Source organism: Python bivittatus, unplaced genomic scaffold, assembly GCF_059951505.1.
Source record: "Python bivittatus isolate LINGU-HERP-01145 unplaced genomic scaffold, Pbiv_v1 ctg000210_np1212, whole genome shotgun sequence".
In the NCBI taxonomy this organism is placed as follows: domain Eukaryota; kingdom Metazoa; phylum Chordata; class Lepidosauria; order Squamata; family Pythonidae; genus Python; species Python bivittatus.
The window spans coordinates 18,296,290-18,368,378 of record NW_028277053.1 but is presented as its reverse complement, the minus strand read 5'-3'; positions in this window follow the sequence as shown (position 1 = coordinate 18,368,378).

Below are 72,089 nucleotides of genomic sequence, written 5' to 3'. Positions count from 1 at the left end.
ATTTATTGATTTTTGTTATTAGAATATTATCACTAGTTATTCACAGCATGATGTTTATTAATTAGTACAGAAAATAAAGATTCTGTTCTGACATCTCTTTTTAAGTCGATCCTTCGCATACCCACCGCTGTATGCAGTTGACGGCTATTCCAGTTCTTCAGTCATTTTCACATTCTTTCAGAGGGCTTATCAACTTGAAATAAATTTAACCATGTTTCCTTTTGCGAAGTACACCCTCAAGTTCAGATCTCCGCTATTGAAAATCCAAACACTGCGTTAAAAGCCTGCCAATAGAAATGAAACATAATTTGCCAGATGAATCTAGTATTAAATGCAGATGTTAGAGGAAAGTGATTTAACCTTGCTGATAGCTGCTTTTGGTGGAAGAAGAGGACAAACTATGATTTATTTTCATTTCCAAAAAGGGGGATCTGTCTGACGTGGAATATCCAAAGCTATTTTTCTGAAAGATGGGATGATGTATTAACCCTTTTTTGCCCCTAACTTCATATTCATGAAATCAAATGGTCTTCTAGGATGTGCAGAAACTCCTTGAATAGTTCACCTAATGTATATCTATATCATTTTTTAATTTTGCTCTTGGGACAAACATTGGTGATGATTTTTTGGTATGGTCTTTAACAGAAGCTATAATATAAATGTGCCCTCAGTTTCTCGTTAATCCTGTTACCTCAAAATACCCCAATCCACTAAAGCATGGTTGTGTGTGTGTGTCTGTGTCTGTGTGTATGGGAAGAATATTTATTAATTAGATATCTGTACTTTTCTCCAGGGATATCAGCTGTCTGCTTTTCTTTGAAAATGGTTGTTTAATTTTTTGCCCCTTAGAAATGCATCACAGACTTTAAAAGGGATGTGAGATCATTTCTCCCCAGTTCCTGTAATATGTGTGCAAATGAAGAGTAATATGTCCTCCCATTGAATATATATTTAAGTTAGATGTGTAAAAGGGGGAAAATAGATAAGCATCCTTGGTATGATGGAAAGAGGTACGTTTGCTGTGAAAAATCAGGGTGGTTAAAATGCACGTTTTCTTTTTTTTAAACTGTGGGTGCAGAAGCAGCATTGAAAAAGAAAGCTGATGGGCTGAACGGTTCTGAGGATTAAGGGCGTTCTCCAGGTGGAGTCCTGGGTGTGACATGATTGTTCCATTTCACCTCCTTCAAAGTGGAAAACTGGACGTCGTCTTCAGAAGACAGAATCCAGCTTTGGATGAAATTTTCAGGTTCTGCAGCTGAGGGTTCCCCAGGTCCTGGAATTTCAGACCTGAAGGAAACAAGACAGCAGCAGCAAAACAAAAGAAAAAAAAATCAAAAGAAAATGAAAGCCCAGAGCATGGGGGAAGGAGTCTGGGATCTGGGTCAAGCCCTGCGATCTGTTTGCCAGGTCTGAACTCTCTCCTTTCCATTCATCAGTGGCAAGGAGAAGCTAGAGAGGTTGAAGGGTAAAATTAGATTCATTGGAGTCTGCAAAATATTAAACCATATCCTTTGGAATAATCCCCTGTGCCTTTTAGCTGGAGTGGCAAAAACGAGCTGCAAGGGAAATAACCCAGTCTATCAGGAAGTTTCATATGATATTTAAAATTAATTAGGAACCTTCTTTTAGAAATTTCTATAGCAGTACATGGGAGAAGAAAATCAATGTAATCAAGACTTATTCAGAAACCTAAGTCCCTTCTCTTAGATTTACTTCTAAGTAAGTATGTTTGTAAGTACAGTGCCAGTGTTCGATTTCAATGGAATTTAGATATACTCTCTCTAGTCTTCCTCACCCATGTAAATGCAATGATCTGTCGAACAGTGTACATGGATACAAAGCTCTACGCCTCTTTTTGTACAAATTTGAAAAAAATCCAAATTAGAACAAGCAAATTAAATAATTGTCATGTAACAAAAAGAGCAGCGCTCTGTAATTACTGTTGATGAAAGGTTTACTTTGGACTTTTGGACTGGGCACAAAACATCTTTGGGATTAAAAAAACCTTAGGAATAATTGAGGGATTGCTTTTACGTTCCATAAAAAAGTTATTTCCGCTTTTCATCCCACTGAATTCTCTTCCTTTTCTTGGAGGGCTGATTTGCTTGCCTTTCTCACTGGTGCCTGTAACACCCTCTGCTTCTTTAACCATCTCCTCTGGCTTTGCAACAAGCAAATGTTTAGAGCTGGCTGCTTACACACCCTCAAAGTGAAATAACCCAGGGAGGAATGACAACCGTCACAGCAAAAGAGGCAGGAAAAAACCTTTCCTGAATACATGCAAGAGGGTTCCCCTTGCTAAGTAAATTTTACAATATTTAAATGTGCCACTCAGCACCAGTAGTAGACTAATTCCATTATCATAATTTATTAACTACCTCTTTTGTTCTTGGTAGTAATACATTGTGTTTCCATGCTGTGTATTTTTTCCCTCTGACCTAATTTGCTTAAAAGGAAACTCTTATAACTCCCTTGTTGTAATGAATGAAATGTTAATGAAGAACTACAGAGAAATTCCCCCTGCATTAGGTTCTTATTCCCAGGAACATCACCCTAAATGTGTTTCCTGGTTCTGACAATAGCAGCAATGTTCTAGCAGTGCTAAAGCCTCATCATGCTAAGTGGTTCTGATGGGAAAGTTAGAAATGGCACGGTCACCAGAGATGGACTGTGGGAAGCTCTTTTGCAAGAAGCGCTCCATTTGTTCAACCATGGTCCAAATCCTTCCTTCCTTCCTTCCTTCCTTCCTTCCTTCCTTCCTTCCTTCCTTCCTTCCTTCCTTCCTTCCTTCCTTCCTTCCTTCCTTCCTTCCTTCCTCACCACATAAGATGCTTTTTCAGAAAATGTAAATAATATGAAGAATTGTAGAAGAAAGCCCCCAGCCATGCACATAATTTACATCTGAATATTGACACACACATCATTGCAGCAAGTGAAGGACCATCACTTAGTTCTCTCACCCTTTGTGTGGAAACCACCTGTCTGCCCTCTCTCCTTTGGAAAGGTAGCCCACCAAAAGAAGTCTACTTTACGAAATGAAATATTTGTGGACTGGGACATTTGAATCCTTTGTGGTACGTGTAATTGCTGACACCAGAAAGCAGAGACTGTTTGCTCTACAAAGTTGCTCATATTTGCTTATACAATAGTATTGAGATACACCACCTTTTGCTAAGGAAGAAACCACATTGTAACTAGAAGGTTATGGCAGCATCCAGTCAGTTTGGCTGGTCTTGAAAAACCCAATCAGGGTCAGGCCTGGTTAGTACTTAGGTGGGAGACCAGTAGAAAATGCTAGGGGGGTAGGCTGGATTGGGAAATTAAAGAAAAAAAAATCTTGTAAGGGAGCAATGGCAATTTATTCCCATATTATTGCCAAGAAAAATACAAGGACATGTTCATATAATAACCGTGATTGAGCTTGGCTGAAAGGGACTTTTTGCCTTTCAGAATGTTACTGTATACTACAGGTTATCACATATTAAGGTGTAACACAGATTAGTAAATACTTCAAGGCTTATGAACATGTTGTGTGCAGGGAAATGTTTCCTAGAGACTTTAGGTAAGTCTGTAGACCGCATGCATCTTCCACAGTCTTGTTTTGTGGACCATGGAGCAGCCACAGACCACTGAATCAAAATTCTATCAGTTTTTGGAAAAATGATTTCTTTTTTCTTTTTTTAAATAAAAAAGTGCAAATACTGCAAAAGAAATCACTAGCCCATCTCTTTCTCTCTGTCTCTGTCTCACCCTCTACCTGCAGGGTGACTCAAATATGGTACAGCTCAAGATTAGCTGAAGGTAAAACCAGAGTTTAAGCAGATAGTGGGGCAATGCAGGTTTACTGGAAAATGTGGTGATGTTACTTCTTGGATAGGTAAAATGGAAGAATAATTAATATTAATAAAATTTGCCTTTTATTTGTCTAAGTTTCTCTCTTCCAAGGTCCATTTTGATCAACGCAGGAAAGTTTAAGGAAAAATTAGAAAATAGACATTTAGGAAAATTCTCAAAGCATAGCTGTGTCTTCTGCAAGAAAAACAAACTCTGTAAACCTACACAGATAAGCTAAGTCCTTTAATTTCAGTAGGGTTGAACTTATCAATTTGTTCATGATAAGACTAAAAGATTCAATCTTGTGGCCTTTCAAGGTTTAGTAAATTTATTTTAATATAAGGCTTTGTATGAAATGGACATAGGAAATTCATTCTCAAAGAATCCAGTTACTGAAGAATGTATCTGAAAGTAATTGTTAGAAAGCATGAGAAACCAATTAATAACATTCTGTATCTTGTGAGACTAACATTTCGACCTTCACATTGTCTCTTTCTCCTTTGGAGCAATTTCTCTTTCTGCTGCTTCTCTGAAGGATTTGTTTCTCTATCTAGCTTTCACTTAGGATCCCTGGGGAATAGGAAATTTTGCCCAGATCCCTACCCTAAATATGCTTGGATCCAGTCACTCTAGGTGGAAAGGCAGAATGAATCCAGATCAGCAACTTACACAGAAATGTGTGTGTGTGTGGGGGTGGGTGGGGGTGGGAACAGGAATTGGAGTGAAGGTACAAGTCCTCACTCAACATGAGCAGAAACGTACAGAAATACAATAGACTGGTTTACCACCTCTTGAAATAAGCACTCTAACGCACATTACCAAACAAAGTTTTTACCTCCATGTAGAAAACAGAGTTTAACATTTCTTAAATGGACAGTTGAGAATAGGTAATCTCCTGTGAGGGCTACATAAGAAGTTTTTGTTCTTTAGAAGTCTGTAAGTAAATGTTTTGAATATAAGTGGGAAGTGTGTTTCCCATATTCTTCTTCTTCTTCTTCTTCTTTTTTAGGGCGAAATTGGAAGATGAACGAACGCGTCCTGAAATCAGAGGTAGCATACATGAGTCAATCAGTTGAAGTTAATGAGACTGAATAAGTAGAGGAGGGTCAAATTGAGGTGTTACTCTTCACTGAGTTGTTAAATTGAGGTGTTATTTTTCATTATGAATGAGAAGAACTCCCATTATGTGAACCTCATTTACCTGATTTCATAACCCTCCAGTGCATCCAAACTTTTGATTAGCCAAATGTTCTTTGTCAGAGAAGCTATTGGGGTAAAGACATTTGTAATCTAACATGGGCTATGATTCCCTTTACATTCTGAAAAGCTGTCCTAAAGCAGAAGGTCTGGGAAAGTTTGTATAACTTCTACAAATATAAACTGGGAGCTGCAAAATTGCGACCACTCCTTTCTTTGCATGACAAGAATTCCGATGAATTCTTTTAAATTGTAAGAAACTTCAACTGAAAAATACAAAATAAGACAACGTTTCCTATGAAAGAGGGTAACAAAGAGTCTCGTACTGCCTTAAAAATGGGGAAGGCAGACGTTCTCATGGATGAGAACCTTCTCCATCAGAGGCAGCGTACTCTGGCCACAAAAAATTATGCTGCGACAAATTCAGTGACTTGAAGTATTTGTAAAACTCTCTCTTGTTTTTTTTGTAAGAGCCTAATATCCCTCTGGAATTGTGGTTACTTAGTGGCATTACTTTCGGGCATCTGAAACATGGAGTTCATCTGAACGGTGAGCTCAGGAGTAAGCACATTTATTTAAATCTAACAAAACCACAGTAAAGCCTGGGAACAATACTTATGCTTACCTTGAGCAAGTCCTATTGGATTGCATGAGGTCTACATCTTAGTAGACAGACATCAGTGTCTGTTCAATTGCTTGATACTTAATTCAATTCAGAAAACAACTGAGATGAAGCAAAGGAAAGGGGACCTATCACGACGTTACATTCGCTTTCCATTAACATTCACATTACCTTAATGCAAATCCTGTCCTTAGATTAGCTGGTATGTTTGCATATCCAACACTTATTGATACTGATGTTATTTGTGATGAACAATATCATGTGAATATCAGCAGTAACCAAATCTCATTCTATAATATATTGCATAACCTTGAAGGAAAATTATGCAGTCTTTCAAAATAAGTTGTTTAATATCTGCCTCCCTGTTAGTTCCTGACATGGCAGTCATCTGAAGATTCATTTCTTCATTCAGTCCTTTGGTAGCGTACGCTGAATCCTGTGCTTCAGCTTTTCCCTGGTTTAAAAAGTCCCATGAAGTTGTTAAAGATAAGCTATTCTTTTAAAAGTGATAACTTTTCAAAGGCTTTCTTGGGATAGTCGTTTAACCTTGATACTTAGGCTGACCTGGAATCAAAATGAAGAAAGTTTCCTCTACTAAAGGACTCCTATTAATAAGCTTTAATTCTAATGAACAATATGTTGCAATCTCTCTAATATTCAGCAAAAGCTACAACCAGTGTGGCATGAACAGGTTGGTTTTGCCTGAAAACAGCAAAATGCCCTTTCTCTGTCTAGTTTATTCCTCATTAGCACACGGGATCTAGTCTGCTGAGTAGTGCCTTTGACACAAGTTAACCCCTCACCTAAGCCTGTCCATCACCTCCACTCTGCCATAAAACCAAACACAATGAATGCCAATATGGGTACGCCATCCCACATTTTTTTTTTTAAAAAGGGGGTAAAAACGTTCTTCCTAGCATACAGATGGATCTTTTCAGTATTATTTCCATGATGGAGATATAGACGAAACCAGCAAATCTTAAAGGGTTCACAAAAGTCAGGATCCCTAGACAGACTTTGGGGATGGTGGAAGAGTGGATGATGTCATGTGCATTATGACATCATTTTGCTCTCTTGTTTTATTCTCTCTTTCTTTTGTCTTTTTCTATTCTGTTTAATTCATAAAGAAAGGCATGCTTTTCCCCTTCCCCTCCTTTTTTTTTTAAAGAAGTGTGTTATCAAGGGACTGATATAAGTTAAGTAACCATCATGATGCGTGTGATGTCCTTGCTGGTTGCTTCTGCTGGAATAAGGCATAATAAACTCTTCAAAACTCATTCCTGGGTCAATATGTACAGCCTGTTCTCTCTGTTTAAGGATGGAGGACTAGAACTCTATTCAATTTTCATCTGGGAGCATTTCTAAGTGGAAGTGTAGCTTTAATGATTACAGTTATGTTATATTATCTTTGTAAACCTCTGAGTCTTCAGGAGGAGTCTGCAGAATGCGCATAAAATAAATATAAATAAATAAATAAGTATTGGTTGGTAATTGGAGCTTTTGCCTCGTCGCACTTCTGATCTGTCATCATTTTTGCCCTGGTTGTAATTATCAGAATTACTTATCTCATTAATTAGTTAAGAAGATTAAAATCTAATGACATGGTTAGATGTTAGCTTGTTCATATTTTCAATTGTTTTTAGCTTTAGCAGTTCAGAAAGATTTTTCTTAACTTAGTAAATTAGAAACAAATGATTCTGAAATTGTTCTTTTTTAATTGAAAGAGATACAGTATGTTAAGAACGGGATGTGATATAGTTTCTTAGCTCAGGGATCCGAGGGACGCCAATTAAAACAAACTGAAGTAAGCAAAGACGTCGATCCCCGTAAGACTGAGAGATATTCCTTTTGCTAAATTATGGGACCTTGCAGCATTCATGAGGAGCAGAAGTATCTGCAGGATCAGATGGTTTTGTCAGAATTGTACGCTGCCCAGAGTCACGTTCTGTGAGATGGTTGGCTACATAAATTTGTCAAATAAATTTGTTAAATAAATAAATAAATAAATAAACAAACTGGGCTGCTGTACAAACTCACTCTCTGTCCAGAAAGCCAAGCCAGATATGAGGCAGCCACCTTGATGGCTCAGCCCCCTATGGGTGTGTTGGGTTCCACGTCTCCTCGTGCTTGGATGGCAAGCAGCAAAGCCACAACGTGGCAAGGCATGATCCTTTTCTTCAGCAAAGAAGGTCCTCCTCCATGAAGCATTTTCAAAATGTGCCCTGGATGCAACCATCCTCACGTGATGGTTTCCTGAATGTGGCTAACTCAGCTGTAACTGAAACAGAATTGCAGAAGCCAAACAGGCCTGCCACACCCACATCTAGACGGAGGAGAAAAAGAGGCTGAATTCATGAATCTATTACTCATGGTTTGTGCGGTCTCTGCGGTGGAGCGATAAGAGTCAATCCTTGGGCTGGCCAGATTCTTTTCTTGCCTCTGGATGGCGTGTTTAGGTTGGAGGGACCAGGCTAGAGTGAATGAGGGTGATCACAAGGTAGGAACGCGTATCAGGAGCTGCCAGGTGATTGCCGTCTTGGTTCCTCTAATTGCATTTAGATGAGGATGCAAAACATGAGCTTAAATTCAATCAAATCAATCTGAGCAAACCTGCTATAGAATTAAGTACGAACTTCCACTGCGTTTCATTTTAGGGAGAGAACTGCATGAGCAATATGGCCAGTTGTCTTGTTTTTCATCTTACTTCAAGCTGCCCTTCGCTCCATGCAGCAGGAAGTTCCAAAATAATCTTGATATGATCAGCCTATACTTTTTTGGAATATACTATTTATGAATGTACAGGGTGAGCAGATGGAAAATAGGTATGTGTCCTGGCAGATCTTTTACTAAGCAGCACCAGCTTCCAAAAGAAACAGCAGACCCCTTGGAGTTGGCTTGTTTCTTGCCAGCTAACTTCTAAAAAGTAGTTTGTTTCTCCTTCTCTAGCCCATTGTTTAGCTTTATTTATTTTGTACCTGTAGCTAGGCACATTACAAGATATATTACAAACAAAAATATCTCTTGTATAAAATACAATATCCAATTGAAATCAAATTATTCCTCAATGTAGCAACATAACAACTAGCCTAGCTCCGTATGCTAAAATTTAACTGGCACAATAAACTGATCTAAATATTATTTAAGCATATGTCAGTAAACATCAACAACCAAAATAATATACATAAATCCCATTTCAAATGTATAAATGTAGTTTCAACAAAAGTAATAAAATACAGCCCAGTGATATTGTCTGATTGCCATAAATCAGTATTGGCCCATCCAGAGTGAGTCATCAAATAATAAAGACGCTAAAAATGGTGTTAACTTAGGTTATAAACAAAGGGCTGAAGGCAGTTGATTTTACAAAAGTGGCTCCAGGCACAGTATATAAAAGCTCAAAGTCCAGATGTTGCAGTCCTAGTGAATGAAATCAAGAATCACCCCTGACCCACAGCCTTGGCTCCTTGTTCAGGCTCACTGGGGACTTAATAAAACACAAAAATATACAAAAGTGCCTGTATGAGGAAACTAACTTTACAATAAGAGCTTAAATTGATATGTAGTATATGCAAAGACCTAACAGGACTTTTTGGGTATCTTCTCAACTTAGTCAATGGCTGCTAGCCATAATACTTTAATGGAATAATGATAATCGGAAATAGAAGGTCCCTTTCCTTTCCTTTCCTTTCCTTTCCTTTCCTTTCCTTTCCTTTCCTTTCCTTTCCTTTCCTTTCCTTTCCTTTCCTTTCCTTTCCTTTCCTTTCCTTTCCTTTCCTTTCCTTTCCTTTCCTTTCTTTCCTTCCCTTCCCTTCCCTTCCCTTCCCTTCCCTTCCCTTCCCTTCCCTTCCCTTCCCTTCCCTTCCCTTCCCTTCCCTTCCCTTCCCTTCCCTTCCCTTCATCTGTTTCCTTTCCTTTCCTTTCCTTTCCTTTCCTTTCCTTTCCTTTCCTTTCCTTTCCTTTCCTTTCCTTTCCTTTCCTTTCCTTTCCTTTCCTTTCCTTTCCTTTCCTTTCTTTTCTTTTCCTTTCCTTCCCTTCCCTTCCCTTCCCTTCCCTTCCCTTCCCTTCCCTTCCCTTCCCTTCATCTGTTTCCTTTCCTTTCCTTTCCTTTCCTTTCCTTTCCTTTCCTTTCCTTTCCTTTCCTTTCCTTTCCTTTCCTTTCCTTTCCTTTCCTTTCCTTTCCTTTCCTTTCCTTTCCTTTCCTTTCCTTTCCTTTCCTTCCCTTCCCTTCCCTTCCCTTCCCTTCCCTTCCCTTCCCTTTCCCTTTCCCTTTCCCTTTCCCTTTCCCTTTCCCTTTCCCTTTCAATTTCTTTTGCTCGCAAGTTCTTACTTTTTTTGGTGTTTGCATGCTGTTGCTTCTCCCCAAAAGGGAAAAGTGTGGTGGATCTGGATATACCATCTAGTGAAAGAAATGCTGACAGCCCCATTCAGTCATTCGGATGTTTTGTATCTGTATTCTCCGGAATCAAACTTACGGGCCATGGCACACTGCATGGAAGTGGCGCATGGTGCACTACACTGGCAGACCAAAGGGAATTCATGTAGCCTTCTCTTGATTGTACTTCTAAGCTACGATTTAAAACCAAATGCGCTATTACTTCCAGCATCTCATTAAAACAGAATGGGTATATTCTGGGATATTCCCCTCCCCTACCTGAAGTCCGTGGTCATCCATCTTGAACCCAAAGCATGTAGAAAGACATAGGTAGAAGTATATTAAATCTGACAAATGACCTCCCATGTGCAAAGGAGGAAATAAAGATTCATTCTCTGTGTTTGTGAGATCATTTTGATGAAGGAAAGGCTAATTGAGGATGACATATATTCTAAATCTAATTCAAATCAGCATTTTTACATGAAGACTTATCACATTTTCAATGGTACGCTCCACCATAAAACAGCTTAGTAAAGACATCCTAAATTTGATTCTGCAAATTTTTTTAAATGCTTCATCAGAAGTGACATTTTTCCCTGGTAATGAGTTTCCAATCTTGATATTAACAGAAAGTGGATACCTGTAGAGTGAAGAATGGTTTTCTCTTTCTCTTTCTCTTTCTCTTTCTCTTTCTCTTTCTCTTTCTCTTTCTCTCTCCTTCCTTCCTTCCTTCCTTCCTTCCTTCCTTCCTTCCTTCCTTCCTTCCTTCCTTCCTTCCTTCCTTCCTTCCTTCCTTCCATAAAGAAACACTGCTTTTTTGCATAATTAAGTCTGAAACAGAATTGCAAGTAATATGTGATTATGCTTCAAAAACATACAACATAAATGCAAGCACAGATATTTCACAACAGAACAGCAATGTTTGTGCCTTAGTTTATTGTGTCAATAATAAAATATATTCATCCTATGAGAAACAAATATTTTATTTCTTTAAAAATATTTAAAAAAACATTCCAATCACTCCTTCTTAAGTGCAACCATCACAGTATCTTCTTTCCCAGACTTTTATTCTACTACTTTTAAGGGATTTAATTGGTCAATTGTATTTTATTACCTTTTTATACATCATAAAGTACTGGGACTTGGCATCTTACAAAGCAAACAAACAGTCTTATTAACCAAGAAGACGGCAACAAAAAAGATCGGAGCACTTGAACAATTTTCCTGTGAGATAAATCTGAATGTTTGGGACTCGTTAAGTTAGGAAAAGGGCAATAGGGGCCAGGGATATGAGTGAGATGTGTAGAATCATGCACGGTTTGGAGAAAGGGGATAGGAAAAGGGGTTTTTCTCCTAAAAGAGTAGGCCCAGGAGTCATCCAATTAAACCGACTGGAAGGAAATTTAGAATAGACAAAATAAAGTCTTTCTTCACACGGCACATAATGAGCTGTGGAATTCATTACCACAAGACGAGGCGATGACCACTAACTTGGTGGGTTTAAGGGGAATTGGATAGATTCACGGAGGGGAGGTTTGTCGAGGGTGAAGTTGCAAAGAAATCAAGCACATTCTCTCCTAGCCTGTGTAAGCCCAGTTATTAGTTTGAAAACTCTGGCTTATAGTTTAGCATGTAGTTATGTTATGTAACTTGCCCGTTAAGTTCATTTTTAAACCAGCAAGCAATCGTACATCAAAGCTCAGCTCAGCAGGTTCTGTGAACACAGCCACACAGTGACGTGCTTGGGAAGTGATACCCAAATGCGAGTCACCTCTCACGAAAATAGCAATAATAGCATTCATTCTGAGAGGAAGAAACAACGACGACAACTGTGAAGTAGGTGAAAGTAAAGAGGGGGGAGTTGCTGGACTGTGGTGGGGTATAAATGTAATAAACACACACATACACACACATACACACAATGTTCAGAAAACAATAGACTAAGTTATCAAGGGAATAGAGCAGGAATAGGAATGGTGAATTGTAAATAAGGTGACCATATTTACAGCTTTTTAGCTGGAAAAAAACAAGGTAGGTAAAATTACGCATGTGGTGGAGAAAATGAACCTTTTCTCAGGCAGTGTTAGAATCAGAGCTTTTCCAGGAAGGCTGAATGGTAGAAAGTTTGGGACCTCCTTTTCACATTGACCCACAACATCCTAATAAGACTGGGCGAATAATCCGACACCTTTAATGTTAACTCCAGCAGTTGGACTTTTCCCCTGAGAGTTCGGCTGTACGAAAACATACTTAGCTTTCAAGCATTTTAAAAAGCTACTACAGGAGCTCCTTGTCAATCTAATCATCCTGATGCCTTGCTGAGACCCCCCCTTTTCAGAAAAGACCTTTAAAAAGACATTTGGTTTAATAATTCTAGGTTAATTGTCAATCTTGATGCTCGGTTTCACCTTGTTTCCATTGTGTTTTTTTTTCTTTCTGTTCCTGTGTTCTTTCTTTTTCTTCTTCCTTTATCTCTATCATCTATCTATCTATCTATCTATCGATCGATCGATCGATCATGATCTCTCTCTGGACAATACAAATACTCTGAGCTCCCTCTGAATGAGGGGTTTCCAGATTCAGCTCATCTTAGCTCCTGTAACAGACCAGTGTTTCGTGCTTCCTCCCATCCCACCCCTTCAACTCTAACCCCACATGCAAGGAAAGCAGCAGGTTACAGAGGACCACTCTTGGCCATCTCTGGTGAATCTAACTGTTGAGCTTAATCTTTTAACAATCCGTTTGCAGTTTCATGCACAGTTTCTGATAGCTACCATGAGTGGGATGGAAAAAGGAGTATAAAGAAAAGATATAAATATTGAAAATAAGCATATCCACTATTCTTCATTTGTATTGAAAGTTTGTCATCAGGTTTCTGGTTACATGTTACTATTACTAACAATTCAACTAGATTTATTGTTGCTGTTGTTGCTTATCTTTTCCTGTATGAATCATTGACGATATCAGGTGGAAGGACCTGGCATCATTCAAATATCTTTTCTCCCTCCTCACCCTGAAACATTGGTTTCATTTATCATTTAATACACCACCAATCTGTGGTTTTTTTTTTTTAAAAAAAGCCCAGGATAAATAGTCCAAGACCACAGCTGATTATCCAGCCTTCTCCCCTTCTTTGATCTTAAGCCTCTCTCCACCACAGCTGACCCCACCTTCTTCCAGGTCGCTTGGAAGTAGATTGGCTTTATGTCTCTGAGGACAATTTGGCCTCTTGTCCTTGAGTAGGTTTGGGACATCTGTCCTGGAGAAGAACCTGGACTGCAGGATGACATTCAACCCTCCCCACAAAATACTCTAAACCAACACGCCCTGCCCAAAAACACTTGTAAAAGTGAGAAGATGCTCACTGGCTAAGCTTGAAAAAACTGGTGAGCTGCTAATTGACAGTGCTCTCTATGAGACATCTTGGGGGATTGGATACTTAAATCTTAATTACCAAAAACAATCCTAATCAGGTATTAAAACTCTACAGGGAAATTGAAAAACTCAGAGAAGCGAGTCTCGACTGTGGACGTTTGCTCTGTGCAAATTTAATTGACTCATATTATACAAATAAAGCAGATAAATTGGAAAACCTGTATATGCGCTTACTGGATTATTTATTTGCAGAGCAGATGCCAAAAGGAAGTTTGAGAAGTAATCCTGACCAGGGCAATTACAGTCAAATGATGAACTGTTCAGGACGTTGGTATAAAAAAAGAGAAAGAGAGAGAGAGAAAGAGAGAGAGAGAGAAATCAGTTGTTCGCTTTTTCTCTGAAAGGCTGCAGAAACAGGGAATCCAGGGAGCCTTCTAAACACATCAGCACCTAACGTGCTTGGAAACGAAGTGCGTGGATGGTGGGACAGAAAAGGCAGAAGGAGCAGCAGGGATGAGCCAAGACACTGATGTCAGGCCCAGGTCAGAAAGCAACCTGACTTTCGTGGCAGCTGTCCAGGCAAAGTCAGTTTGGAGGAAATAATTTCCTCTCATTAAACAGTATGCAATTTTAGTCTTTCAGCAACAATCAAACCATCCTCACAGACAACCAGGAGTCTGAGCAGCACTGACAGTTTTGCCTTATGGCTAACCACTGTGCTCTTCCATCTTCGAAGGAGCCCGTGCTAAAAATAGAGGTGATGCTCCCTCGCCTGGGTTGCTCTGAGCCCTGCAGAGCTCCTCCGGGTCTTGGGAGAAAAGGGGAACCAGGGAGCTGGACCAAGGGCGGGGGGGGGGGGCGGGGGAGAAACCTGTAGAATAGACGGCATGGCTAGTCTGAGCCATCCTGATTTCCGTGATTCTTGTCCATCCTCTTATGCCATTTAAGAAGCCACAGAGCTTCTTCATAAGGCTTTGAATTCATAGACTTTTGCTTTGAATGGACATTGGAGAGAGGTCCTGTTGGCTTTTATCCACTGTGGTTTTGGAACTGGTTTTATTGCCTAAAGCACTTCTGCAAACTGCCAGGAGTCTTCCTAGAGCGTGGAGGTCTATAAGGACGGTCAGATGAATAAATAAGGCAGAAGTAAAACCCAAAGGCGTAAAAGAGGAGCCTGCAACTTCTTCAGTTCGAGGGCTTAATGGAGCTTGGTGTGGCTTTCGCAGGCTACATTCCATGCCCCCCTTTGGTAGGGCTGGGGCTATAGATCCTTCTGGGAGGGAATCCCAGGTATTTGATGGGCTGTGGTGGTTTCACCTGCACAGTTTGGTTCTTAAAAGCATCTCAACCTTCAAAACTGCAGAGAAGGACTCAAATGTTCGCTGCCTCTGAGGATGCAAAAGGGTGTGGGGGGCTTGCACGTGGATTCTGGCATGCAGTTCTCGCATAAACAAACATCTCACCACCCACCAGATTCTAGGCTGGATATACTAGCACATCCTAAAAAGGTCAGAACTGACATGTACCATGTTCTTCACTCAATGTTTCTTGTGGTCTCTCTCACATTGACTCCACCAACCATAACCCTCTCTAGTCTTAGGGAAGGATCTTCTTCAACTCTGAAAGCTCTCTGTGTTTTGGGCACATGTCCTGTTGGGCTTGCAAATCATGAACAACAGAAGGTAGCTACAGCCTATTTTATCTTCCTGTCACTTCACCAAGGGTGGTTTGCAAATGGCTGATGGGGAGGCAGCAATGTTAGAAGGATCTCCTCCAATCATATGCAAATATGAGTCAGGCAAGAAGAAAGTAACCCCTAATTTGTTGTGGTTTGCAACCTTGCACCCCTTGATTGTGCTGGGACCTTTGGAAGAAAGAAAATGCAGGGTGATAGGAGTCCTTATTTTCTAAAAAAGATGAAAAAGAACTCAGCTTTCTTCTTCTAAAGGAAGCCCTGAATGTCTCTCTAGATGGGTTACTCATCTTTGTGGAGGCAGATATAATTTCCACTTATGTGTGTGCAGTTTACAAAAAAATGGGAAGGCATTCTTTGTCATTAGGTAGACAGGTGTTATGTTACCAGGCCACAAGTGTTACAATATGTCATGAGCCAAGTCTACTTAAGTGTCTTTTTTATTTGAAAAGAAATCAAATTACATGATCCAATCTGAAATTATGTTCAGTATCACAGAACATTGGCATACTTGATTAAAAGAATGATAAAGCCAATTTCCACCAGAGTAAATAGCAATATGTTTTAAAAAATGAACAAAAACTGAAGCATTTCCTTTGAAGGATGAGCTTAGAACATCACAAGAGTAATTGGAAAGGCCATTTACTAAGGCAAATCTAAAATAAATAAAATCAAGAATTCTATTACTCTGAAAAAGTAAAAATAATAATCTTCAAAAACATATTACTGGGCTTCTGCTGCTCAAAAATCACATTGCTTTAGTAGTTATAGGCAAAGACAAACTTGTCACTACTAAATGATGTCTTTGAAAGACCAAGGAAGATTCAAATATTTTGTTGAACTGAGGCTCTTATTTGTGTGTCATGCAAGTGCAGTGCTGTTTCCTTAATTAGCTTGCACCAGCTTTATCATACATTTGTTGGCCATTGTGGAAAGATATTGAAATAGTTAACTCAGTTTAGGCCATTGCAGTGGGAAATTCAGAAATAATTTATTCTTTAAAAAGTAATTGCAGAATTCATAAATTCCACCAATTAAGCATTTCTTCCTTTGATCTTCTTTCTTATATATTTATTTTATAAACTCATTTGCTAATGTTTTGGAGTTTTAGTTCTTCCCCTATTTGCCAGTGATGATTTTAGAAGATACATAGGATTAGGTCCAAATGTGGTTATACTGAATCTTAATAGAGTGCCCATTAAAATCCTCGGAGCTTCAATTAATAGGACCAGTTAAATCCCTTTCATTACGGTTGATTATTTCTCAGTATGACTAAGCCAGGATCCAACCTCAACATCAGTAATGCTAAGGAATCTACTGTATTTCCTTCCTTTCTTCCACTGAAATGGTTGATTAGTATACCACGTGAGATATTTATGGAGTCCTTGGTGCTCTCTGAGCTTGGTGGTTTGCTTGCAGACCTTTCATTACTCAACTAGGTAACATCATCAGTGTGAGTAAGTGCGGGGCTCGCTCCCTGTTTATACACAGTAGCTTACCTTGGGGTATTGTTTTTTGCTTGATTGCTTGCCTGATGTTAATCCCTGCTTATCTGGGTGTTGGCTGCTGGAGAGGACTGTTCTGGTCTCTTTGTTTCCTTCTTAGGTTTTATTATTGTCCTTTTTGAATATGGTTTATTTCTATGTGTCTATTTCCATGTGTCTGTTGATGGCTGATTTGTCTGAACGCTAAGCTTCCAGGAATTCCCTAGCATTTTTGGATTTAGCTTGGTCGAGGATGCTCACAGTTTCCCAGTTGAATAAGATTAAATAAGCAAATAAGATATTTATTTATAAGCAGTGTGTTAAACCAGGCTTTTTGATTTAATTAAGATTGATGGGAATGTTTTGTTGATGATCTCAAGCTCATTCTTCAATGCTGCCCTAGAATTATTCCTTTGTCTCTTATCAATTGAGCCTGCATTTTTTTCTGAAAGAGCTGTTAAATTGTCCCACCCTCCTTTTGTCCCTTATTTGAGATGGATTGGCAAGCAACAGCTGGGATTAAGAAATTATGCAGGAAATCGTTGGAATTTGTTCTCTTACCAATGTTTTCATTCAATATTATCCTCCTTGGTTCCATAGAGAGTAGGAGGAAAGAAACTGAATTAAATCAAGATACAAGCAGAAGCTCTTGACTAGCCTTGAAATGAATGGCTTAAATTCACCAAAATGTTCCATGACATTGGAGAGATCAGGATGTCCATATTCTGGCTCCAATATGAAGAGATTGTGCCTGTCAACAGCAGTGGGTGGGAAAACAATCAGCAGTTTTCAGGTTTGAGAGGACTGAATGTCAGTAGGTCTCAACTTGTGATCCTGAAAATAAAAACAGTAAAATATTAATCAAATCAGAATAATGAAAGGGAAAATCCCCTAGGATTTAAACCTCGGGGCATACACCAATATCAGGACTTTGATTGGAGTATGCTGAAGTAAGCAGATACCCCACTGTAGATAGCTCTCATGTAAAGTAGCTACTTCAGCTCAGTTATGTGCAAGATTCTACCACCATCTGCATAATATGGAGTTAAAAATCCAAAGAGCCTAGAATTAGTCATGCTGAGCTGAAGAAGGGCAGGATTATGGAGCCATATTTGTCTTCCCACATTGTTTCCGTGCAACATGTTACTCCCAACCCAGAGGTAACATTGAGTCTTCAAGACTCATAGCCCTTACAGACTTATTCTCTCTGAATTTACCCATTCTCCTTTAAAGCTTGAAAACTGCTAAAGCAGATTGCAATTTAATATATCCATCTGCTTGCGTTAAAATACACAGGAGTATTTTAAACCTTTGGTGACACACAGGTCTAATCACTCACTTCTGTGCATGATTCCCAACGCGTTTGCATTAAGTGCTGTACAGACTACAGCCCAAATGCCTTTCTCACTTGCAAACCTTTTGTCTTTCACTGGTATTTTTTCAAATAAACGGAAAAACAGTAAACAAGGATGCTCACTTTTTCTTATTTAGTTTAACCTCATTGAAAAAGTATGATTAGAATAAATAGGAATATTCAAGGATTTAATGTAAGAACAGAATATCGTCTAATAAATCTGCCTCTGTTGTATGCTTTTTTCCCAGAATCCCAGTAGAGATGTAATTCACATCAAATGTCATACAGTTGTAGAATTAGAAGATAATTTGGGTAAATTATCTGCAGTGTTAATCAACACTGATAAAGAGTTATAAAATGACCTCAAGAATCTATGGACATCGTATTAGTCCCAGAAGATTTAGATATTTAGGACTAATGATTACAAAGGTTGTTCATGTGATTCTCTTTTGTGTAACAGAACTAAACATGAGGGCATCTTTCTTCATTGTTGTTTGGGTGAAACAGTCACAATTAAAGAAGAAGGATGTTGCTGATCAGGAAGTAAATATGATCATTCCAGGGCTGGTGGCCGAAGTGGAAGAGGTCTGCATCTTCTCAGTGTATCTGTGGAATTTCATGGGCTCTGTACTGGTAAGAGAGAAAGTAGCCCAATTAGAACAGGGAAGTTGACGTAAAGATCTATAGAGCTGGGGGGGGGGGGGCTGGGGGGTCTGTGTATCTGTATATGCAGATATCACTGAGTTCATATATGGTGCTACTCTGTGGGATCTTTAGCATATATGTACTTTGGACGCATGTGTCTCTGTGTACGTGTAAGGAGAGAGAGAGATAGAACACAACCCTCACGCGCATGCACACACACAAATACACAGACTAAATTATAATGAAATTTTTCAGACAAATGTCCAAATGCGAATCTCTTCTAGTTGTACAGCAAAAATGTATTTTTTTTGGTGGGGGGGAGGGGGGTGGATAAAAAATCACCGGGCCAGTATTTTAACCGGTTTAAATATTTCTGACGTACGCCACGAGTTCACATACATGGCCTCAGGCTGGAGAAAAGCTGGTCTGAAAGTGAGTTTAAAAAATCCATAATGCCAAATATTCTTGGAATGTTTTAACTTGCCTCCTGCATGAAGTGTAATAGTTTCAATGTTCTAATTAGCATTTGTCTGTATCGCTATTCCTTTGCCTCTTTAATCACATTAAGTCTGTTATGGAGATTCCTTATACAATCACACTTTCTAATAGTGGTTCTAATTTGAATATGTCCCTTTTTATGTTGTCTGATTCTGAAACATCATAAACTCTTTTTATGGGTCCTTTGATAGTAGGCACTTTCGTGCTTTATGCCTGATTAGAACATACAGTACTAAGTAATAGAGAAATTTCCTGAAGCTCTGATATTTTACTGCTGCAAATTCTCCACTTCCTCAGGCACCGCCTTCTCCTTTGACACAATGACATTCAGGCGGAGAAAGATAACCCACAGAAAGGGTTAGCAGGAAAATTGCCACTAGAGGGGCAGGATGTAGCTTGTCCACCCTAGCTCAAACTGTGAGTCTGCTCCCTGGGCTTATACTTACCTGCAGGTGGAGGACAGTGAAGCTCTAGGCAGGCCATAATATGCAAAGAACTGCCATTCATCCTGACACTGAATTGGAGGGTGGGGTGGGGTGGAGTAGCCATTTCCCCACTTTTTTAAAAAAATGGCTACATGTTGAGTTCAATTCAGAGTTTTCACCCGAGGCACAAATGACCAGGCTCAAATTATCCTACTTCAGACACATTATGCAAAGCTCCAGCTCTCTAGAGAAGACTCTAATGCTGGGCAAACTGGAAGGAAAGAGAAGAGGACAACCAGCAGCAAGGGAGATGGCATTCAGTTACAGCAGTGGTGAGTGCACCACTGGAAGATCTGAAGGACCAGGTGGGGGGACAGATCACTCTGGAGAAAAATCTACCTATATGGTCAGTAAGAGTTGGCAAGTAACTTGACACATAATCTCAAGCATGCATTGAGTTAGATGCCTTACACATTTCTTCACTCCTCTGAAAATCGGATGCAGGACTGGCAGAAGAGGAATGATGCCAAGGCCAAGAACACAGTACTTGTGCAACATTCCCTAAAGCAGCTGTTCTTTTCTCAAGATCAAGCTGCAGCTGTAGATCCTGGAAAAGACACAGCTATTTTATGGACTTCTCTAGGTGCTACCTAAGGTCCTTTGGATCTAAAGTACTACATAGCCCTAGTAAGTATACTTATTTCAAGAGCCAGCATGGTGTAATGGTTAAGGTATTCGACTAGCAGGCTATGGAAGCTGGGGTGACTTTGAACCAATCTTCCTCCCCCTAACTTACTTCACAGGTTCTTGCGGGGATAACTGTTTTGAAAAATGTAACCTGCCTTGAGCGCCTTGAAAAGAGACATGTTATAGATCGAGTCCATCAGTTAGGACTCTGTTTTGGGTAACTGTAATGTGTTAATATCTGTTTCTATCGGGTGTTTTTAACGGTTTAGTTTTTGCTAGCTCAGCAGTTACAATGACATTGGGTCAAATTTCTACATTTCTCATTTATATGGAATTTATCTGAGTACTGAATTCACCATGCAGTGGACTTCGCAGTACTTTTAGAAGTTTTTAAGTATAGCCGTTATAGAACTCTTTTGAAAAGAAAAAGAAATGGATGGGAAAACATGGAAAATAAAGCTGGAGCGGAAGATACCTCCCTAGATACATACAGCTTTCCTAATCCAAACTTGGTCCAAATTATATTGTTTCCCACATCATGTTTGTAAATCTCATTTCTATGCTAGGCACAGAAAGGAAAAAGCTTTTTGATTAAACTGTTCTGGAAACCAAGAATGTAAATGTGTTCTTTAGATAATTTCACATCTTGTTTTTAAAAGTATTTAATAAACAGCCAATTTTAAAGCAGAGGGAGTGCTGTTCCAAGCCATTTCCTACCTATTTTTAGCTTGTGGAATGGTTTCTGGGAAACAGATATTTCCAAATTATAGTATTGTTTGGGATTTTCCTTCCTGGTTTGTTTCTTGGAAACAAAGCCTTTACAGAATTAGCCTCTGTTGTCACATCCGGTTCCAGGTTCTCTAATTGGAGACAGATTCAATCTCTCTGACCCAAGTGCCCAGATAATAAATCTAGAGAGCCACAGATACGAGCAAAGAGATACAGAAAACACGTCGCTCCCATCATACAGTTGCCCATCTCTTGGCAGCCGAGTTAAGGCAAAACTTCGATAGAGACATGAGTGACAAATGTCCTTGAGTGACATTTCTGCTGTTTTGCTGTGTTTTGCTTTGTTTCCCCCCCCCCCAAAATGCATGAATAGCTTTGAGCTGGTTTTACTGTTGCTTGGATTGATACGCTATTCCTATTTATTGTGAACTTGTTTCTAAGTGCTGTTGGGATTTTTTATTTTTGTTTGTTTGTTTTATAAGTTTGGTCAATGGCTCATAGGAACTTTCATTTTTTCATTCCCCCCCCCCCCCAGGAAGACCTGAATAAGAGAAGTTCCCAGTTCATTACATCCATCTGTAATACAAGATGAGTTTGAAGTGGGCAGTTGCTTATATCATAGCCAATGAATACATACTGTATGCTGTGATTCCGATCACTGATGTTTTTAAGTAGAGAAAAACAATTAGTTCAGATGAAAAGATCCAGATGAAGACCTCTGATTAGAGAGATCACTTACACATTGCTAAAAAAGAGGAGGTGTATCATCAAAGAGGAGATAATAGGAAACAAGTATGTAAAATAAAGAGAGGCTAATTTATATACAAGATTCTAATTATCTATAAATAATTACTAGACTAAAACAGAAATGCAGTGCCTCTTACCATAGTAAGGAAGACTAACTGCCTTTGTTCAGTCTGCTGTCTCCATCAGGAACAGTATCAAGGTCTTTGGTCATATCCCTTTATTTTTCAACTCAATGTCCAACTGCTGCCTTTTGAGAGCTCTGCACAGGAAAGCAATCACCTGCAAAGTGGGACACATGGTTTTTTAATGAATGGTATGGAGAAAGGTAGATCATTTAAAAGATCCAAGTTGGTAAGGTGCTCATAGATCTTCCTGTCTACAGTTGGGCCCAGAAGCTTGCTGGAGTTGCTCTAAGACTACTTGGTTGCCATTTAACTGTTCCTGCCAGGGGTTGGCTTGGTCATTCCACCCCAGCTGAATCTGCCATGTCTTCTACAAATACGTATAAACAGGGCAACTTTTAACATCTTTGCTACCATTCTCTCCAGCAATGGTTCAGGGATATGTTTTGACTGTGTTCCTGAAGCAGAAGATAGTAGCTAAGGAAGTTATTTAGTCCCTTCAGTGGCCCTTCAGATAATCTCAGAGGGCTACATTTGAGGTTTCTGCAGATTTACTGTAGATCTCCTTAGGTCTTTAGATAATTCAAAAACCAAGCTTAAAAAACCTTGTACTGCATTATTTAATAAATGGGGCTAGCTGGCATTTAGAATGTTGTCCAGTATCTTCTTCCAAATATGTAATTATGGCAATTACTCAGCAAAAATTCCTTTTTTCTAAGGAAGAGAGAGACCATTTTCTTACCTCACTGAAATTGGAGAACTGGACTGGTTATGTCATTCTGATCAATGACTGTTAATGAAAATATTGGAATATTATATTTTCCCCAAAGGTGGATCATCACAAATAAGTAGGAGAATGTTAATTAGATTCCATTTTAAAATTCACCCTAAGTTGCAGTTCCTAGATTAATATGTGGATCAGATTTCTTTGGGAGTATGCACTTGCAGTTTTCAGCTGAGAATTTGAATTCAGAAATGAATTCAGGAACATATATAATAAAGAAAGTTGAATACAAAAATGTGTATGCATTTGGGGAAATTGCTCCCAAAGTGCACATGTTGGAAAAACAGATATGTAAACCTTAATGTGAATTTTCAAGTTGTTTTATTAATACAGAAATAGGACAGAATGGACATATTGAACTTATAATTAAATACACGAGAAACTGATAGGGATCAAATGCAAATTGATTTGTCCATCTGTAGTAATAGAAGAACACTGGCAGGTAAAAATAGTTTTCAATTAGTTTAGCACTTGTGAAAATATGTGAGTTGCTTTCTAATGGGATGTACCTTTGTTGTGTATGATCTGTAATGTGTCCTGACTTAATTGTGTCCATGAGTTAAGAAAACAGCCTACCCAATTGATATTTAAGGTTGAGAATTTGTCCTGAATTAAAATTTATCTTCATGAATTTGATGATGACTGGTTGGAATACCACTATTAATTTAAATACACAAAATGTAAAATAAAGGACGCACATCTTTTAATTTATTTTGAATAGATACTTGCTTTTGCTTTCATTCCCAACTAGTTGCCATTATTGGTTATAATAAAGGTTGTCCTTTGTGTTCACAACTTTTCTGAGCTCTTCAAGGTCTACTTCCAAAAAGAAAAGAAAAACAAAATCCAGCTGGTTCCCCTTATAGAATCCTGCTTATGAGTATCTTTATTGGCATAGGTATAATTTGACCTCCCCTTCATGGATCACTGCCTTGTCGTGGCGAAGGGGCTTGCGTAACTCAGTGAAGCCATGAGCTATACCGTGCAGGGCCACCCAAGACGGACAGGTCATGACAGAGAGTTCTGACAAAATGTGGTCCACTGGAGAAGGAAATGGCAACCCACTCCAGGATCCTTGCCAAGAAAACCCCATGGACAATGTCAAAAGGCTAAAAGATATGACGCCGGAAGATGAGCCCCTCAGGTCGGAAGGTGTCCAATATGCTACTGGGGAAGAGCGGAGGGCAATTCCAAGTAGCTCCAGAAAGAGTGAAGCGGCTGGGCCAAAGCCGAAAGGACGTTCAGCTGTGGATGTATCTGGAAGCGAAAAGAAGGTCCGATGCTGTAAAGAACAATATTGTATAGGTACCTGGAATGTAAGATCTATGGACCAAGGCAAGCTGGATGTGGTCAAGCATGAGATGACAAGACTGAACATCGACATCTTGGGAATCAGAGAACTGAAATGGACGGGAATGGGTGAATTTAATTCGGGTGACCATTATATCTACTACTGTGGGCAAGAAACCCTTAGAAGAAATGGAGTTGCACTCATAGTCAATAAGAGAGTGGGAAAGGCAGTAATGGGGTACAACCTCAAAAATGACAGAATGATCTCAGTGCGTATCCAAGGCAAACCATTCAACATCACAGTCATCCAAGTCTATGCCCCAACCACTGATGTGGAAGAAGCTGAAGTTGACCGTTCTATGAAGACCTACAACATCTTCTAGAACTAGCACCAAAAAAAGATGTCCTTTTCATCATAGGGGATTGGAATGCTAAAGTAGGAAGTCAAGGAGTAATCAGAATAACAGGCAAGTTTGGCCTTGGAGCACAAAATGAAGCAGGGCAAAGGCTAATAGAGTTCTGTCAAGAGAACAAGCTAGTCATAGCAAACACTCTTTTCCAACAACACGAGAGATGACTCTACACATGGACATCACCAGATGGTCAATACCAAAACCAGATTGACTATATACTTTGCAGCCAAAGATGGAGAAGCTCTATACAGACAGCAAAAACAAGACCAGGAGCTGACTGTGGCTCAGATCATGAGCTTCTTACTGCAAAATTTAGGCTTAAATTGAAGAATGTAGGGAAAACCACTAGACCACTCAGGTATGACTTAGATCATATTCCTTGTGAGTACACAGTGAAGGTGATGAATAGATTTAGAGGATTAGATTTGGTAGACAGAGTGCCTGAAGAACTATGGACAGAGGTCCGTAATATTGTACAGGAGGCAGCAACTAAAACCATCCCAAAGAAAAAGAAATGCAAGAAAGCAAAATGGCTGTCTGATGAGGCTTTACAAATAGCTGTGGAAAGAAGGAATGTGAAAAGCAAGGGTGAAAGGGAAAGATATAAGCAACTGAATGCAGATTTCCAGAGAATAGCAAGGAGAGATAAGAAGGCCTTCTTAAATGAACAATGCAAAGAAATCGAGGAAAACAATAGAATGGGGAAGACTAGAGATCTCTTCAAGAAAATTGGAGATAACAAAGGAACGTTTAGTGCAAAGATGGGCATGATAAAGGACAAAAAAGGCAGGGACCTAACAGAAGCAGAAGAGATTAAGAAGAGGTGGCAAGAATACACAGAAGAACTATACAAGAAAGATCTTAATGTCCCTGATGTCCACCCTGGTGTGATCACTGACCTTGAGCCAGACATCCTAGAGAGTGAAGTCAAGTGGGCCTTAGGAAGCATTGCTAACAACAAAGCTAGTGGAGATGACAGTATTCCAGCTGAGTTATTTAAAATACTAAAAGATGATGGTGTTAAAGTGCTGCACTCAATATGCCAGCAAGTTTGGAAAATGCAACAGTGGCCATGGGATTGGAAAAGGTCAGTTTATGTTCCAATTCCAAAGAAGGGCAACGCCAAAGAATGCTCAAACTATCGCACAATTGCGCTCATTTCACATGCTAGCAAGGTTATGCTCAAAATCCTACAAGCTAGGCTTCAGCAATACATGAACCGAGAACTACCGGATGTACAAGCTGGGTTTTGAAGAGGCAGAGGCACTAGAGATCAAATCGCCAACATTCGCTGGATCATGGAGAAAGCACGAGAGTTCCAGAAAAATATCTACTTCTGCTTCATTGACTATGCAAAAGCTTTTGATTGTGTGGATCACAACAAACTGTGGCAAGTTCTTAAAGAGATGGGAGTACCAGACCACCTTACCTGTCTCCTGAGAAATCTGTATGCGGGCCAAGAAGTAACAGTTAGAACCGGTCATGGAACAACCGATTGGTTCAAAATAGGGAAAGGTGTACAACAAGGCTGTATACTGTCACCCTGCTTATTTAACCTATATGCAGAGTACATCATGAGAAATGCCAGGCTGGAAGAATCACAAGCCGGAATTAAGATTGCAGGGAGAATCATCAACAACCTCAGATATGCAGATGATACCACCCTCATGGCAGAAAGTGAAGAAGAACTAAAGAGCCTCTTGATGAGGGTGAAAGAGGAGAGTGCGAAAGCTGGCTTGAAACTCAACATTAAAAAAACTAAGATCATGGCATCTGGACCCATCAATTCCTGGCAAATAGAAGGGGTAGAAATGGAAGCAGTAACAGACTTCATTTATTTGGGCTCCAAGATCACCGCAGACGGAGACTGCAGCCATGAAATTAAAAGATGCTTGCTCCTTGGGAGGAAAGCTATGGCAAACCTAGATAGCATATAAAAAAGCAGAGACGTCATCTTGCTGACAAAGATCCGCATAGTCAAAGCTATGGTTTTTCCAGTAGTAATGTATGGCTGTGAGAGCTGGACCATAAAAAAGGCCGAGCGCCGAAGAATTGATGCCTTTGAACTGTGGTGCTGGAGAAGACTCTTAAGAGTCCCCTGGACTGCTAGGAGGTCAAACCAGTCAATCTTAAAGGAAATCAACCCTGATTGCTCATTGGAAGGATCGATAATGAAGCTCAAGCTCAGATACTTTGGTCACCTAATGCAAAGAGAGGACTCTTTGGAAAAGACCCTGATGCTGGGAAAGATTGAAGGCAAAAGGAGAAGAGGACGGCAGAGGATGAGATGGTTAGATAGCATCACTGAAGCAATGAACATGAAACTGAGCAAACTCAGGGAGGCAGTGAAGGACAGGAAGGCCTGGCACAATATGGTTCATGGGGTCACGAAGAGTTGGACACGACTTAACGACTAAACAACAACAACAACAAATAATTTGACCTAAAGGAATTCTTTTTAGTAAACCTTGCTTGTAGATACACTTTACTGAACATGTAAAACACCAGATTAGTCCATAAAAGTCTAAATTATTAGGGCAAGAACTAGCCACTGAGATTAATGAAAATATAATTAGTGTTGCTTGAGGTACATATTGTTGAAAGTAGGGTCATAAATCCTATTAATTCTAGAGGAAGAGGAAGAGGAAGAGGAAGAGGAAGAGGAAGAGGAAGAGGAAGAGGAAGAGGAAGAGGAAGAGATGGGGTGAGTGGGACCTGGTAGTTTACAATGGTTTGGTCCATAATACCCATGCATTTGAAATATCCTCCCTTCCTCTCTTCTTTCTCTGCAATGGATATAAAAGTGAAGAAAAAGTAGAATAAATGAGTGGGATTCTGAATGATTTGTAGGGTTGCTGTAACAAGTACTTGATCATTATGTAAAAGCTGATAAGATTTTCAACATGCAGTGTGAAACAAAGCCTACTTTGTTACAATATTAACCAATATAGCAATCAGACAAGCACAGGAGGGGGAACCACATCAAAGATATTAAGTTTCCCCTTTAATATCCTTTGGTTGGTGACTCACACTCATCCAGATTGGCAATTGTGAGGGGTGCTTCAACTCAGAAATGGATGGAATTCTCTTCATATGTGAGATGGAGGGACACTGGTGTCCTGGCTCCAGGCCCGGCTGCTTTCAGGCAAATGTCTGGGCAAATCTGTACCAAGATAAACCTGCTCTATTGATGTCTCTGGCTCATTCCTCTTTGTCCTTGATAGTTGTGCGAAGAGAGGCTGAAGTCGCTGGTATGTTCAGCCTTCACATCCCTAGAAGAATGCCACGGAGAACAGCAAGCCCTCTTCTCCTTTACTCCAGAGCGCAGAACTCAGAACAAGGGGCTCCAATAACAGGAAATCAAATTCTAATTGAAAGCTAGAAAAAAAAAATCCTTTTGGGAAGGGGAATAATTGGAGCAGGAGAACAAAGACCCTGAGATTAGGTGGCCTCCCTTTCACTGGATGGGTTCAAGCGGAGCCTGGACAGCCGCATTCTGTCTGAGATGCCTTAATTCAGATTTTTGTACTGAGCAGAGGGTTGGATTTGATCATTCATTGTAGCCCCTTCCAACTCTAGGTTTCTACAACAGTCAAAAGTGGCAAATTCAACAAATCATGGCTTCCTTGTTCGAGAACCACCAGTTCCTTGCATTTTTGTAACAGAATTGGACCTAGAACACAAACCCTGCAGATCTTGTCATTTCAGCCTAAAGAACAACATCTCTTAGAGTAATATCTTAGTAATGAACTCTCAATATTTCAGTTTGATAAAATGTGCTAAATCTGTATGGTTTGTATCGTGTGGACTGCTGTTCCTGATATTTGCTTTCTGTGGAGTCCTTGGCGCTCTCTGAGCTTGGTTGTTTGCTTGCAGACATGTCATACCCAACTAGGTAACATCACCAGTGCGAAGGAAGGTGGGGTTTGCTCCCTGTTTATATACAGTAACTTGCCCTGCCAGTGTTGGTGGGGGAGTTGTTTTCTCCTTGGTAGTTCCTTGATTAGGGTATTGTTTTATGCTTGATTGCTTGTCTGGTGTTAATCCCTGCTTATCTGGGTGTAGGCTGCTGGAGAGGATGTGTTCTGGTCCTTTTGTTTTCCTTCTATGTTGTATGTTGGAGTCCCTGGTAATGGTACAACTGGACAAAGAGGTATGTCATGCTTGTGAATTTTGGGGCATCCATAGAAACATGGGAGGATGGGTCCACTGCTTTTCATCTACCACTGTTCTCCTTTTGTGATTTGTCCTTCCTTGATAAGGTTCTAAACTTTGGTTTAGGAGGTTGGTCATAAATGTCCAATTTCTAGGTTTTTTGAAGCATTATGATGTACTCACTTATTAAGAATCAATTAAAGAAATACTGAAAAACCTTAATTTCTATGACACTTGTAAAGTCCCTATTTTTTCATTTGGACTCTACTTTTTAATTCCTTTTTTATTTTGTTTTCTTATTCTTTTTTTTAAAATGTTCTCTTTTGGTAGGTGTATATGTGTGTATACGCACCCACACGCACACGCACACCCACACCCACACACACACAATCAATAATATTTTTCCGGTTATGATATGAGCATAGCTGATTCATGGTCCCCACAGTACTAAATTGAAGCCCTGCAATTTTCAGGTAGAAAAGGTTAAAAGAAGAGTTGGAGTGGGAGGGTTATATGGGTTATATGTTCTGAACTCCCTTAAAATCATGAAGGAAAAATAAATTAAAAGCACCCCAGGAAACCAGCAAATCAGAAACCATCTCATAGAGGTGAAAATGAAACTTTATATATCATCATTTATATCTGGAAAGATTATTTAAAAATTCATCAAAGGTCTGGCACTGATACGGCCTGGCCATTGGAACGGTATCTTGAAATGAAATATTTTGAAACAAGTAAAATAGGAGAAACAAGCCCTTTTGTGAAATTCTTTCTTTTTAAGGAAGCCATTTTTTTCTTTGCCCCTGAGGACAGAAAAGACTAACTGTCTTGTGTTTATCCTCCAGTGTGATTCAAGATCAACATGGTCTGGAGGTTTGCAAACAAGAACCCAAAGACTGTTTTTTGTCTTTATGCAGTTGAAAGGCACCAAGGGAAATCTGATACTGACAAGCATGTGATGGCATAACAAGGTGGGCTTTAACTCTTTTGACTCCCCCAAGTTATTTGCTCAGAAAATGCCCTGGGGCAATGCAGACACATGAGTGCCATAAATGCCGCAATGTCCTTATGTCTGCCATGCATCAGACACACAGACACAGCTTACGTGAAGGTACCACTTGGCATCGCTGGGTTTGTTGGGGACGCTACTCGGCGTCCTCCACCATGTGATGGCCACAGGCATACAGTTCTTTGCTTCTTTCCCTTGTAGAAGAAGAGACTCTGCAATTTTCAATATACTATAAGCCCTTGATGAACATGCTTGAATGGCAACCTGTGACCTCAATGAGACTTTCAAGGAGTCCTGATAATTGGTGAAGTTGAACCATGACACTGAACGCACTTCTTCAGAATTTGTGAAAGTGAGAGGACGGAAGAGAATTCTAGTAGACGGAGATCTCACACCCACTCTGCAGTATGGTCCTCCATGGGAATAAGAATTACATATTCCTGGCTGAATTTCCAAGAACACCTGGCACACATAAACCGTAGAGCCACCAAGACTGGTTTATGTGCAGGCGAAGCAGATCTGCAGTCCTGGGTTTGTTACAAGGTCACTGAGGGCTGTTCTTCAATCTGCCTAATGAGCTAGTCACCTTTTCAGAATTCAGATGGGCGATTGCTGACAAAGGTCTCCTGGATCATGCTTTGTCACAATTGCTATTCTCACCTGACTTGAAATATTCCAGCCATCTGTGCTCATTTCTTCGTTCCGTGCTCTCGATTTACAGCTTTTCTGTGCTTATGAATTTTCTCACTGCTTAGAACTTCAACTAGCAGATAATGCACAATGCCCAAATGCCCCTCTCGCTACTTCATATTAATAACAACAGAAACAGCAACACCGTTGACGTATAGCAAATGATAAGAAGCTATTTTAACATTTTAAATATCTTGCACTGAACGAATGCTTCTAAAGTGCACAGAAGCATTTTGAAGGAAATCTACAGCCCTCTTCTTTGTCTGCCAGGAAGAAGAACATATTGAGTATTTTGAGATATTAAAATGCTTGGAGAAGACAAAATTTGATTATTGCTTAAGCAAAGAGCCCTGCAGATTTCTATAGGAAAAAGGGGACACCATCATTTCCAGCACGGTTGGACATGAGGTACAACATATGCCTCTTTGCCCATGTCCTTCATGTGTCTCCCAGGGACTGAGGTATGGATAAGGAAACAAATATGATGACATGCAGAGGAGGTGCCCACAAGGTGCACAGTTTTGTGTCTCAGAATACAATAAGCTTCATTTCACTAAAAGTCAAAACAAATTTCTTTAATTTCTCGAACTTCTGTACAATGTAGGATGTGATGGTTTTGAAAATCAATTACAACTCCAACCCAATAATACTTTCTAATATTGTACCTTCAATCTCTACTTGTCAAATGTTAGTTCGAGAACTCAAAATTTGAACATAAAGCTTGCTTTTAAGTAATCTAATTTTCAGAAGCAAAGAAATGCTGTCATTGTGGACTTCACTAGCACTGTTGAATGCTTATACAGATTAAAACTGTCATAACTTTTTTTTCCCTTGAGAGATTATTTCAAATTGATGTCCACAAAATTATTGCCCCGAAGCCAGTGTGGCTAACTTTCCTTCTTTTAAGAGAGTACGAGCTCATGAATTTCTAAAGGGAGAACAACAAAGATCTTTTTAGGGTGATCCCTTCTTTCACTAAGTGAGATGTATCCTGCTGAGTCCAAGAGCTTCTAGGTCATGCTTCCTAATGAAATAACTTGGTTCTTGATTCCAGAGGAGTCCGTCCTGGTGGTTTGGGGCTTTGGAGTGAAAAGAAGCTCTCTGCCATTTGGGAATTCCAGGTGTGAGTAGGCAGGATAATGCCCATCATATTTCATGTGTTCTCTGCCAGGCAGGAATGGGATATTAAATAGTCCAAGGCCTGACAATAAAAAGGTTAGTGTAGATTTTACTAAACTTGGACTAGAAGTGTCTTTTGGAATTCTCTATTCCCCCCCCCCTTAATATTTTCTCACTGAAGGAATATGTGCAGGTCAGTCCTAAGAAGGCTTACTTCTGGCATATTGTTTCCCCACAAGCTTTCTCATGGGAAATCTATTTAGGATTGCAGTCCTAGGTAGGAAATGTGCATGTCTGCCATTTACTAGTTCATTGTTTCTCAGATGCAGTATGAGAAGAGACAAAATGTGGGAAATCCAGTTGGTTTAAAAATAGAATGCCTCACGTTTGGGGGAAGGCACAGCACATATGCTTTAGAGGTAGCACTCCTACACTGAATCCTTGACATCTCCAGGTTTAGAAAGTGATTGTTATTTATGACCCCTAATGTGGAATTAGCTACACCATTATTGAGTCTTCTCCTTAGGTGGGAAAAGCTGGCTTCTTGATTTAGGATAGAGGGTTCAAAGGAAGATCGAGACTGTTGTGTGATGGGATCTTAGGCAGAGGCATCACATTTGTGAAGGCTCAGGACAAACAAAACTGGTACTGTTTTAATAACTCTCATTCAACACGTAACAGCAAAAGGATTTGTTCTCAGAGCAATCTCTTTCTTAATGGTCCGAGGAAAGACAGAATATTCTAGACCCTAAGCTAAAATCAAGGAAGAGATCCATCACCAACATTGCACGTGAAAGAAGAAGGAAGCAGATTTCAGACTTGCTGAGCAAGATGTATAAACATTGGTGGTATTAGTGGAATTTGTTCAGTCTCAGTAGGGCAGCTGAGGATGATCTCCAATTTCATTTTGAGTGGTGAAAATAAAGCAGATCAATCAGTTTCCTAGAGACAGCGATGTTTTCCTCAACACTGCTCTGATAAAGGAAAAAGAAATAGATGGAATGTCACCAAAATTGTTGTTCCCATTAGGAGGATCTACAGGTACAACTCCGATGCACTGAAATTCATAACTTTTTAATGTACCTCTTACAGTACCATTTTCTGCCACATGTTAAGAACATTTGTGCTTAAAAAAAAGATAGAGAAATGAAATTCCATCTTAATGTTTGAAATTTATGGGTACACAATTAAAATGAGAGGGGTCCAAAGGTATCAAGATAATTACATTTTTCTAATCTTACTAAACAAGATAAATTACCTGCAGGCCCTCTTATAAAAGATGAAATCTTCATAATAAGTGAATTAATCAAGCAGCAGCTTGCTACTGCACAGGCATTTATAACGGGAATGATTCAAAGAGTTATTTTATGGGGAAATTAATGGAAACCGGCTTTTCATTCTTCTGCACCAATTGAAAACCTCAGCAGCCAGCTGCCCACTTGTCAAGAAAACAGAAAGAAGCTGGAAACAAAGATAAATAAAAACACCTTTTCCCTGGCACTTTTGAAGAGAAAAAACAGCTCTCATTTACAGCCGCCATCTGTTTGTTATTTAATATGGGTGAATTACATGCTGTAATGAGTTTGTTTCTGCATCACTCACTGCAATGGAACACAAGTTCACTCTCTTAATGTGTAGCAGTTTTTAAAAGCTAATCATTTAATTGGACACAATAGTCAATGACAAATGGAGATGTAAAAACTCAGCCAGCTGTAGAGTGAATATGTAATCATTGTGAAATCATATTATTTTACACGCATGAAAAGTCCTTAATAGTAGCTGATGTTGGCCACAGAAACAGAGAGAAACGTAGCCTGATCAACAGCATCAGTCTTGAAAGGGGAAGAAGGGGGAGAGCAAAGCAAAAGCCTTGAGTAAGATTGAGGCATATCTGGACACCTTAAGCAATCTCTGAAATCTTTCTGACACCTCCCTCCATTTCTCTTCATGTTTGTTTTAACATTCATGGTTCAACAGATACAGTGTGCAGGTCTGCAAAGGTGGAAATTATCTGATCTGCTTTGATGGAAAGTCCTGTAATTTCCAGCAATTCCCTGATTCCGTGCAGAATGCTGCATCCAGAGAAGAAGACCTGCATTCTCAAATGGCAAAGTGCTTAGGTGCGAAGAGCTTGATCTCCCTGCATCACGCCGTATGCCTGACTTGTTTAGAGATGAGGAATAAGGATTTATATGCCATCAGAAATAAGTACTTTAGGGCAGAACTGGGGGAGGGCAGATGGGGGAAGACCCCAAATGGCTTAGAATGGTTTCATCATGTATAGTTCTCCATTTTTCTCTCATCAAACCCAGTGAAATTCAATTACCCACTGCATTTCTCTTTCTACCCATTACTGTCCAATTATGTGGAGCAGATGAAAGGAATCTCGCCATGTCTAGATGTTATGGAGGTCAAATAGGACCCCAATAAAATGCTGCAGTGCAGAGATCCCATTCAAGGGGATAGCTTGTCAGTTGCCTGGCTGGCCATTCCATTCTTACACCCCGGTTTTATGCTCCCTTCCCCAAACAGATATTTGACCAGGTATATTGAGCAAGGTCCGTTCTCAATGGACTCTTTTTTCTTCCAGGGTTTCTTTCCTCCTAAACTTGTTATTGCTGCTATAGACCAGACATCAGAAAGTTTGTCCTGAAATGCTTGGTTTTTCTTGACCAACTATCCATCTTGCGGAGGTGGGTAGATGTTGGACTGGCTTGGCAGCATACAACACAACCTTTAAGGCCTTCTCTTTGTTGCTGCTGTCCTACATCTTCATGTATGTCTTTCATTTTCAGTTGAAAGAAAGTTTCATTGGTGAAACAAATCAGTGATAAATCAAATTAAAGTGCAATCAGATTTTTAGAATATAATTTCCTGTATAAATATTTGAAATGAATTTTAGGAGTGTTGGCATGTTAACCCTACCTATCTCAATATCTGAATCCACAAAAGCATTCTAGGTTTTCATGAAGGCAATCTGCAAACCCAAGAGCCCACTAAAACCGCTGCCACTGAAAAGAGCAGCTCATCCTTACCCAAGCTGGGGGAAAATGAAAAATTATGCCTGCACCATTGGCATTCACGACATAGCTCTACCTGTTTTTGTCAAAGACCCTTGTGGATCTCACCTTCCACAAAACAAACTTCACATGATGCCATTGTCCAACCTTTTCCTGTAACTGAGTATTTAATTTGAAATACTGTTGTGATCTTTGGCATGAAAAAGGTGTGTTCTTATCATTTACTGAGGTTCCCCTCCATCCTCTTCCTCTTTGTCTTGATATCTTCTAGACTGTATCACTTATTATCAACACAAAGAGAAAGAACAGCATTTTCCTCACATATTTGTGCTGGGATGAATATAACTGGCAAACACACATAAGCTCATTCATTCATTCATTCATTCATTCATTCATTTTCTATAGCCGCCCACTTCATATATGTGACTTGGGGTGGCTCACAACAGTTGATTCTGTACATTCAGATAAGTTCATTCCTAAATTGGTTACTGGTAATTCACTCTCAAATGGAGGCTGTGGGTTCTCCATTTTTGGAGGCTTTGAAGAAGTGGCTGGACAGCCACCTCTGAATATTGCAGAGGGTTGGACTAGATGACCCTCGTCACCCTTTCCAACATTGCCATTCTACAGGACGATGCTATGAACTGGTTAGCCAGCAATGGATCCTATTTGTCTCCTTTATTCAAAGACAATGGGTTGCCTTTCACCTAAGTTAGTTGTACTTAATTCTGATTGCAACCCGTGACAGCATATTGATGAGAGGCATTTACTTCTTCTTGGTCTGGATCCAGAAATATGCATAGTGACTGAATACAGTGCCCTAAATTAACTTTTCATGCTGTCAACTCCTGTTTATTGTCCACTGTTCCATTATGTCTATCTATCTGGCATGCTATAAACAGCATTGCCTTTAGCAATTCTTCAACCCCCATTGAGTTTCTTGTGATTGGATCTCTTATAATTTCCTAATGAATTCAGGCTACTCTAGCATTAGAAGAATGAGGGAAAAGCCCCTTACATTGATTAAATGTTACAGAAACAGCTAACATATTGGAATGATTTGGTATTCCAGAGAACTGAAAAAACATCCAAGAGTTTACCCATAAAAAGATGTACCCAGAGCCATTTATACTGGGGAAAACGCATTTGAGAAAGGATTTATATGTGCACAGAGAGCAGCTTCAACATGCGAGACTGCCATCCACGAAAGAAGATAAAGAAAAATATGCTGTAAATTAAAAAAAAAAAAAACATTCCAAACATACTTCAGAAGTACAATCTGTATGAAACAAATTGTTCTGTATTTTTCTTAGAGTTGATTAACTGCTAAGTAAACTAAGTAAATCATACAAGGTTCACCTCCAGAATAGCTAGAAATTAACCAGCAGACAGACACACAAAAACAAATGGGGATGCGGAAAATAAACATAAAATGCAAAATACGTTAAACAAGACACAATAAATGCGTAGTTAAAATACAGTATGAACCTGGGTTTATAAAACTTAAGACAGTTCACATGTTTGGATAAATATGATGAACAAGTTAATTGTTTTCATATTTGCATCCTAATGAGCAGTGCTGATGAAGGGGAAAGTTCATGTGAAGGAGACACTTGTTTATTAAGATTTATACCCCGTCCTTGTGCCTAAAGGTGCTCAGGAGGTTTCAAATGATTTTTTAAAAAATCACTATTAAAATCACATTAAAATTCAAATGTTAAAATAACCTTAAAATATGTATTGAAAACTAATATAATAGAGCCGTACAGGTTTCAGAAAATGCTGCGGTAAACAGGTCAATCTTTCACTGTTTTCTAAAAATCCAAATTGGGGGGTTCAGTTCCAGTGGAGGTTTATCCTCAAGGTCTGGCATCACTATGGAGCAGGTCTGCCAATGGTCCCAACAACTTTACATGCAGGAGGGATCATCAAGAAGCCATCTCCAGCAGATCCCAGGTTGTGGTGTGATTGACACCAGGTGAAGCAATCTCTTTTTCTTTTAAAACTTATACATACATCTTCTTCCTCCAAGGAATTCAAGATAGTTAATGAGAGTCTTCCCCTCACCTTATCCTCCCAACAATCTTTTTGTGACATGCTTGACTCAAGTCAAGGCCCACCAATCAGCTGAAGGAGAGGAGATGTGAAGCATGATCTTCCCAGTCTGAAGGTAGCCATCTGCTTTGGTATGCCTCTCCTCTGTCCCAGATAGAAGAGCCTGGGAAGGCCTCTCTTCGTTGGGAGTCAATCTGAAGCTCTCCTTGAGGGTTTGGGCAGTGAACATTGCGACAGTGTGGAAAGAACTTACATTTGTTTAATAAAGGACCTTGTTTACCTCTCTGCAAAGGAAGAACTTCTATACCCCAACTGCAGTGGAGAAGTTTTATTTTTTAAAAAAACACATCATTATATATGAACGGGATGCTGATTTTTTTCCTTTGCCTTTTGAAAGTAGAATATTTAAGTGATATAGCTAAGAGCAGATCATAATTATGTGCATTTAATGAATCAGGGAAGTGCTGATGGATGGTAAAGCAATTCTCTGGCGGGTACATCCCAATTTCTGCCAATGTGGCCACTGACAGCTGGGAAGATGCTGTTGTACCACCTACATCTGTCTAAATTTTTACTCACAACTGCTCACCATTGCAGGGCTTGGCCTTCTTCAGAACAGTGTTCCTTTGTGTGTGGGTAGATGCTATTTTATTTCAGATTTTAACACACTGTGTTCAAAAGGACACAATGAAAACCCATTGGAGTATTTTTCCCTTCCTCATATATGGATGCCAACATCTGAGTGGTACAAAACCAATACTGGATCAGATTTGCTAAGTTTGATGATGAAGAATGAGAGCTGAATTCTAATCATTTCATATGTCTGTAGCTATAATGAAGTAATAATATAAACTCATGTAACTTGCAGGTTTTCTCATATATCTGAACACCCCATAACTTACAGACACCAGAGGACATGATGAGTTATATCCAGTTCTCTCCTTTAGTCTTAACTCACTATCAGCTACAAACAGTTTTATTTATTTAATGTTTTTGCGGAGTTTATTAATTTGCCTTCCTTCCTTCCTTCCTTCCTTCCTTCCTTCCTTCCTTCCTTCCTTCCTTCCTTCCTTCCTTCCTTCCTTCCTTCCTTCCTTCCTTCCTTCCTTCCTTCCTTGACAAACACATGCAGACACTTACTTACAGAGAGAAAGAAAAAGCTATTTCAAGTCACACCAGAGAAGTGAACAGCAGGGGAAAAATAATAGAACACCTGAGAAAGCGATAAAATAGGATTGTCTGTTTTTCCTTGGGTAGTGGGATTAGAATTAATTACATTAATTATATTGAGCCTAGTTTAGGACTTCCAGCATAGTTTTCTTGTGTTTCCTTTCTCAAAATGACAGGCAACTGGGCCACTAATTTACCACAAGTATGTCAGGAGAAGGCGCAGAAGAACAAAGGAGAAGAGATTTGGGGTCTGCAAACCAATCTGGTGCCTCCAGGTTGTTCGCTCCTGTTCTGGAACCATTCCCCCCCCCCCCCCCGACTTCTTACCTTCAGGGCAAATGACCAATTCTGAAATAAAATAAGAATGAAATAATTGACCTTGCTCAAAATAAAATGCATCCATTACCAAAACTGGAAAATGCAATAGGCATTTAGCTGTTATTTGCTTTGTTTTGTAACAACCTGAAAAGATGGGACTGGATTATTTTTAACTTTCTAATTCATTGTGTGAATCAATAATGGATTCCCTTCCCTTTTGGACAGAAAATGAAGGAAATTTTGCTGGGTGAGCAGATTTTCTCCCTTCTCGCCCCCTGTTTAATAAAAACTTGCCAAAACTTGGTCCACAATGGAAGGTATTAATTAAAATCTATGTGCATGTTAATGTGGAGAGAGAGTGAGTCTGTGTGTGTGTGTGTATGTGTGTGTGTGTGAGAGAGAGAGAGAGAGAGAGATTAAAAAGAGAGAGGAGAAAGAAATATGTCAAGAAAATAACATAAAAGTAGCCCTGGAGGCCTTGGGGGACTTGAGAAAAGTTACAATAAGCAGAAGAAAAAAACGTAAATGCATTTAAGCCACATTTAACCTATAATCTCACTCTAAAGGAAGAAGATTCAAAATGCTGGTCTTGGGGAAAGCTGGAAGGACTTTTTCTGATTAAGTTGAGAATTATATTTGTTGAGTGTAATGTGTGTTATGTAGTGAGGAGATCACTGTGATTTCTCTGGGGTTATCCTTATAAATGGGGCAGGGGAAAAATGCAAGGAAAATTTGTTTTTATTGAGCATTATAGGATTGCTGTGACTGGACCTACAAGTGGTCCTCTTACTGGATAAAGGGGGGGGGGGAAATCCTCCTAGATAGCATTTTTGCCTTTTAGTTGAGGGAAAAAGTAAATGTAATGATTCAAAAATGAAATTATATATATAGCAGGAAGACAATTTCTTAGTATTCATGTTGTGAGTTTATACTCTATCCATGTGTCCTCTCATGGCCAAATAATCCTACCAGTTTTGGTTTGTGTTAACACTTTTTGTTTACTCTGTGGCTGACAGTAACTCTTTCTAATCTTAAATTATCTCCAGCTTTAATGTAATAGTGGCTGGCTGGAGGATCTGTCTTCTGTGTTTCACCTACCAAGGATGTGTGTATCTTGCTAGGGATGGAACTAGTTTTCACTTTAACTGCTGGATTTTCTATTTCCAAATGTGGAAGACCGATAACTATTTGCTTTGCTTCATAATGCAGATTTTCTGCTCATGGAAAGTGCAACTCTTCATGCATTAGTTAAATGTTGGAAAGCTGTGTGGGTAATTGCCAGTTTAGTTTGCACCCCGTGCAAACATTTAACTGGCAAAACTGGGATAAAAGGCAGGCAAGACCAGGGAGAGGAACACAAGCATTATCTTCATCTATCTATGTCAACAAGCATCAAACTTTCATGAGCCACTGGAAACAATACTGTGGGCGATTAGCCTGGACAGTCTCAAAGGGAGTGGCCTTTGGTAATTCCAGCTTGAATCCTATTATGTATATAGTAACAGAACAGAGATGGAAAATAGGACATCAGATGATCCCCCCTCCATTCTGCACCACAAGAGAAAGAGGAGGAGGAGGAGGAGGAGGAGGAGGAGGAGGAGGAGGAGGAGGAGGAGGAGGAGGAAGAAGAAGAAGAAGAAGAAGAAGAAGAAGAAGAAGAAGAAGAAGAAGAAGAAGAAGAAGAAGAAGAAGAAGAAGAAGAAGAAGAAGAATAATAATAATAATTTGCTGGATGGGGACAGTGTATTCAACAATTAAGGCATGTCCTATCCAATACCATACAAATTTGACCCTGAAGTGAGGACTTTTGCTTATCTCATACAATGTTTCAGAAATTCTTCTGCTCCAAAAGATGTTTTCTATACACTGCCTCTTGTAGAGGAGAAAACCCTAGTTGGTCTTAAAATATTGCATGAATATGTTGTATCAGAATTATTACTCAAATTGATTTTCAAAGTCTTGTTATACAAAATTTATCTTTTCAAGACATTCTGGATTTCTCAGAAGATTGGAGTGTTTGAAGTAATCCCATTTTAAACACATGGATGAACTGACACCGTTTTTAACTGGAGAATTCCAAAATTGCACAGGGAAAATCATTCTTATTTCCTATGTGGCATTCCGTCTTGGATAATATCAAGTCTCTCTATAATAGTATCTTCTAGGCATTGTAAAATATTAGAGATTTGAAGATTTAGCTTTAGTTAAATCCATGATTATTCTCACTGAAGTGCATAATTCCTTAGATAGTCAAATCACCAACATCATTTGTTTGTGCAAAACCTTCAATTTCCCAAGGTTACTTATGCACATTAAATGCTGTTGTATTTTTGGTACAAGAACTCCCAACAGCAGAAAGATTTTCAATGCTTTGTGTTAACCTCAAAAACATAAAAATAGTGCATATTGTTTTACTCTAATCAGTCTCATTTTATGTGACTGTTGAAAGCCCTTTTACATTCCTTTCTATGTCTGGAGGTCTGTGTATAAAACTGATTGGGAGAAAAATGCAAAGTGAAGACACCTGCTGGCTTATAGCACAAATACTAAAATATCTCAGAGCCTGCTGAAAGACGAATTGGAACAATATGTCATTAGTGAAGGCTCACTTACAAGTTCTAATGTATTATAATGAAAACAGTATGACAAACCTAATGAGACAGTGAAGATCTGGGTAATTGTTCTTACAATGTATGGTAACTTTTCCAGCCATTATTGGCAAACATAAAACCTAATGAGATTTTATTAATTTAAATGCAGTACATCTGCAAAACATTTCCGTAGCTGCATTCTCCTCCAATAATCATCCTTTCCACATATACTTGATCCTTTTAAGTTAATTGTTTTCGGTTGTATATTTTATCTAAATAAAATATATAGGATACCTGCTATAAGGGGTCATTAAATTCAGTGTTGACTCTTTGGATATATATATTTTTCCTGATTTGTTCTATCATGCTTCCTCTTTCCACAAACATTTCACAGACCAATCATCATTAGGTGTAAGCAGCAGATTTGGGAAAACCCAAGATGCTGAAATAAAGCAAGACAATTCAGGATGGATTTTCCTTCTATCAGGTTTGATCAAATGGGTAGAAACTCCTTCATGCCGATTTTGTTCCGTCATATATCTTCTATTCAAATCTGTTTCTCTGAAGCTTTGGGAGGTTGCAAACATGGCAACCCTTCTGTTGCAACCAGACTCAACCACACACAAAGAGTCTGGATTGTCTGTGCTGAATATTGTGTTAGAAAGATATGAGAATATTGGATTTCAGCAGCTGACAGATCTGTCCTCAAATCAGAATGATCTTAGCAAAGAGCTAGTAATGGGGGTGGAGTGGTTATCATTATTAATGTAATTGCAATACTCCCCTTTCTAAAAGGTCATGGTGGTTCACTTTAAAATTTAAATCATGCAAATGCATTAAAACAAACAGGTTAAAACAAATATGAAACTCATTAAAGTCATTTAAAACTACTAAACACTTGTAAAACAGCAACTTTTAAATATTATTAAAAGCCAGGCTGAAAAGACTGGCCTGCTGAAGGCTTCTAAAGGTTGATCCATGAAATCTTTAGGAGGCATCTTTCACAACCTATGGACCAAGACTAAAAAGTCCTAGCCCCAAGTTGCCATCAGAGAAGCTGGGGGTACCAGAAAACAGACCTCTGTTAACAGCCTAAATGCAAAGAAGGGTGTTCCTTCAGGACAGTAACAGTAGCTTATACCAAGCAGGCAATGGAACTGCTTAATACGGTTGTCTGAAAACCCCTGGAGATTAATCTGGCTACCGCATCTTGAATTTACTGCCATTTCTAAGCTGTGTCCAAAAGTAACCCTGTGTGGAGGATATTTCAGTAGTCCTCTCTGTAGGTTACCAGCTGATGCACCATTGTTTTGAGGGGTATTCTCTTCAAGGAATGGGCAGAAACAATACATTGGTTATAGCTAGCAAAAAGCCTCTTGTCCATAGTCTCATCCTGAGATACCAAAACCTTGCTCTAACCACATCCAGAAAAGAGAATCCCTACTACTGTCCAGATCATGAACACTTCCATCTTGCTTGGATTCAGTTTCAACTTATTAATGTTCATCGAGTTCACCTCTGCCTGCAGGAATGCCTATTTAAGAAGAAAATGCCATTTTCTAGCAACAGTACCATGGAGAAATAGATTTCGGGGTCTTCCCCATATTGTTAACACCCAGCACCAAAACTCTTGATGACCTCACCAGTTTTATAAAACCAGCAGTTTTATATAGATGTTAAAAAGTATCGGTGACAGAATGGATCCTGAATTGTATAAGAGCTTCTGTTTTGAGGAGCACCTGACTTCAGTCACTATCACCAGAGAACCATCTAACAAATAAGAGTAGAAGCTACTGCAACACATCCCCCTCATCCCCAAATCCCACAAGTTGAGGTAGTCTATTACAAAAAAGCCTAAGATAATAAACTTTGCAATGGTCTCTATGGGAGCAGAAGAAAGAATGTGTCTAAAAGTTATTGAAGTCTTCATTAAATCGGATCACCTGCTGCAGTAAGGGTTCAGGGTGCTTGCAAACATTTGCAGAGTTAACTGGAGTTAAAGCAGAGTTAGAGGCAGGAGTTTAAACATCTAGATGACTAGATGGCAGTAAAGAGATGCAGAAAATACCGTTAGTGGCCTATCAGATTTTTGCAGCCCAATTCTGGTAGCTTTATGCTAAAATATCTGAATATACTGCTCCACACAAATGTGGCCAATAAGTATTTTCTTAGCTAAATTTTATTAGGTCACCAGAAGAATATTTTCCAATTTGATAAGAAGTTTCTAAGATGCAAGCATGTTGAAAGGTTTTGTAAACTTGCACATCACAAAATTAATATTTTGTTATTTAACATTTTCCGTTGCAGCACCTGCCATTTGGAACACCATAGCTTTGATTAGGTTAGGCCCAACCCTGGGGGCTTTTCAGAAAACTTTCAAAACATCGATGTTTCTCCAGGTACGGGGGTCAGAAGATGAGGTGTTAATTTGTTGTTGATTGATGTTATCTCCAGGCGCCATTATATGTTTGCTATATTGCTATTTATTTTGTATCTTAAGTTTTTTTAGTCTATGTTAGCTGCCTGGAGTCGCTATTGTGAGATAAGTGGCTATATAAATCAAATAAATAAGTGTGAGTAATTTAAGAATATGATTCTACCATGTTCCTTTCTCACCAGGATTGGAAGGAACCGATTCTAGGTTGAACTTTTGTAGATCTGAAGAATAAATAATCAATTGTTATCTTGTGAGATCACTTGGACTGCCAGCAGCTCATAAGCTTGGTTTTCCAGTGTTTTCTTTTTTGATACAGAAAAGATTGACTACCATTGCTTTGAAAAAGAAGCATGTTGATTTTTCACTAGATCTGGCAGCAGAGGAAACCCATGAAATATTATACCGCATTATGATTATCTTATCATGTCAAGGAAAGTCCAGAACATGGACTTTGGAAGACGGCTATAGTCATTTCAGAGCTGTCAGGATTCTTTCAAGCCATGCTATCGGCAGAGCTAATGCAGAAGAAAGCATGATTTAGCTCCACTTTAGGCAGCAAAAACTTTGCTCATTAGAGCAACATGACAATTTTTACAGAATTTGTACTGTTTCTCAATTTTGAAATATTCCTGAAACCAGTCATACCACAGATCTCTCAAGAGGGTATTTGCTGTGAGGCAAACTTTCCTTAAATGGTCCCTCTGCAAACCTGTTGGTGAATATCTCAATCTTACCATAATCACTGTCAATTTTATGATAGGAAACTTGTGCACTCCTGTTAACATTTATCTGAAGGCACATTTGTAAGAGCACATCCATCCACCTAACATTTATCTGTACTTCATTTTCTGCTGCAATATCTTTTTTTTTTTTTCCTTTTCTGGTCAACATGTCATAAAGGGATGACAGGAAAAGCTTTCACTTTGTGAGTCTAGATGAAAGAACATTTCTAAATGAATTCATCCATACGATGGCTGTTTCATGGTGCTAAAAAAGCAATGGAGCTGTCATGAAGCTCAAAAATTATATTGGCTGTCCTTGCAATAACAAGAAAGAGATCCCGTCCCCTTCTCTTTTTATATTGTGAGGAACATATCGTGTTTATGTCTTTTAAACTATAGCATACAACCAACCAAACCTAACAGTATTTGGGTTGTATGGATTTCTGAGAGGAAGATTTCAGCCCTAGTTTTCAATGGCTTAATTAAAAAAAAGGGGGGGGGCATTGTTCCTTGCTTGGTCCAACACCAACCCAGTGAGGATTAAGTAAGCAATGTGTTACAAAATACAAAACTATTGTACCAGTTAGTACTGGTTCCTGTATCTGGCTCCCATATCTGGCAGTCAGATGGACTGATCCTGCAAATGGTCCTACTAGCAATGTCATGGACTTTGATCTAGGCTTATTCTGATTTGCACCTCTAGAGAAAACTGGGGAACTCAGTGTATGATGGTGAGATCCCTGTTTATAACCTGTAGGAAGATCTGCCTCGTCTACTCCATCATTAAAGCATAGACAAGGAACATGTGAAGAATCTGAGAATTCCCAGAAGCGTTTGTTAAAACCAGGAAGGCCTGGAAGGGAGAGGACCTCAAGTACGCTTTCCAAAGTTATTTTAGAGAGGAATGCTTTGACCTTCTCTGCAGACCGAAAACTTCCTGAAATAGGTCACAGAGACATGTGCAAGTAAGGCTTGAGTGAAGTTCAGCACCTTCTCCTTACTCACCTAACCGATCCAGGCTGAAGGAAAGATCCGCATTTTGTAGCGTTATCTAAATGTGTGATAGGATTTTACAACATTAGCGGTTCTGTTGCACACAGAACATCGGCCTGCTTCTGAAAGCAATATATTTTGAAATACTTATTTCCCTGACCTTTACTAGAAACTGATTCTTAGGGGATTTAGCCCACCTAAATCTAGAGCAGACGATGGGTTGCTCAACTAAGGCATTATAAAAGAGAAACAGAATTCCTTCTCCACTTACTCATCCCGCCTCATTTACGTGTTGTTTTGATGGTATAGTTTTGATAGTATTGTAGCAAATTCTTAGGTTAAACAGCACTCCAAGCTTAATCAATCAAAAACAACACCTGATTGATTTCTTTTGTAAATGAGAACAATATTTAACTGATTTCATTGTTCTCCAAAAGGTGAGTTGAAAGTCACAAAGCAAATGCAGCTTAGCCTATTTATTTTATATAAATAAAAATGTTACTTCTTGACAATGCTGATTGTTTCCCCCCTATCTCACTGAATGACCACAATTTGCATGTGCATCTTGAGATTATTATGTTTTCTTTTGTAAATTTCTAGAAGTATTTTTCCACTTAGATACATACTGTTAAAGCATAACTTCGAATGAGCATCACCACCTAAGTTATATCGTTAGGAAAAAAAATCCCCCTTGGGTCTTATGACTGTAGAATTTAGGTACCATAAAAAGCAAGAAACAGATGGCAGTGCAACATGAAAGCATTCTAAAATAAACATTAATACAACTTAGGATACACATCTTATTAGGAATGCAGTTTTAATCATATTAACTGTTGTTGACATTGCTACTTCAGCTGTTTCATGGGGCTTGATGGAGAAAAATCCCTAATTAATATGGAATAAGATGCATGTACAACATTAACATATATTATTTACTTTAAAAGAGTCATTCTTTTTTTTTTTTGAAAAAGATAGTACTATTTTGGTTGCAGAAAACCAGCCCGATAAATATTTTTAATTACTCTCATATTTCCTATCTGCTGATTGTGAAAGTATCACTTATTAAAAAAACAAAAGGAAACATGTAAAATAGGGGAGTCCGGCAGATGTGAGCCTCTGGCCTTCCAGATTTTGAATATCATCAGTGTGGCACAAGGATGATGGGAACTGGAGTCCTATAACATCTATGGGTCCTTCAACCATGTTATTATAGTATACAGACAATAGTTTCCATTACTAACAATGATTCAGAAAACGTCACATGTATCAACTGCTGGCTGGATAAGTACAGAGAGATTCTTAATTCAGATATTTGCTTTACAAGGCTGAGCACAAGAGAGTCACACCTCTCTTAGCTGTACAGATTGTGGGATCGCCTTTTTTGAGCTGCGTGAGGTAGCTGACCTGGACTAACAACTAATTTGTTTTATTGAAAGCACTAGAAGCTTCATCCCTTATATTTCCATTTCAGCTCCTAGCAACAACTGCACAAGTTTCAGAAATAGGTTTGAGCATTCCTTATAATGCCCTTTTTACAAAACCCTTCTGAGTTTATGTCCAGAATTTGGTCTGTTTCCTGCAGAAGGGCTACTATCGTTTTACCGTTTGCTATCGTGGCAAATTTGATTGTGTTCTAACATGTAAAAGTATGGGAAATTAATTTCACACTATACTCCCTTAAAACATTACATTAATTTCTATGAAATTTGGTTCGCTTCACCTACACTTACAACTTAAGCAAATAAATAAATAAATCCTTAGCTTACTGGTAAATTTCATCCAGCTGTGTCAATTTTTTTTTTTAAAAGGACAGGAGTTTGGCATTTGCTCCTGGCATAAATCTCTTCCTGCCTGCCTGATCCATTCATTTTCATTCTACATTTCCCCTCTCAGTGGAAAGAATAAAAATCCTGGCACTTTGGGTGAAGGAAGTTCTTCTGCATCCAGATAACCTAAAAGGGACCTCTAATTCTGTAGGTCATACATGTCATCCCCAAGTTCTATGGAGTTCTATGGAGCTTATTCTGGACAAGAATGCAATATTTAGTTCAAACTCTGCCCAAAGTAATATATGACTGCAGTTGGTCAATTCATTGTCTTAATTCTTTTGTCCCTAATAGCTTTCCATTTATTCAGAAAAAAAGGCATTCTTGGGTATATAGATTAGATTAAATTAGATTAGATGACACTAATGATACTTCAGGGAGAACCAGTGAGAAATCTGAAATTTGAACTGAACAGGGACGTGAACTGGAAGTCGGTGCACACTTGCTCTTCCTTTCTTCAAGCAGCAACAAGATTAAGATTGCAATTGTTATGAAGTATTGATACCATTGCAGAGGCATTTTGTAGAATCCAGAGTTAAAAATGAGCATGGCATTTGCATTAAAAACATCTGTATACGTCTTGGAGTGACAGATGTGCTTACAGTATATGCTGCAGAAATGTGCCTGAGAGTGACAGGGGCCTTGAAACATTGTTTATGTGTTTAGTTCCCAGTATCAAGGACTTGATTTGGTGGGACACTATCGTGTTAACATCATTAATAGCATCTTCACCAACATTTATAAGCCTATCTTGAAGAAGACTGTTTTCCCCTTTTATGAAGGGAGCACAAGGTTTCCATGCACATTATTTTCTACTCATGCCATCCAAAGTTAAGAACTATCTTGTTAAAAATTTCATTCTCTAGTTAAAGAAATGGATTGATGGATGAGAAAGTCTGTACTGCAAACATGAAGGGGATCTATTGCTTTTGCTTTGGCTGTTATCATTGTCACAAAATCTTGCTTGGCTTTGACTATGAATGTCATCAGAGAAAGGTACATTACTACCGTCAGGGAATGTGTACTCAGGCCACATCTGAATTTTATTTTGCAGATGATTTGATCACCTGTCAGGATCATCTCTGAGAAATTTCAAAGCCTTCAGTTCTTTTTCTGTTACCATCTCCAAGGCAAAGGAACAAATCCTCTTGCTAGGAAGATGTGGTGGACCTCAAGAATTCAGCAGACATCCAGCTGGATTTCATGCACCCGTTAGGCCATTGTGAGTGTGGAGGTCCTATGCTCACTGGTCATTTTATTTGATGATACAGTAAGTTGCACCTTGATATTTATATACATTTTATTTTTTAAATATAAATTTCTATACAAGTAAACTTTTGTATGTGTAGGCATATATCCATTCACAATATTAAGTAAGATCAGGAGAAGCAGTTCCACTTCCCTTCCATTATGTGGGTCTGCATTGCATGATGAAAACGCAAAGGGAGCCCAGTGAGTTGATGGTTATACTACTAATATAGAGTACTGTTGTACTTTGAAATGGGTCAGAAGTATTTTGTTGAGAGAAGTACTACTTTGAGCAACAAGAGAGAAACAGTACAGCTATTCCAATAATAATAATAATAATAATAATAATAATAATAATAATAATAACAACAACGACTAAACAACAACTCAGAACAGTGCATATATTACTACAATATCTTTATCTATCTTAGATCTTAATAATGAGATTACTAAGATATCTAAAGTCAAATTAATCAAATTAAAGTTCAGATCTCAATGTGAAAAAATGGCTGATGACAGAACTCTAACAGAAATCAGGACAGAAACCAAAACCTCAAGGAAGAAGTCTTTCTGAGTCTTGATTAGTAAGATGTATTAAGAAAAAGGTCAAGGTGTCAGCAGAGGAATTTCAATGAATCCTTTGGCTTTCAAGTATGAATGTCAGACTCACTGGTCAACTGTGGTCACACATCTTGCCTGGGTCATCATCAGCAGATAGTGAGCTGCAATCAGGACCTTACATATAAAAGATGTCTCTGTAGAGTTCTGGAATTGTTCACCCTTCAGGGTTTGACCCCTCTCAGAAGTGTTATCTGTGAACCTTAAGGAAGCTAGGCTGACACTGTAGCCCACATGGATGCATAGCTGTGGACTGTTTTTAAGGTCTTCATATAAAGGGAGCACCTTTGCCAAAGAGAATAAAGATGGGAAAGCAAGACTTGGATCTGGTTGGGATTGGTGTGGATCATCTTGGGATGACACAGAGACCTGCATCCAGGCCCCCCTCCATCACGGGACCTACAAAAGAAGAGTGAGAAAACAGCCAAGTAACACAACACCACGCATTGCCACCTGGAAGCTGGAAGAGACAATCTGTCACTCCACCAGGTAGACCAGGAAATCAGCTCCACAGGAGGAAAAAAACCCCACTTTTATTGAGATTGACTACAACGACAGAATCTTGCAAACCTGACTGTGTTGGACCTCCTCTTTCTTCCTATAATCCAGTGGATCATTGTCTGCCTGAGCCACCTCCAAATGTTATCTGGCTGTTGTGGACTTAAAAAAGGTTTCATGCCTTTCACCTAGGTAACAGTTCCTGCATATCTCCATCTCCCTTATAGATTCTCTACATAATCTGTCATGCTGTTAAATATGTGTTCATGTGTATGGTGGTAACATCAAGTTGCACGCTAACTTCATTCATTGTAGTCTGGTAAACAGACTTCTCTGCTTTGTTATATTTAGATTAGAGTAAAATATAGCAGTAGGTTGTTTAATAAGAAATGAGCTCATTTAAAGACTATGTTTCCATGTGTGCATCTGCAACCACCTTCCAGATTTTTAAATGGGACATCAGCATTCAAATAGGATTCTCTTTATTTAAATTAGACTTATTAGAAATTTAAAACAGATGAACACACTTTCAATGAAATGAATAAATAATTAAGGCAAATCTGTAAACTTGTCAGAAGCTCTATACTAAGAATTAAGAAAGGAGAGACAGTTTCTTGACATTCTGTCCCATTTTTTTAAAAAAGGTAAATTTTAAAAGAGGAAGGAGGAAGAATGAACGAGTGAGAAGCTTGATATTCTTTTCAAGTTTACTTGATCAAGCTACAAGCTTCCTAATGATGCCTGATAACTTGGCTAATAAAAATTGCCATGTTCTTTCGATGATGATGATGATGATGAAGATGTATGTGATAGACCTTTACTTATTTTTAAAGGATGGTGGGAGAGAAAACACCAAGGCTTTCTTCTTGATGCTTCAAGCAGCTTTAAGCATTGATCTGGGGTGTGAAATACAATAACAGATTGCATGTTAGAAACTGGTCAGTAGGCAGTGCATTGTCAGCAAACTTAGACAATAATCCTTTGAGTGTTGTAGCACTACAGCCATTAATAACAGAGCTTGTTAGCTAAAAGCTGGCAAAGTCTCAAGTATTTAAGAGGATTATGGCTATAAACCATTAAACACACAGACACACACGCATGCATGCACACACAAATGCACATACATATCCTTCTGCTTAACATTCAGAGCTTGACACACTTCGCAAGAGAATGTGTGTATCTGATCACGTGCATACTGAGTTCACATCAGTATACGTACCTGAGATTTTGATCTGGTAAAGGACATTTCTATAGGTTTCAGCTTCCCTTTAAGTGATAATGGAAATCTGAGCACAACTTTATTTTTGAAACGGGTTGCTATGGAAGTCTTTACCTCTTCTCAAATATATCTCCCCCGTTGCTGGAATGGTTGCACTTGCAAACCCAAATGCTATGTCTCCCCACCCATGTTGCATGCTTGAAGGGTGGGTCCCATAGAAGAAAACTTTCTGTGCTTCACAGAGTGCCACTGAAGCACAGAAAAGTTCTCTGGCAGACCAGCAACTCTTCCTTAACAAAGGTCTTGACGTTGGGGAGCTTTAAAATGATTGACCCATTAACTGGCTTTCAGGACCGACTTGGTATGAACCTATTGCATATGGAAGTTCTGCCAACCAGTAATTAGACCTGATCTGAAAATAATTTTACTTTCTACCACATTTCTCTGTTACAAATTTAAAGCCTGCCCCCTTTGTCCATTTACTTCTCCATCAGGGAGTTTAACTGCTGTGGAATTTACACAAAGAGAAGACTTATTTTATATTGATTTATGCAGGCACCACCCACCATCCAGCACCATCAGTGTGAAGCATTCATCGCCCACAAAATATATAGTTGAATAGTTTTCCCCTTCTGAAAACATCTATCAGAAAAAGAAAGATCCAGTCTAGCTTGATCCTTGATGCACCATTTTTTGGACGTCTTGGTTAATTTTTCTGAGTCCTATTTAAATATTCCTCTGCAACCGGTTAGGGTACCTGGCTAGTGGCATAAACTGGCTTTTAATCCTCTGGGTTTCTTTGAATTACATAAAGGCATAAAATCAGGCAAATACATGCTGGGAAACAGCATAAAACTTCTCTTTTCAATGTTCATTATGCTTCAGAGACTAGATTCCTAAGCGAGTCATTCTAAGGTAGAGCTTTTCTGAAGTTTTACTTTTCCTCCATTGTTCTAGTTTAAGTCTTTTGCCTAATAATTTTCCCTGGCTTTTTTTTTTTTTTTCATGGTTTTCTTCTGAGAAAGCTTTGAATTGTTTTTGAAAACAAATCCCCTTGTGTGCCATTAGGACTGAAATACAGATGATAAATATAATTCGTTTAAGGTGGCTAGAGATAGATAGATAGATAGATAGATAGATAGATAGATAGATAGATAGATAGATAGATAGATAGATAGACCTATATTGCCAACGTACCTAGGAGTAGATCTCAGGAGCTACAGTTCAGGAGTCACAGTTGAGCTACACTCCGCAAGAGTAAAAAAATTAAACCTTCTTCAAGATGAGAAATGATTGCTGCCTTCCCATTAGGATAAGTATAAAGACATTTCCATCCGGCTCTTGCTATTGTCTACAAAACCTCTTAAGAAGAACACAGTGAAAGATGGAGCTCTGCATTATGTACACAATGATGCGGCCAGCCATTTCAGCCCTCCTCGTTTCTGCTGGATTTGCTCCTGTATTCAGACAATGCCATTGGCAGATGCAATAATTTTTAGCTCCCTCTTCGTGACAAATGGAAGAGGAGAACAGCAGCAAAACTCCCTTGTGCAAATAGCAAAATGGATTGGGGGAGCCTTGCCCCCTTCTTTTCTCTCCAAACAAGAAAAGTAATGTTTATGTAAATTGGAAACATGAAATGAATCTTCGTTAACAATCCTGGGATAGAAAGAGCTGCAAAAGATGTTCACATACATTTGCAGAAATAAAACCTATGACAGTGTTTTGCAAAGGCACCAGGACACACACCAGCATTTCCACATCAACATCTACTTTGACATATTATGGATAACTTAATTGAGAGTAATAGATAAATCCACCTGGAATAAGAAAGAATGGAAAAAGCGATGGCTCGCTATGGCGGATTAATAATATGACCTTTCACTTTTATAGGGAGGTCAAAACTGATTTATCCATAAGCTTGAATAAGATGGATGAGGGAGTGCCATTTCACCAAACTCTTAATTGCTCAAGGCCTTTGAAAGAGCAGAAGTACAGCTCCATCCAGATGAACAGGGTGGTGATGAATGTTTTGGAGATGGATAAATGCGATGATTGAACCTCGGCCACCGTGCACAGATCAGGTCAAAGTCTAGAAGAGGCCACTATCAGCTAAGCTTTCTGAGGCCTCTTCTTTAGGACTTCTGCATTTCTGCTGGATTTGTGGAGAACCATCTAGCTGAAAAACTCAGGCCTAAGCAGAATTAAGTTTTAACCCTGAACTGTTTGGGCTGAGGGGGTTAAATATTTGCAAGGGAGTAAGGATGTGATCATGATTCTCTGTGACATGCTCATTCTTTCTTTGAGTTTCTATAGATATTTTCAAATGCCTGTTCCATATTGGGGGGTTTCTATAAGAAAGGATCCTATATTTGCATAATGGTAAGAATGCGAAGGCTTGTACCCAGTTAGGAAAATCATAGGATAGAAGAGGACCAGGACTACATATTCAGGTTCCAAAATACATACTCCCCTTATATGGACAGAATCATAGTTGATGATGGGGATTTTCACGCTCCCTGAAAGTTCAAACTAGAGCTGGTGGGATGCAGTGGTTGAGAGATTAGATCAAGACAGACCTGGGAGATGCACATTCAAATCCATCTTGCATTGTGAGTGAGCCAATTTTGGCTCTACTCCATTGCAAATAGTCCCCCGTTTACTTGGGCGGTTGGCTAATACTCACGCGGCAACTGCATTTGTGCAAGGAGTTGCTACTGTTCTTTCCATGCCTCCCAAGTTGGAAAGAGTTGGCTTTTCTGCACCAGCAAATATGTGATTTTTGGCACTCCTGAAGTGTAGTGGATATTTATGGCTTCCCTACTCCTGTGATTTCTTTCTTTTTTCTTCCACCTTCTACTCTCTAAAACGTTAAACATTTCTTTATAATTAGTGAGCCTTGTCAAGTAAGTAGCAAAGTAGCAGCGCAGTTGGCCAGCAGCCTAAAAGCCGAAGGAAGAATAGCAAATTCTTGGAAGAGAAGGTAGAAGCAGAAGTTAAAGCAGAAGACAAATCCCTTCCAGTTGGCTGGGTTTCAGTTTGGCAGGCCTGAAATGTACACAGAGAAAATTTAAAAAAAGAAAAGAAAAGAAAAAGAAAAAGAATAAGCAAGGACAGGGTGTATTGGAACAATACCGATAACAAATGCATAAATAAAGTAAATGCCAGATAGTGTTCAGGGTATATTAATGAAAACAAGGATGATTGCTTTTCCTTCATCTTTTGAAATGGCATTAATCAGGGTGGGGGTCTGTTGTGAATGAAGCAGTTTTACTTCCCTGTGCTCGTCTCATGTCTTCCAACAGTAATCGTCGTGATGAGAGAAAAGATCTCATAATAAGGCCACCCCTCGCCCTGCAAATGTAGGCACAGACAAACATCGCATGCAAGGCTCAGCTTCCCCACATTGTTAACCTAGGGTGGTCAGTTCCAACTAAAACCCATCCTGGGAATTCTCTGCCTCATAAATGTGTGCCTTTGGTGCAAGGGTGTTTGCACACCCATGCACACCCATGCATGCACATATGTGCCAGAAGTCACATTCCAAAAAGGACAGGAGCAGAACAAAACTACCCGTTAATTGAATTAATAACTACTAATTAAAACCAATGGCCTGTAAAATAGGAGTCCCAGCAGAAGGAAGCCAATAAAGAGGAGGGAGATGGGGTGAAGGAAGGGGATAATTCCACCAAGAAGGAAGGAAGGCGAAAGAGAGGGACCGGACTGGGTGTAGGCGCAAAGCAGAGAAGCTGGCCAGGGGGCTGGAAAGGGCAGGAGAGGAACGGGAGAGAAACTTTACATTTAGCAAGGAAACAGCCACTTCCTTCCTCAGAAGCAGCTCATCTTCAGGCGAACTCAGGCTTTGCAGCAGAGACGTTGGCAGCCATTTGCAAGTACTCGTGCTAATTCCTGTGTTTCCATCAGCTGCTTCCAAGCTTACAGAGCAAATGCAAGGCTACCTCCCCCCGCCCCAGTTCACAGGTATTTCTTGGGAGGAGAAAAAGCCCACCTTGCTATCCCATGTAACCACCAGTTTTTTGCTTCATTACAAGAAAGGAGGTGCATGGGGGACAGGGGCCCCCTTCTTCATCCTTCCGCACACTCCCAGGGCCAATCCCACCCACAAACAAGGTTGCTCAATAGGGCTACTGGATCTGGGCTACAAAAATCAGAAGGGCAACTATTTGGTGGCAAAGTCTTGATTTCTCTGAGACTCTTTGCTGCCTTCTTGTGCCCATTCCATTTTTGCAGCCAAGGTCCAGTAGCCCCAGTGGAACTGGCAATCCAAACATGGGGACTTGGCCCCAAGATGTATTCACTGGGGCAGTCAATGACTTCACTTGGCCCTGCAGCTTGTGATGGAGCTTTCACAGAATTCAAAGCAATCACCCTTGCAGAATAGGTTCCTGGACAGTGAAAGGATGTGGGGATGACAGCTCGGCTATGTTTTCTTTGTGGAAAGAGGTAGGAGTGGTAGGGAGCTTCTCGCTTGGCATTTGAGACCCATCCCTACTGCTCTGGCAGGTCACCAAAGATTCCAATCTATGACAGCACCGTGTTTCTTCTTAATAGCTATGTAGCCGTAAAGGTAGCCGGCAGGCAAAGAAAAGAAGATGGGGAGAGAAAAGGAAAATTTAGGTAACTCAAGGGTTATTCTTATTATAGTCAGGACCAGAAATATTGGAACAAGGATAACTGTTTGGGCATTTGGCCTCTGTACACCACCACATTGAAGTTGAAAGGAAACACCCCCAGATGGGAGCAAAGTTAGGACTTTCAGCTGTAATTCAAGGGGTTTGACAAAAGTGGGGCACTCACCATTCACGGAGTACAGCCAGTGACAGACACCCCCCCCCCATCATTGGTGGCTCATAAGTAATGGAAGGAATGGCTGACAAGCAGCTGCATGGCCAGGTATGGCCTGTTTCCTGGGTACCCCATGACCAATGAAGCAGATCAAAGGCCTGGAGGTGGTTCTGAGTGTTACATTTGCATTTGACAGTTGTTCAGTGGAACTCTCAACATAAGCTCCAAAGAGGTGTCCATGTGAGTGAAGGAGGCCATCATTAGGCTGAAAAAACAAAATAAACCCATCCGAGAGATAGCAAGAACATTGGGAGTGCCCAGTACAACAGTTTGGAACAGCCTGAAAAAGAAGGAATTAACTGGCAAGCTCTGGAACAGCAAAAGGCCTGGAAGACCACGAAAGACAGCTAAAGTGGATGACTGCAGAATTCTGCTCATGGTGAAGAAGAACCTTTTCACAACATCTAGCCAGGTCAAGAATGCTCTTGAGGAGGTAGGCATGTCATTGTCAACATCTACAGTCAAGAGATGACTTTATGAATGCAACTACAGAGGCTTCACAACAAAGTGCAAACCACTGGTGACGCTCAAGAACCGAAAGACCAGATTACACTTTGCCAGCAAACACCTAACAAAGCCTGCCCAGTTCTGGAATAAGATTCTTTGGACTGGTGAAAACAAGATTAACTGGCACCAGAAAGATGGGAAGAGAAAAGTATGGAGAAGGAAAGGAACAGCTCATGATCCAAAGCATACCACATCATTTGTCAAACATGGTGGAGGCAGTGTTATGATATGGGTATGTATGGCTGCCAATGGAACCAGGTCACTGGTGTTGATTGATGGCCTGACTGCTGATAAAAGCAGCAGGATGAATTCTGAAGTGTAGAGGGCTATGCTTTCTGCTCAGATTCAGCCAAATGCTGCCCAACTGATAGGACACCGCTTCAAATTGCAGATGGAGAATGACCCAAAGCATACAGCAAAAGCTACCCAAGAGTTTCTCGAGGCAAAGAAGTGGGATGTTCTTCAATGGCCAAGTCAGTCACCTGATCTCAACCCAAGAGAGCATGCTTTTCACTTCCTGAAGACAAGGCTGAAGGCGGAAAGACCCACAAACAAGCAGCAGCTGAAGGCAGCTGCAGTAAAGGCCTGGCAAAGTATCTCAAGGGAGGAAACTCAGCATTTGGTCATGTCCATGAGTTCCAGACCTCAGACTGTCATTGATTGCAAAGGATTTTCATCCAGGCATTAAAGGCGATCCTTATGTTCGTCAGGATGTTGGTTTGTTCCATTACTTATGAGCCAAGGATGGGGTGGGGGTGTATGCCACTGGCTGTACTTCCTGAATGGTTTGTCCCCCACTTTGTCAAACCCCTTGAATTACAGCTGAAAGTCCTGACTTGCTCTTTTGCATTCAAACCACTAAATACATTCTTCCACCTAAGGATGTACAAAAAAATCCACCACAGATTTCTGTTAGAGCAAAGCTGTGAAATCTACTAAAATTGATTTCCAATGGAAAAATCTACACACACACACACACACACACACACGTATTATGAAAGAAGTGCTTGAAAAGCTCCTCTATTCTTGAAAATTACATAGAAAAACATTCACGTTTGATTTTTTTTTTTTAAAGAAGCGTGCATAAAATATAGCTAACATTTAAAAAAAATAAGTGAGGGCGATTTATGCTAAAAACCAGGCAAATTGGGCAAATTGCACAGAAGACTCCTCAAGTTAAAGGACACATGAATGACAGATAAATGTGGATTTCTTTAAACTGATCTTTGGCAAATGTACTATGAATGGGCTAATTGTGTCTCATGTGTGCACCTCTCTGTTGTATTTATAAGCCTGGATTTTTTATTTAATGTACCGTGGCAGCTTTTAGAATGTATTCTATGCTTCCTGATATTGTTTGCTCCTGCACTCACTTTTTCTTTTCTTTTTTCCTCCCTCTCTTCCTCTCTCTATATGACTGGGATCTTAATGAAGTTGGCACAAAGCCTGCAGTGTAATTTGCTATTTTTATTACTCTGTCAATATTGTGCATTAAGGTTCTCAATACTACTCACTGGACATAAAAAAAGAATGCTTTAAACAGTGCAATGTCAAAACGAAAACAGGAAGCCACTAATGCACGTGTCTAAATACACCGGCCTGGATTAAGGTTTTTGAAGCAGCCCCACGCTAATTAACTGGAACGTGTGAGGACAACAGAGAGTGGCCAGAGATGTAAGGTTCCCAAGGTTTTTCTGACAAGAGCGTTTTGAAATGGGTGTTCTTCTCGCAGGTTCTTGACAAAAGCAATGTATCGCAAACACGACGGAGCCCCGACCGATGGCCAGCCCTTCTCTGTTTCTCCAAGGGGATGACAGAACCGTGAACTTTACTTCTGCTCCTGAACTAGTAATCTGCAAAAAGCAAAGCATCAGCCCGCAGAGCCCGAGGGAGTTGAAAAGGAGAGATGTAAATCTGGTTCCTGTTGGCTCTTGTAATTCTAATTAGTCTTTTCAAAAGATGCACAAAATTAATAGTTGCACTGCTTACCCATTTCCTGGTAGCAGTGCTGTGTGCCTAGAACGTGATTCATTAACAAAAAGGTCCTCTGCTTGCAGAGTTTTTTTTTTTCCATGTTTCCACAAATTTGTGACAAAGGTTTGGCCTAAGCACGTTCTCTGCAAATTTAACTCAAATCTGACTATCAGGTGAAACAGGGAGGTAATTGGGTAGTGTGCTCTGCATGCGTACGCAGGAAACAGCTCATTGTTTTAATCTTAAACTCTAGGTTGAAAAGAAGCAAAGAATTCAGTTGGTTTGGCCCGTGTGCAGGTGTGTGTTCCCTCCTCAGTAGGAATACCTACCAGAATTTACCTGTGCTGTGACACTTTATTTATATAATCAGGGGCCACATTTCTGTCCATAGGCTTACAAGATGGATAAAAATTCAAAAGACAAACATAAACACTGACAATGTCATAAAAACCTCTAGACGAGGAGAAAACTCTTAACTTCCTTCCTTCCTTCCTTCCTTCCTTCCTTCCTTCCTTCCTTCCTTCCTTCCTTCCTTCCTTCCTTCCTCTCCTGTTTTTGTCTTCTGGCTAGTTTTATTTAAAGATTGGCAGCTCCTCAGATGGTCCACCTTAAGCTTCTTAGAACTTTGAAGGCTGAAGGCAACTGCTTAAATTGCGCCTGGCAACCAGAGACAGCGTGATGGAATGAGAGGGTGTCCTTAGAAGACAGGGGGAAGAGATGCCACCTAAGGAATGATCAGATAAAACAGAAAGGAGTCCGCAACAGAGTAACCGCCAGAAAAAGGAACTTAGGAAGGACCAGCCCTAACTACTTAGGCACTGGGAGATGTGTACTTTCAGACTTGCAAGATTCTGTTAATGTAACCTTACAATAAAGTAGAATTAGCTCATCTAGCCGTGTTTCCTGCCTGGTTTACCTGGGAGGGCTGACATCAATCGTTTCAACAATGTCATAATTGCCTCATTTTGTACCAATGGAATCTTCTTGATGTTTCTTAAGGGTAGCTCCATGTAGGGTGCTTTGCAGTAGCCCCGCTGGGTATAACCAAAGCGTGTGGTAAGCCTGACCAACAATATCCCAACACAATGCATTTCTAGACCATCCTCAACCGGTAATGGATATGTACATGGAAGGAGACATCAGATTCTTATATATATAATGGTAGCCCAGCAAGGACCCTATTTTGTCAAAAATCATTATAGAAATTTTGTTGCGGGGGGAGGGGGAAGAACTGCAGCTTTTGTACTCATGCTTTTGCTGTTAAAATTGAAAACAGTTGCCACTTATAAGCGTGTAACAATATCACATCTGGATTTGTCCATTTAATCCACTTTCTTAAAAAGGGATAAAATGCGATAGAACCTAATGCTTTGAATTAATAGATTTATGGATCGTAGCCATAGATTTCTAATTACAATATGTAGATGTAATTAAGGAATTAAAATGGAATAACATTAGTTCAGTTCCAAATGGAAAAGCTGAAATAATTTTTTTTTTAAAAAAAGCTCATTATATTCTAAAGTCCTGGTTTTTTTAAAAAAAATAAAAAAAATAAAAATCCATCTATTAAATTAGAGGCCCAAGGAAAATCTGATTTACCGAGGTGGTTACGAATGTGTGAGTGTGGTTTTGCGATAATAAGGAGAAGAACATGTGCTTTGTGGGAAACAGTAGCTGCTAACAACACTTGAAATTTATGCTGAAATTTATTAGAATAAATACTGCTTATTCCCGGCCTTTCCTTGTCCTAGTCAGCCCATAAAAACAGCTGCCAAACACACCTTCCAATTTCATTTTCGGTCGTCATTATTTTAAAATGAACTACGCAGAGCAAATCTGAAATAAATTCCGATTAAGGGAAAACTGTCGGCAGGACTCACTAATGCCACATTACCTACTGCCAGTGAAAAGTATGAAAAACAGGGGGCCACACCTATGGTTCTCCAGCCAGCAACCTTTCTCAGCTGGGAAACACCTGGATGGTGAAGGCTGGTCCAAGGTGTGGAGCAGATGTTGCACATAAACCACCTGTGGGGTTAGAGAAATGTCCTCTGTTCAGGTATGGCCACGAATGAGGAGCAGTAACTCGCTCTCCATTCTGCCATCATACCTGGCAACTCTTTTCAGGTGAGGCGTCCACCTGCCCAGTGGGAATGCCCAGACTGAAGAGACCTCCCCAAATACAGGAGGAGGAACCTGGCTTCCTCAGGATCTCGGCCTAAGCGTGGAGAAGTCAGACTCACGTGGAAGCCAACCCATGGGCAGCTATGGATGGAAAGGCCTCCTCAGAAGAAGGTACCTGGGCTCTCTTCCCACATCTGTGACTAAGATGCTGATTGCACTGATAGTACAAGCTGGTTTTGAATTACTTCACGAGCGTGCCCCACAGGAGGCAGAGCTAATCACCATCGCTTGCATGTGGATGAAGTCAGTTTCCGAAACCCCAAATCAGGCTGTAATGTATGCTGTCATTCCTCTACACACCTTTTGTGTGGGTTGAAAGAATAACATGAGTGATTTCTAAACACATGCAATCCATCCACCAGAGATACCATTATTGCTGCATGTGCCTAGGACATTACACGCAGAGAGATTGGTAGATAGATGTGTGTGCCTGTGCACGTTATACAGGCACACATGTGATCTGGTGTTCCATGATCAATCAATGCCTGATTATTTAGGTGCTTTGGATGCACAGAGAAAGTCTGTGTCATACTTTTGGAACATGAGTTGGTCATCACAGTTTTCCAGCAGCTCTCAGATGAGGAACTCTTAATTCCATGAGTAAAGAACTGGAAAACAATTCCTCAGAAGTAAAACAAGCTTAACAGATTCTTAGTGATGTGCGTTAAACTGCAAATAACTAGGACAGGCTTCAGAGATGTACTCAACATATATAGGCACATTACCTTCTTGAACAAACTGGAATCTTCATGTAAACAATAAAGAGGAAACCACCAAGTGATTTACTATCAGCTGCAGATGATGAGAACTCAACTCTCGGCTGAACAATTTAGGTATTTTAATTTAAAAAAAAATAAATTATTATTATCGAAAGAGATTATCACTTATTTATTTATTTTTTCATTGTTTTCTAAACATTCTGTCTATCTGTGTTTCTCAGGGGAAAACGAGCAGAGAAGCAAATTAAAAATCAATGAATATAAGGACAGAATTTGCACACAGATTTTCTGATGAATATTCCACTTTTTTCTTTCCGTTTAAAATAAGGAACAACTGCTTTAATCAGAAGAAGGGAAAATAACACAAACACAAATACTTCTTACCCATTTCTGATGGGTCAAAAAGCTGAAGAGAATGAAACAGGTTTAATAATTTATGTAAAAGGCCTGTTACACAGAGGATTTTTGCAATGAGAAAAGTTAAATGCGTGCAGCTTCAGGGAGACTTGTGTTTAGTATGGAAAAGGATAAATAATTAAGAGTGCCTGATATAGCATTATGCCCCCTTAGAGAATTATTTTTTATAATGCATTGATTTATCTATTGTTTTACAGTGGCTCATCTTGGTTTTAGTAGTAGATTGAGTGTTTGTGGAGGAAACAGGGTGGTCAAGAAGATGAGGAAGGTGCCACATAATTTAAAAAAGCTGAAAAGGAAAAGCTTTGGGGCGTGTTAATATCATGTATAGGATACCGTATCTGGACTGCAATAATGTTAACAGCCTTAGATGGCTACAAAGGGAGTGTCTTGTTTCCTTTAGTAGAGACAGTAGCATCATATTGTGTTAATTATTAATTACGTTCTGTGAAGTAAGAGTAGAAGTTGAGTAATGTGATGATGTTAAACATTATTACATGTGGTAACAGTTGTAGGTGGGACAATGTTTTGGCTTTACTCTTGAATGCTTTCCATAATGGGGCCTTACATAACCTGACTATATGAGGAGGTCAGCATCTCTGAACTTGAATTTTAGTATGCCTGGTTGAACCATGCCAGTGAGTGGAAAGACGTTGCAATAAGGTCCCCTCCACAGAGATAACATCCAGATCCACCAGTTTGGCCTGGAGTGTCAGGAACCATGCTCAGCATCACTTGGAAAGGGCAGAGGTGACCCACAGGTTGAGATCACTGGATCCAGTTCCCTCCCCTTTCCTTGGATCAAAGGGAGAAAGAAGGTGAATAAGAATCTGTGAATAAGCACCAACAAGACTCACACAGCCTGCTAGAGAGGTCTTTGCAGGGAGCAGTCGAAAAAAGTCAAGACAGCACAATCAATGCCTTCTTTTGTTTTTAATGTGCGGCACACACCACAAAAGCAGTGAAGCTTTAATCCACTGTTGTGGCCATCATCTCAACTTTCTTGACCGTACCCTGTGGCCCCCCCTGCTGCTAGCATACCAATGTAGGGGACTAGGTGAGGCTGGGAAAATCCCTCAGATGCACTTTACCCTGCAGAACAAGTTGACGGTTGTTCACTGATCATTCTGCAAATGAGGTTTCAGTTCTGAGAACAGAAAGGTTTCCTGCTTCAGTTTTTTCTTTTGCATTCATCATAGTCTAGGTTTAATTAAACAGGTCTGGAATAAAACAAGTTCATTATCAAATACTGAATTTCTTCCTGAAATTTTCCACTCTACATTCAGCTCTACAGCTGAACATTTTAATTAGTTCTAGCTCTCTTTTTAAATTATTCAGCTGTTTATGCAACTTATTATCCTAGGGAGGTTATGTTTTAAAAAATAAATTATCTAGTCAATGATACTTGACTGTAATCTACCTTTACTGTAAACCGCAAAGAGAGCTGAATTTTGAATAGGGATATGTAGCATATGAACATGTTAAAACTCTTTCAGGAGAAGGAGAAGGGGAAGGGGAAGGAGGAGGAGGAGGAGAAGAGGAAGAGGAAGAGGAAGAGGAAGAGGAAGAGGAAGAGGAAGAGGAAGAGGAAGAGGTGGTGGAGGAGGAGGAGGAGGAGGAGGAAGAAGAAGAGGAGGAGGAGGAAGAAGAAGAAGAGGAAGAAGAAGAAGAAGAAGAGGAGGAAGAAGAGGAAGAGGAAGAGGAAGAGGAGGAGGAGGAGGAGGAAGAAGAGGAAGAGGAAGAGGAAGAGGAGGAGGAGGAGGAGGAGAAGAAGAAGAAGAAGAAGAAGAAGAAGAAGAAGAAGAAGAAGAAGAAGAAGAAGAAGAAGAAGAAGAAGAAGAAGAAGAAGTATTGATTAAATGTATATGCCAATTTTTTCCTCCAAGCTAAAGGGTGCTGTCCTTTCATTTTAATTCCATCACACCTATCTTGTGGGCTGAGAGACTGACTGGCTCAAAGACCTGCAAGGAACTTCTGTGGCTCATAAGGCATTTGAACTTGACCTCCCCACTCCTAATCCAACATCTTACAGAATCACACTGGCTTCATATTTAAATATTTAATTTGTATACCACCACACTCAAGGAGATTCCCAGTGGCTGGCAGGAGTGCAAACCATTAAAACAATGCAAAATTCAGTCACCGTGACAATAAAGAGAAATGCGATGGAAGTGTAACACTCAGAGGCATCTTCCAAACAGCTTGGTTTCCATCAGCTTCCAGAAAGCAATCCAGAAGGGTGTTAATCTGGCTTCAAGAGGAAGGCTGATCCACAAAATGGGACTCCAGCTGAAAGATCCTGTTTAAGGGCCTCAAGCTCTCCAAAATGGGGGACCTACTAATCCCCTGGAAATGGGGGAACTGTACATCTCAGCAGCTAATCTTTTATAAATTGTTCATTATGTCTTAATGGTTGTACACCACCCAGAGTCACTTTGTGTGATATGGGCAGCTATATAAATGTGACATATAAATAAATAAATAGGCTGGTGTCTTTTTGGGGGGGGGCAACTGTAATACAAAACGAAATTGGGGGTTTTCATTTTCCTCGGATGGAGCTGTGGCCTCTTCAGGGGGAAAACTGGAACCTGTCACAGATACGAACCGTGAAAAGCTTGGGGTAACTGCATCGCTGAAGACATTTAGCAGGACCCATTCCTTCTAGCCAAAGAGGCTCAATTCCCATGCAGCCCAGCGCTACGGATGCCCACTTAGAAGCCACAGACTTCAGAGAGACTTCCTTTTTGGTAAGCAGAGACGGCATTGCTACTTTTTTTTTTTTTTTTTTAACGTGTACGTCTTTCAAGGTATTGCTTCTTTGTGATGCTTATATGTTAACTATTCAGTTTTACAGCATTTTGTGGTGTTAGCTATCCTAAAATACACACACACACAAAATTCAGATTTCACTGTCCTGGCTGTATTCTCTTCCAAATAATCTTACTGGTAGATGCAAAATAAGTAGTGTAGAGAATCTGGCTTGGTTTTCTTCTCTGGATATTTATTTCTGCAAGGTACATGCTAAATTAAGACACCTTCCACAGAACTCCCCCCACCCCCATTTTTCCATCATAAAGAATAATAAGACAGGCTGTTTTCAAGTGATGTCCATCTGCTTCTTCTCTGAGCTAAGGCTGCTGTTGCATGAACTGCTCATTAATGCCATCTACTGACAATTTATCAGAATCCTAATTATTACATGATAGGATATTTAAAAGAGCCATTGAAACTGGATGATGGAAGCTATATGTACATTTATTCAGGTTTCACCATGAAAACTTATTTTAACAGGTGCCAAGAGAAAGATTCTCCAAATGCGTTTGAAAGATTTTCTTGCCATCCTCTCTCTATAATATGTAATCCAAGGTGGATTGCACTAAAAATAATCAGCAATAAAATACTATAAACTAAAAGCAAGCATAAATCAATAAAAAGTGGTCTCAGTGCTTGGGTAGAAACTCATAATAATGTTCCCCAGCCCTTCTTTCCATGGAGAATCCATAATCCTGGTCCCAATGCATATGGAGAGTTAAATCCATGCATATACCCACCCACATACATACATACACCAGGATGGGGGTGGTGGTATTATATTAATCAAAACTCAAAGCCATAAGCCAAAGGAAACTGATTCTGTCCAAATCAGTTTCTGGTCAAAGAGAAGTTGAATTCTATGGAGCTACCCCAATTGAACAAGGGAACTTCTAGAGTGATTTGAGGAGCTGTAATGATGCAGAAGGAAAGAGGAGACTTTGTGAACACGGAGCAGAACGATTAGAAGAACCAGGGGACACACTGGCATTGACAGTAGCTTTACATGAGGAGAAAGGAAACTATTGCCCTTCTCATGTTGCTGGATTGCTACTCAGATCAACCTCAGGCTATATGATCAACGATATGGACTGATGGGAACAGAACTTCTATCCCAACCAGAAAGCTGCAGGTTTTGTATCACTTTAGCATCTTGTGCCTAGTTGTGATGTATCTCCCGTGACCCAATATTTGGGACAAACAGAAGGAATTCTTTGTGACCTTTCAAGAAACATTTGGGTAATTCACTGTTGGGAGCACAACTCTCCAGAGTGGTCATTATTTTTGGTTAGCGCAGCCAACTATGGGGGGAGGAAAAACATCCAAAGTGATGGAATGTTGGTTCAACCACATTTTGACATCCTGGTTTATGTAATCTGCCATACATGGATTATGATCTGAGTGAATGGTGATTAAATTCTCGAAGGGAGAAATTGTTGAAGGGCTGTTTGCAGAGAGCCACATTTTCAATCAATTTCTTCCAGAATATTGTCACTTTGAAAACCTTATTTTAAGTACTGGTTAAGGGAGTTATTTCAAACACTAACCAAAGACTCACATAAATTTCATTTAAATCAGGTTAGAAATACAACAGCAGGGAAGAGAAATCTCTATGAAAGCCCAAGACAACGGAACACCTTATGGTGTGCTCAATCCTTCCACTTCTCAACTTCTGCAGAGAATACTGTTGAATATTGTTTTCCTTTGGGTAATTTTTTAATTAAACTAACAGCATGGATGCAAGCTTTAGATCTCCACTATTCAATTGGCAGAGAAAGCTATTTGAATTTTAACATATTCAAGGGTTGCATTTTTGTAATAAAAAAAAAGCAAAACACACACAGAGAGAGAGAGAGAGAGAGAGAGAGAGAGAGAGAGATTGACCCTATATCTGCATGAATATAGAAAGTATTTAATATAAATTGCCTATCATTTATGTGTGAAGCATTCCTTGGAATACATTGCAAACATGAATTGTAGTTGGAATCTTAAAAGAACGTATTTATGCTCCAAAGAAAAGACCACTGTCCAATTTTACTGGAGTAGATGTGGAAGAAACTGGATTAAGAAAACATTCAAAAGATGCCTGATGTTTCAGCTGCCAGTATATTCTTTTTTTATCTCACAGTTTCACTAAACCAAACCAAATCCTTCGAAACACCACCAAAATTAAAGAAAATGTATTACATTTGCCTAGGATCCTCTGTGTCGAACTCGTCACCAGTGTGTTTGGATCAGTATGCCAGGCGCCCAGCATTTTTCCTATCAGTTCTCATCCTGTATGATGAAACAGAACTGGTGTTAGGCATTCTTTCAAAGAAGGAGGTAATTGTGAGAAGTTCAAAGAAATGCTTCTAAGTTGAGCATGACGTTCTTGTGTTCATTTATTTACCAGGTGGCTGGATGGCATCATGTGCATTTCTTTCATTGTACCATCCTCCCGTGAGCTCTGCCACCTCCTTACCTTCCCAGGTTTGCATCCAGTCTTATGGAAGGATATTATGGAGGAACCAGAGGCAGCTTTTTCAGGGGTGCGACTGTCATAGCTAAGGTGAAGTCATGCTGTTAAGAAATGGTTTGAAACCTTCGGAGAAATTGTCCATCCAATTTTCACTGCCACCGTTTTGGTGGAGAACTTTGAAGGCTATCCCAACTTCATCCTATACAGCAAGACAATATACAGTACATAGAAGCCCTGAGGGCCAATGAAGTGAGTTGTTCATGATGCGGGTATAATCCCCATTCTTAAATTTCAACGAAATCTCTGCCTAGCTTGAAGTTTTATCTGATCCACAAAGGCAGTTCTTACATTTTTGTGTGTTTCACTCGCTTTGGATCCTCAAGAACATTTCCCTAACAACAGTGTATGATAATGGTTTGGAAATAGAAGCATGCTACTCTTTCTGAAGTATGGTTTTGTTTTGCAGGCATGTCAATATTATAAAGTTTACCAAAAGTCCTAGATCTAGGAGGCATCAAAATCTCTTCTCTTTCCCCTTTTCTTCATCCTCTTTTTACCGTTCCATGTTTATGTCAAACTTGATTGTGAGATCTGGATGAGATGCAAAGGTTGTTAGACAAGGTGCCTTTTTACAGGTTTTGTTTTTAGTATTTGCATTTGTTCCAATGTGGTAAAACGTTTAATGCAAGGTTAAGCATATGCATATACACAAAGATACACATGCACCTCTACCCCCATAAAAAAGCAGTCTTCTCACTCTTTTCAATGAGTAAAGTTGGATTTCTTACCATCTTTTAAACACACTCTTTCCATTTAAGTAAAGGAAAAACACTTTTTTCCACAATGGGATAGCTTTACTTTCAGAAGTTTGTCTGATATTATAAATTATATACACGTATAAAGTAGGCGTGGAGATTTATGTGTTGTGTGATCCTTTTAATGCTTTGTACTAGCTGCTAAGTTGCATATTTTGCTACCCAAGCATTGTAACTCACAACCAAATAACTAACACTGAAAATTTAGTTAAATCTCAACAAAATGTGGGGGTGGAGTGGGGAGGAAAAACACCCAAAGCATTAGTTCTCAGACATAGCACTCCTTTTGGGAAATCAAAATTTTTATTGCCAGAAAAATTAATGTTTCAAATGCATGAATACAGATGCTATTTGCAAATATGCACAATCTGTCTTTCAGGGGAAAGAATTTATACTGTATATAGTAATGGGAAACAGAAAACTGCATATTTCACTAAATTGCATCTGTAGAGAGCAAGATTTATATGGTTGCTTTTTGTCACTAAACATGTGCCTCTAAAGCATTTCAGTCAAGGACTGGAAATGGACGTGGGGCTTCTGTCCCACATACATTATCTCCCATATTCAAAAAGGAGATGCATTTTGATATCATCTGCAATAAAACTATGCATATAACCTCCTTAGTTGTTTTCAGTTTATTTGTAAAGTGCAAATGCCTTCATGTGTGAGAGGGGTTGGTGTATATCTTAACTTGAACGCATCTGAAGAGTTCCTTGGAACAAAAAGTGTTGCGTTCCAAATTGCCAAGAGATTTGGTGCACGTCTTTTTCTTTTTATGAATTCAGTAATAAAGTAGAATAAATAATTCACAGATCCATGCCCTGATAATAATATGCATACATCAAACTTGAAACCTAAGGTACATATTATGGGTGAAATCTAGAGAAATTTGGACAGGCTTTTAAGACTGATGTTAGCCCTTCAAGGTAGACCAGGTCAAGAAATAGACATGGCAGGAATTTCAGGAATGCTCTTGACTGTATTAAGGTGGAATAACAGAATCTTGAAAGCCTGTCCAAGTTTCTTTCTCACACATCTTATACTAAACACAATCAGCACAAGGTTATTTGAGTTTCTTTCTCACACTCTCCTCTTTCTCAAGACGTAGTACTTGTTTACCAAATTCCCCTTAGCAGCTCGCTCATGCCTTTCCTATCCCCCAAATCAGCTTTACACTCCTTCACAGTGCTAAAGACAGATTATATGGGGAATCTTCTTAATTTTATCCCCCACCCTGTGGAGTAAATTGGAGTGAAATGGAGTGACAGGCCCAGGATCACCCACAGACTCTCCATGGTTGAAGGTAGACCTACAACTGGGGCTCCCCAGTTCTGGTTCAACACTTTAAGCACTATTCCATACCTGGCAATTCCATTCCTCTCTTTCCCCCTCTTGTTCTCCTTGCACCTCTCCAAAACCTCCTGGGGAGTTTTTTTGAAGCCCATACTCAAAATCTCCTCCTGAGTTCTACTGAGGGAAGCAGACATCTGAATAAGAGACCCAGATCAGCTACAGTTCTGAATCTGCAGGTTGGCTGGTTGCCTGTTGGTTCAAGCTGAAAGAGCATGGAATTATTTATGCTGTGCTGACTATTCCCTTTATAAACAGGGACCCCTTTAGAGCCATCGTCTGCATGAGGAAGAACTAGACAATCCTCAGAATCCCTTTCTCTACCAGAATTATTCTGCTTGTCTTTTCTCAGGATGGGACCCAGCTTCACCCTCACCTTTTAAAATGGGTCTCGAGAGTTATCCACAAGAAATTCACCTTGTCATATTAATTCCAAAGTGTTCACTCTGCCTCTCTGAATAAAGGGGAGATCATGAGATCCCCCACTTGCACTCCAGACAGCTGCTCCTCATGAGTAAATTGCATAAATTGAGATTTCTGCAGCTGGCTCGTGAGCTGAGTGGCTGAGAGACGAGGGATCTCCACCAAGCTCTCAGCTGCAATGTAGCCTTATGGACACAAAGTTCTGCCCAGGCTAATTTCTTAATCACTTTCAGAAATTGTTTATTGATTGCCTTCCAGCTTTTGAAACTTTTGATCAACAAGTTTTATAAGATGCACTAGGTGAGTTTCTTTTAAACCTTAATGAAAGAAGTTTTAAAGATACGTTTAAAGATATAAACAAATCTTTTTTTTGGAATAAGCATCAAAAGGGTGATTAGAATGCTGATTTTGAAAAAATTATAAATGGACTTGGGGTCCAGATGGATTTGAAATAAGATTTTGAAATTGATCATGGGAATCTTTCCCATAGGAAAATGCTGTTGTTTTGAATTCTTGAAAGAAAACATGATAGGATGAGAATTTGAATGTTGGATACGAGACAGAACCAGAGGGAACTAAATATGATAATTAAAGAAGAACACTTAAATTTGATTTACTAACAAAGAATGGAACAAAATACTTTAACACTAGATGTATTCTAGGATATTTGTGAGCAATGGATCCAGAAGTTAATCTTAAAAGTTTCTGCCTTTATACAGAGATAGCTTTTAAGAGATGTTGTGCAAGAGGAATAAGTTTTGCTGGAGGGGACTGGGACTGATCTGAAAGCGGATTGGAAAATAACTGGCTGCAGGAGTGATATGGGGAAAGATGTTACACTGTATATTAAAATGAAACTGGCTGATGTCTTAATAATTGAAATGTGCAAGTGGCAAACTAAAAGAGTGACTTGGATAACTTTCTTATATTGGATCTACAAAAAAGATCTATTAAAGTTCTGAAGAATTTTGTGAGAAAGGACAAATAAACAATGAAAAGAAAACAAGCTCTAGGACATTATTTGAAGGGATTAAAGATCAAGATTATTAAAAGTAAAAGGAAGGAATATGCAGTGGGTTTGTTTGATCAAGGATAAAATAGATACGTTATTTCTGGCAACCCTTAATGGACTTTTGCTGACATCAAGACTGAATGACAAGGTTGTAAGGATCTATTTATAGATATGAGATAACATATGGGATGAAGCAATTTTTTGTTGTATTTTAAGAGAAGATGATAAGTTGTAAAATTGTTTATACTTCTTGTGATGAAGGAGAGAGTCACTTCTTTATATATTTCTTTTCTTTCCCTTTGCTATATTTTTTCTTTTTTTTTCTTTTTTATCTATATTTTTTCTATTTTTTATCTGTTTAACTTTAATGTTTAATAAAATTATTAGGAAAAAAACACAAAGTGTTCCTTCAGATCTCTACTGAACATTTCAGAGAGCTTAAATACTGTTAGCTTAGATGGGGTGTCATAAACTCTGAACTGTGGAAAGTGAAAAAGCAGCGGTGGAACACTTCATAGGGCCCCAGTAATTGTGCTTTTGTTAGAGTATCATTTTCACCTAATGGGGTCTTCTTCCCCACCCCTTTGGAGTCAATTCCCTTTCTGCTAAAACCTTCAAAACCAAAGCTTTATTTATATATTTATTTGTTTTAGCTGTAGAGTGTTGGATCCAATTATTCCCAGCATCTAACTACAGAATTTATTTTAATAAGGGGTGCAGTAAAACAAGGCATGTAAAAATCAGATGCATAGGCAAAGAATTTTTCATCTTTAATCATTAAGCTACAGTACAAATTGAGCCCTGCAGTTATTTCATTCCCAAAGGAGATCAGAGATTTAAAGTATTGAAGGGATTAAACATTTGTGTTTGAGTGAACATGTTCAGTGTTTTTTGTAGCCAATATAATTATTTTCCCCCAAATCCTTTTTTTTAAGTGAATTCAACACACTTGCTTTATGGACTGCCATTTCTTTCCAGATGCTGAGCTCCAAAAGTATATACGCATTTACCACAAGTACTTTACCCAAGTATCTTTCAGATACTTTATTTAAAAACCAAAAACCAACCCCCACCCACCCCATTACAGAGCTACCTTCTTGTATATAATGCCATGGGCTTAATTCCTACACTCTTCCTTTAGAATTCAATGAGAGACGAAGGCAGATATCTATAATGGGACCGTGATTTGGAGAAGAAAAGTAAATATCAAGCATAAAGTTATACAGATCTGGAGAAGACATAGGAAAGAAGAGAAGGAGGGTGGTTTGCAGAATGAAGAAGCTGACAGAAAAGAATCAGTAGACAACACTCCTATTTTGCACTTGGTTTTTGATACTGAAGAAACTAAGCTGACAAAATGCTGGGTTTTTCAGCAAGATAATGATCTGAAACATACCTCCAGATCAACAGTGAAGTACTTACAGGAGAGAAATATAAAGGTTTTGGAATGGTCTTTGCAGTTGGCAGACTTGATCTTTATTGAACATTTGTGGGGGGATCTCAAGCGTATAGTGCACAGCAATGACACCGAAGATTATTTCTGAACTAGAAATGGTCTACAATGAAGAGTGGGAAAAAATTCCAAAGTAAAACTATTTGCTGGCTACAAGAAGTGGCCAGAGTACTTTCTGTGCTTTCTGCCAAAGGTGGTGTATCAAAGTCTCTAACCCTTTTTTTACTTGCCTTATTCGCCATTTTCTTATTTTGATCTGTAACACCTGCACCCAAATAGTAAGAATGCACTAAGTTTTGGTGATAGTTGCCTAATCACGTAGATACTGTGTTGGCTTTGTTCACTGAGGAGTTCATTAAAACATACAGTTTGATCAGGGGTGCCTAATCATTTGGGTACAATCATGGCTGTTTTGGGGGTGGGGGCAAATGCCAAAACAAGCATTTAATCCTCATTATTCCCAGTAAGCAGTTTCTCATGTGACGAGGTGAATCTTGCCCTCTTCCTCTCCCAGCCCCTGCCCGAAGTATGCAATATTTCCCTTTGGTTCTGCAATTTATAAAGAGAAACTTCTAGATAGGAACATTGCATCAAGCTCCTAAAATAGAGCTCTGATTGCGAGGGGGCCAAAAGAAGGAAACACTCCAGCAAGTATATTAATTGTTCCTTCAAAGGAATGGAGAATCAGTCCATAGTTTCAATTCTTTGGGCAGTTTTGGTAGGAAGGAAGGAAGGAAGGAAGGAAGGAAGGAAGGAAGGAAGGAAGGAAGGAAGGAAGGAAGGAAGGAAGGAAGGAAGGAAGGAAAGGGGGGATTTAATAGAGTTATTAAAGAAGTTGGTATGAGGGTCTCCATGAGAGAAAGCAAGTACATGGGTCTAAACACACACAGGGAGATCTGTCCACCCCATGGCCATCCAATAGCTCCTGACTTCCCTATGCAGAGGAATGACCAGTCAAGTCCAGTATTGGCTCTAGTCTGGGCTGAGCACTAGCCAAATCTAGAATGGAGCTTCTGAAAATGCCAGGAGCAGTAAGGGAGATACACAGCCTAGGCTGTCCTGCAGAAATGCCCTTAGTTGGTAGAACTCATCCATTATTTGAATGGTTAATAAATACAAGGAAATTTTCTAACAAAAT